Source organism: Cavia porcellus, unplaced genomic scaffold, assembly GCF_034190915.1.
Source record: "Cavia porcellus strain 051 isolate PalLab524CR breed Dunkin Hartley unplaced genomic scaffold, mCavPor4.1 scaffold_7, whole genome shotgun sequence".
NCBI classification, from domain to species: Eukaryota; Metazoa; Chordata; class Mammalia; order Rodentia; family Caviidae; genus Cavia; species Cavia porcellus.
In genome coordinates, this window is record NW_026947490.1 from 75,067,979 (window position 1) to 75,138,621 (window position 70,643).

The 70,643-nt window shown below is 49.5% G+C and overlaps 1 protein-coding gene and 1 long non-coding RNA gene across 4 annotated transcripts; one reads left to right on the plus strand and one right to left on the minus strand.

Annotated features, from left to right (window-relative positions):
• Positions 1-1,068: 1,068 nt before the first annotated feature.
• On the minus strand, positions 1,069-22,475 carry LOC134477032 (uncharacterized). Of its 2 annotated transcripts, none has more exons than XR_010048928.1 (4): positions 22,289-22,475; positions 21,031-21,251; positions 20,100-20,240; positions 1,069-6,868 (listed from the first exon to the last, which is right to left on the minus strand). It is a non-coding gene; the product is annotated as an uncharacterized LOC134477032 (long non-coding RNA). The 2 variants fall into 2 exon arrangements; XR_010048927.1 differs by lacking the exon at positions 1,069-6,868 and adding an exon at positions 19,814-19,875.
• A 135-nt stretch (positions 22,476-22,610) lies between these two features.
• Dact2 (dishevelled binding antagonist of beta catenin 2) lies at positions 22,611-32,943 on the plus strand. 2 transcript variants are annotated; one of them, XM_013148977.2, is made up of 4 exons: positions 22,611-22,959; positions 28,794-28,926; positions 29,750-30,028; positions 30,677-32,943. In XM_013148977.2, exons 1-4 carry the CDS (start codon positions 22,720-22,722, stop codon positions 32,350-32,352), a joined length of 2,328 nt encoding a protein of 775 aa, XP_013004431.2. In that variant the 5' UTR covers positions 22,611-22,719; the 3' UTR covers positions 32,353-32,943. The 2 variants fall into 2 exon arrangements, with proteins under 2 accessions (XP_013004431.2, XP_003466511.4); XM_003466463.4 differs by lacking the exon at positions 22,611-22,959 and adding an exon at positions 23,413-23,655.
• The last annotated feature ends 37,700 nt before the right edge of the window (positions 32,944-70,643 follow it).

Here is a 70,643-nt window from a genome sequence, read left to right on the forward strand (position 1 = left end):
TCAACACCCTAGCAAGCTCTCAGCCACGCCCCTCACTGAACCAGACCTGCAGCACTCCCCAGCCCTTTCTGGGGTTTTGGTTTAGGGGGCTGCAGCACAGGGCCTGCTAAAATAAAAGACTCCATTTGGCATCCTGTGAAAATGCAAAAACAAAAACAAAACAGATCTTTCAAGGGCTGAAGTGGTCACTCGTGAGAAAGTCCAGCGTACTCATGTTTTGGAGAGGATATGCTTTTTGTTCCCTTTTGCTTGTTTTCATAGGTTGGGAAGTCTTTGCTTAACCCAAGGTCATAGAAATTTACTCCTGTTTTCCTCTAATCTAGTATTTTTAGATTTTCTACTTGAGTTATAATCTCTTTTTAGTTAATTACAGTTCATCTCATAAGGTAGGAGCAGTGTTGGCGTTTGCTTCAGCATCATGGGTTGAAGTGATTACCTTTGTTTCCCTGAAATTCCTTTAACACTGTTTGTACATCTAGTGTCGACCCAGGCATGGAAATTTTTAGACTCTGACCTCCTATTGATTGATTTGTCTACTAATACAGTATCAAGATTTCTATATCATTCCAATGAATCCTGAAATTGGACAGTCTCCCAAATTTTCAGTCTTTTTTCAAAGTCCTGGACTGACTTGTCAATATCTACTACAAAATATCGGTGGGATTTTGCTTGTAATTACACCAAAACTATGTCCGCTTATTGCAAATTCACATCAGAACAACTTTAAGCTTTTCAGCCAGGGATAAGGCATCTATCTCTCTGTTCACCTAGGACTGTGTCTACTTTTCAGTGGAGTGCCCTAGTTCTCATGGGTCATGGTTATCCTTAACTACTGAATATCTTTACTATAACTGGAATTGCAGGGGTTTTTGTTTCAATTTCTTGGTACTGGTTACTAGTTTACAGAATTGCACTGTATTTTTGGATATTTATCTCGTATCCACAATGTGCTAAGCTTACTCATTCTAGTAGTTGCTATAAAGATTCCACTGCCTTTTCTTCCCTGTAAATAAAATAGCTTGCCTCTTCCTATCTGGATCGATTTATAAATAAATGACACAGATAAAATGGTATAAATAGATATAAGTCTTTATTGTTTTCTTGCCTGTTGCAGTAGCTAAAACTGCGTCAGAACAAGGAGCAGCAGTGCCGAGTGCTTGGTCGCATCCTAGACCTCGGGCCAGCAGGGGCCTCTCCACATCGCTGTGATGTTAGCGTCAGCCCCCCTGTCTACACCCTGTCTGCACCCATGCCTGGTATTCACCCTGTTTGTCTGCATCCAATTTGCCTGCAGCTTTATGGAACAGATGCCAAGTTCTTCAAATGCTTGTGCCACACCTACTGAGATGACTTTTATTCTTTATTCGGAGAGAATCCCTCATCACAGAAAAGCCTGGCTAATCACTCAAACCAAGTCTCCGAAAGGGATGTGAGTACAAGGGGACACGGACTGGTGGCCCCTGATGAGAGGCGAAGACAGCACAGCTGCTGCCTGTAACCTGCATGTGAGCTCCAAGGAGCACCGGGGCCGGCTCAGTGGAGAGCAACCTGCAGAGCGACTGGCAGGGACTAGGGACAATGACAGATCCACGGGGCCTCCTGGGCTTTCCAGGTCTGGATGTTACAGTCACAAGAGTATGTCCTGGAGATGCAAGCTGAAGTCTGCAGATTACAGAACGAGCCTGCCACTTACTCTGTTCATTCTTCTAAAAATGCAAAACAAAGGTCCTTGTGCTGTACAACTCTTCTGTAAATTTGTGATTATCTGAAACCTAAATGCAGTTTTAGAGAGTTCATCATATCCTATCCCCCCAAAGGCTTAGTTTCTGGGTTCCCTTCCCTTTTCCTGTATTCCTGGTCAGACAGGGAAAATGAGACGTCCCCCAGTGACCTCCCCAGGGTCCCGTTGGTCCAGGTGCTGCTGTCCAGGTGCTCAGCTCTAAGACATGACCTGATTTTAAAAGGCTTATCACTGTTTTCTTAATCCTCAGGGCCTCTGTTCTGGAGAGTTCTCCCAGGTCACAGTAAGAGTTCCTCCTTTCCAGTGATGGGGTGGCTACCAACAAGGTGCCCCCGTCAGGACGTGAGTGCACTCAGAGGGTCTCTCACATACAGACCTCCTGTGGAGATGCCAGGGACAAGAGTGCCCTGTTCACTCACACAAAGTCCCCAGGCACCTGTGGAATGACAGGTACCTGAAAATTCCCTGTATGAATTTATACAACAGGTATTTTAAAACATAGGCACCCAGCCACACACCATCCCCAGCTGCTGAAACCTCAGCACCTTAGCAAGAGGAGGGTCACTGGCAGTTCACAAAGGAAGAAGGTCCTGGTCACCAGCCAGCTTATGTTAAAGACATCGGCTGGTGCAAATTGGAGTTTACTGAACGCACAGGACTGAGCACCCCACCATGCAGCGTCCACACATTTCCTGTACTTGAGACACCATTCACTAGACAACCAACATCATGAGACCATCAGTTCCACTGAGAATGTGGGGTTTGTCAGCTAGACCTTAGAAGCCACTGAATAGTAGTAACAATAACTAGGTTGTTCTGTTAAAAGGGGGGCATCTGTCTGACATTACCAGACTATACTTATTAGCTATAGTAAAAAGCTAATCCACTTGAATGCTGGTGCTTTTCTCCTTCAGAGTAAAAGGCTGGGCTCTGATTAGGGCACTAAATTGCCAGATAATGACCTTGCTCCAACATCACGGCAGGTGTCACATGTGTAGAATGAAGACTGTGGGAACTCAAAGCCCTTGCCCATGCTCTCCTGATGAAAAGCCACTTTTCCATCCTGTATCCCAACCACCTCAGCAGACATCACCTGACTGGAGCCAACGGGGCCATAAGTCTGGATGGGAAGCCTCTGGTTTCGCCTTCCTCCATGCTACAGGATCCCTAGAGTGAAGCTAGCCTCCACTAGGGTGCAGACTTAGCTCCTTTATCACTGCTTGGACAAAATACCCAATGCCACAAGTTAAAGGGCAAATGGTTGCTTCTAACTCACAGTTTGTAGAGGTTTCAGTCGCACTCCTCTGGCTCCAGGGGAGGGTGGGATGGCAGATGCACATCACAGAGGAGAAAGAGCTCAGAGAGCAGCAGGCGGGACATCCTCCTCCTTCCCAGATGGAACAGAGACTGTTGCATCCTGGCTGAAAGCCTTTTGGTTGGTGCCACTCACACCCATTGTGGGTCTGCTACACCAGTCAGGGAAGTAACCCAGTTTCACCCACCCAGGACCCAGTTATTCCAGAAGCTGTGGGTGCGTGAGGCTTTGGAAGGTCATCCAGATAAAAGCCATAGCAGATCAAAAGTGACTCTTCTGAAATGATGCACGCACCGAGACCGTCTGCACTACAAACATAGAATAATCTGTGCCTCCCTGAACGAGCATTATGCCTCTAGTCTGGCAGTGGAGTCAGGTTTGTGCAATTTTCCAAGATACAACTTTGGAAGTGTGTGATATAAAATTTAATAAAGCCCAGCCTTATACACAAAGATTGAAATTGCTGTAATTCAAACCTAAATGCTCTGCAGAGAACCTCAGACTCCCAGAAGCACTAGGATCCTCAGCAGTGCCGAGCCTGTGCTCCAGCAGGAATTGTAGTTCACATAGAGAAATCTCACCATCCTGTGCCAGGAGCAGCCTGGGTCCCCAAGGTGGGATGGCAGGAACCCTTTATGACAGATGGCCTCCTACAAGGTGGGCAGCCTGTGAATGCAGACCAGGCCCTTCTGCCTGGGGCACACACAGACAGGACAGCAGTTTAGAAACAAGCAGCTATGTGCATAATGAACCGCAGTATGGAATGACTGGGAGAGGCTGCTGCAGAACAGCCCAGGAGATGCGTTTGCCACAGAGCTTGATGTGAGGAAGGAGGACCAGTCTCCTCCACAGGCAGCTCCTGCACCAGCTGTGCTAGGCCACTGTAGCTGCTCTGGGTTTTCAACTCCTGGATGCACCATTCATCCCAAAGTGCGTGCTCAGTAACTCGCTGACTGCCAGAGAAGCATGCTAGTTAGCAAGTCCAGTAAGTTTTCTGCACTCCAATACAGGTATAGTTGGTAGTAAGAAGAGGTGGATTAATTCAGGGCCAGTATTCAGCCAACATTATCTTTACCTCATGCTTATTGCCTCCCCATAAATAGCCTATCTCTACCTCAGTATAATGAAAGAAACCAAAGGATCTCGGAAGGAAGGCAGGCAGGCAGTAGACAAGAAGCTGAGGAACTGGCCTCCCTCATACTTAAGGTGCAGCATCACAGCCTGTGTTTTGGGAAGCTGGTATCATGTTTGAGGCTGACCACAATGGGCTGTTCACAGCCTGGTCCTCCTCTTGGTCCTGGCCATTACCCACAGATGCAAATGGATCCTATAGTGAGCACTGGGGAGGGGCAGGGCTGGAAGGCAGCACTGAAGCCTGGCTGGGGGTCCACCTTCCTCCTGCCTGAAGCATCCCTCCTCGGAGAAGATGCCCCAAGGAGGCACAGAGCTTGTGCTCCAGTAAGAATTGTAGTTCACATAAAGAAATCTTACCATCCTGTGACAGGAGCAGCCTGGGTCCCCAAGGTGGGATGGCAGGAACCCTTTATGACAGATGGCCTCCTACAAGGTGGGCAGCCTGTGGATGCAGACCAGACCCTTCTGCCTGGAGCACACACAGACAGGACAGCAGTTTGGAAACAAGCAACTATGTGCATAATGAACCGCAGCATGGAATGACAGGGAGAGGCTGCTGTGGAACGGCCCCAGGAGATGAGTTTACCACAGAGCTCGATGTGGAGGAAGGACATGCCAGGGACCACTAGCTTACCACAGAGCTCAAGGTGGAGGAAGGACATGCCAGGGACCACTAGCTGAGAGCTGTGTCACCCAGGCTAACTGGTCTCAGGTCCCTGGAGAGCAGGCCAGGTCCACCCTCATGCCACAGCGAAGAAGAGGGCAGGCTGGGGCTTACAGATCTTGTTATGTGCACCCTGGGGCACCAGAGCCTAGTCCTGTGGGAAGGAAGAGGAGGAAGGGAGGGGCGAATTCTTCTAAGAGAGGCCAGGGCAAGGGAAAGCTACTTTCCTGAGTGAGTGAGTCCACAAAGCCTCCTCTTACACCTGCCATGGTGTAGGGCCAAGACCGATCTGAAACGAGAGCATCCATGAGAACGTTCACAGTTTGTAATAGTGCGCAGAGGGCGAGGAGTTTCCACTCTAATTTCCATAAGGAAAATGGGATTCTCCTGGTCTATTTTGAGAATTCATTTTCCTCCACAACCACTGACCAAAGCTCTGCAACCTCATGCATACCCACAAGGGGGCGCCGGGTCCCACCGAATGTCAGCAAGCTGCAGCGAGCCTCAGCCGCCAGCAGGGTCCAAATCCACGCAGGGCGTTTCTGGCTGAGCTGGCGGCGCAGTTTCTGTGCACTCTGGCGTGGGGAGTCAGGCTGGACGGGGTGGCTGAGTCCTAGGCGCGTTGTCCTGTTCTCCCTGCAGATCACCTACCAGGGACTTTCTCCTAGGTGCCAGGGCCCAGCAGGATTGGCCCATGGAGGGTGTGTGTCACCCTCATACACCGCAGACCCCCGGGGTCACCCTCACCCCAGGTGAGTCCTTGCTTCTCTCTTTACAACAACTCAGGCTTTCTATCAACACTCAGTACTTTGAGTCAAGTGATAAAGGTACATCTTAAGTCCTATCTTTGATGATTATTTTTTAAGTCCACAAGAAGACTGTCATCTGAGAAAGAATCCTAAATGTGAAGACTATCCTCTTTATAAGGATAGTCTTCAGAGTGCCGTTCCTGGTAGAAATAGTTCAAAAAGTTCAGGAAAGTCTCAACATAGGACCCACTCCAGGAACCTGTGGAAGTCTCTAAATTTCATGTAAATATATTCATATTTTATTTTATGTTTTTTTTTTTTTTTTTTTTTGTCTTTTTAAGACAGGGTCTCACTATGCAGTTCAGGTTGGCCTTGACCTCACTTTGCAGCCCAAGCTGGCCTCCAACGTGTAGCAGTCTTCCTGCCTCAGCCTCCTGAATGCTGAGTGCTAGGATTCCATGCATGCACCACCACTTTGTTTTAGGATGGAAATCAGTAGAATTTACTTTTAAGTGTGTGTTAGGTTATATTATCCTGAGAACAGTGAGTGTGGCTCCACTGAGATTCTCCTGACACCTCATGTGTGTCTCAGGAGAGAGCTCACTGCAGGTGTAACACACAGACCAGGAAACTAGTAGAGCCAGGGCGGCAAGCAGGAGTCACTCCATGCAGGGGGAGAGAGGGGCCGGCAGGGGTAAGTGGAGGAGCCTGGGCTCAGGGTGTAACTGCTTTCTGCACCAGCAGCTCTGCCTGTTCATGGGGTGCAGGACAACTTCAGACCCCGCAGGGCTTTTATAAAGAGACAAAGGAAATAGTCACTCTCAAAACCCTGTATCAGGGACCATCACAAAGGACATCAGGAGCATTTGCTGGATGTTTCCCTTTGGAATATTGCAGGTGTTCCTCACTTAATGACCTTCTGTTTAATGATGGTGCAGACTCACAGCCCTGGCAGGATGTGTGGACTCTTTCTGCCTCTCGGACTCACGACCTTCAGTGCAGGAAGGTGAGGGACAGTGCAGCCTCCTGGTGACCCGGACCGTGCAGAGCGCTGTGTTAGGTCCCATCATACACCGCAGCACCGCACAGGAGAGGTCCGGAAATGAAAGCAGCCATCCAGGAGGAGTTCCCTTTGGCTGATTCTTTGTTCTGGTCCTGTAACAGCCAATTCCTCACACAGTTCCACAGTCAGTGATCAGTCACTGGATGCCACTCCACCGTGAAAACTGTGATTCATTTCTGCTCCAGGCGTTTCTGCCTCAGCCCTGTTCACATGGGGAGGAATGAGACACTGTTTGTGGCCTTAACATTCTTTCAAACCCTGTCTGGAAAATGTCACCTGCTTGTGCCCTCCAGGCTGTGGTAATGTACGTGTTTACACTAGCAGGACAATCCTTAAAGAAGCTTTGTGGCACCCGACACAGAGGTCATTTAGTTTGAAATCTGCATGATTTTTTATTACATTCTGGGTTATTCTGTGACCACCATTGTTCTCTGGGGAAAAAATGCTTCTACTTTAAGAAAGCCTTTTGGTGTTTCCTTCCTTTACATGCTCTAAGCCCCCAGGAGGAGCTCGGAGGAACTGGATTTCCTCAGGTTTTGGCATGTGCTCCTTCTCAGTGTCACCGAGTGGCAGGCTCCTGTGTGGTCAGCCTGTCCTGCTCTGCCTCCGCCCAAAATCAGCTCGTCCTCCACACACGCATAGTAGGAATGTGAATCCACAGTGGCTCCCCTCGTGGGAACAGTGCCAGTGACCGGTCACACTCACAGAGAGAGTCACAGTTGACATCCTGCGTGTGGTTCTACAGATGCAGCCCTGAGCTCCTGGTATTCCTGCTCTGTCCAGAGTGAGAAGGGTCAGCTCAGAAGGGTGGGAGCAAGTCAGAGCGCTTGTACCATGGAAATGCAGCCCAGTGCATGATGTAGGGTCTGCAAAGCCAGGAAGGGCAGCACGGACTCCAAGGTCCCCGTATCCCAACACTTAATATTGTGAGGCCTCCCTAGCTTGAGCTGGAGACAGAGGAGCTAAAGCCTGAAAAGGTGTCCATGAAGCATCAATAGCTACCCTCCTGCAGAGAGCCAGGAGAGGCATGGCAGGGAAGCAATGCTGAGCAATGCAGCCACCAGGGTACATGACCAGCAAGTTCTTCCTGGTGCCCAAAAATACCAACTGAAAAGAATAATTGCAGAAAAGTATACTTAACACAATTTGCAGCTTTGACCGGCCCTCACTGCAGCTCTGTCCCTAACCCCTCCTCCTGCTCTCTGTCTCTAAGAATTCATCTCCTGTGGAACCTCCTGTAAGTGGAATCAGACTGTATTTGTCCTAAGAAGGACAAAAGGTAGGCTTACTGGATATTTTAAAATTTAAGAAACCTTTTAAAATATTTCTGAATCGTTAAGAAAATAGAAAGTCCCCCAACAGGACAAAGATGAGTGGGATAGGGAAGGTCAGTCCTGAGGCAGGGGTGGTCTGATGATCCTTGTAGTATGGACACCCTATCCCCTGAGGAGGGAGTTTGACTTGGTCCTTCCTTCTATAGCACGGACCCCAAGCGGTCAATGGGGATCCCAAGCCACCTCTTTATAGTGCTGTAGCACCAGATAGAACAGGAAAGTCCAAGAGCTTTGCCACTGGAATCTGCCTCTGTGGCTGGAATGCTGGCACTCAGAATGTGGACTGAGGGGGCAGAGTTCCCAGCCACCATTCCGGTATCTCCAGAAAACACACTTTTCCTCAGGTAAATTTCATGGAAACGTGACGTCTTGACCCAAAATGACCACGCACAGGAGACACCATAGCTTACCGAGCAAGCACAGTGCAGGCCAGACCCTTCAAGATGATGGAGGTTAAGTTTAAGTAGGATAAGATTTTAAAAATATTCTTAAGGCAATGAAAAATTGAGAACATGCAGTAAGAAAATAAAACTGTCAAAATCGACAGGTGAGGTTTTAGAAAGAATCACAAAAAACATCCATAAGTGACAGATGTTGTTGAATTTAGAAACCAAGGTCCAGCTTCCCAGCATGCCAGGCAGGCAGAGAGTGAATGGAAGGGCTGGACAGACCTAAAGGACAGACACGAAGACATCTCCAGCCACAGGCAGGAGGAGGACGAGTCTCAGCCTCGTTGAGGGCTCTTATCATCAGGACAACCAAAGAACGAGACTGCCAGGAGTCACCCACAACTGCAGCAGACATGAGGGGTGATGGGGAACGGGCCATCAGGGACAGAGCAAGGGGCAGGACGGGCAGGAGCCACAGCTTATACTATCCAGGAAATGCACTGAAGCAACGATGAAATAACATTCCCCACAGAGCAAAAGGAAAAGGCCGCCGTGTTGGTGAGAAGCTGGTATCTGGCAGGTGACCTACCTGGGCCCGGCCCCGGGAAGTGGCCCAGCTCCCTGGTGAGGTTGAAGGCTGTGCGCCTTTCAGACCAGCACCTCTGATCCTTACGAGGACCTTGGATACATTGCAGAGCTGTGCAGGGGATGCTCACGGCCACGGGGCAGACAGATGTGGCAAGCGGAGGTGAACAACACTATCACTGTGCTGTGCTTCGTGCGTCTGCTGGAAGGGACCACAAGACGGCCATGATGAGTACGTCAGATTCTAGAATCTTCCTCATGGGTACCAAAGGACCAAGGCCAGTCCCCTGAGACCAGTCACTCCCCTCACCTCTGCAGAGGATCGTTGGTCCTGCTGCTCTCTCTCAGGACCTGTAGGCCCTTTCCTGTCTGAGCCTCACAAGCCCACACCTGGGCTCCTCCCATCCACAGGTGAGCCTCTTCCCCAGGCCCGGAAGACCCAGCACAGGCAGGCTGAGCAGAAGCAAGCACACTGCTCACGGGGCTTGCTGGTCGACCTGCTCCAGCTGTCCAAACTCTGCCCCACCCCCAGCTCGCCAGCCCTCCTGCTGGTGCATCCCCCTCATCAGTCACTGCTTCACTTGCCATGTGTTTTCATGCAGGCCCAAAATAGCCCTCACAGGCAGTGTCACAACTGAATGATATCTCGAGGACAGTTCTTACATATGCCTCCTATCCCATCTTGTAAGCAGACTCCAGCTTTATACCTCCAGCTCCCCTAAAGATGATGCTAAAATCTGCCATAAAACCCAACATGTGAGTGGGGCACACATGGCCCCAATTCCAGCCCTGCCATGGGAGTTCTAATGTCCCCATGGCTCCCTACGTCAAGGGCCGCTCGGACTTTCCCAGACACCACCTTCTCCTCTGAGGTTCAGTGTCTTCTCAGGCCGGGACAGGATGGCCTCTGCACCATCCCTGAAGCTGGGTCCTTGGAAGGTTTCTCCTTCTAGGTGATTGTACCATCTGTGGCCTCAAGCTCCATGACCTCAGGTGCCAGATATGTGTGGCTCCCCCACACAGCCTCACAGCCTGCCCAGGTCTCCTGCTCTGCCTGCACCTCGAGTCTACTCATTCAAGGTGACTTGGTAAGGGTGCTAGGCCTGTGCCAGGTACAGGGTAAAGACCAGACAGCTCTTGTGGGCATTCACATCCCTTCTGGGTAACAAACCCCCAGTGACGAAGGATCATCCCTACTATTGACATAGGGCAATGAAACTCCAGAACGAGTTTGTGTTGCCTAAAATCAAAGAATGAATTTTAGGAACAACAGAGGTTAAAAGCAGAATATTGAGAGAAAGAAAGCTTCTGTCAGAGAGAGACAGAAAGGGTCCCAAATGGGCTGCCAAAGACTGTCTTTTCTAGAAACATTTATAGAGTAAAATCATGGGGTGAGACGGGTTCAAGTTGGGGGAAACTGGGAATTCACTAGGCAGACGGACATAAAGTGGGACAGAACTATGGTTAGCCAATAAGATCATAGTTCAGGTAAAACTGATTAAATCAGGGATAAATGGGGAAGTGAGTCATGTAGAAAGCAGGCATTCTTAGGAAGCAGTGATTCTTCCTGTAGGGGGTTGGGATGGTGACTCCTGGTTTCCTCATGGTGATAGGGAACTCCTTAGAATATCAGTCCTCAGGATATGGGTGCATTTGTTTGATCTTTTGTCTTGAGACCTGGCCCACAGCAGAGGGTGCCTGTCTTCCCCACACTTGCAAGGTATCTGGGCTTCTGCACTGGCTCCCTCCAGGACCCAGTCCCATCTCACTGCCTATAAGATTTTGAACTAACTCAGCTGCCTATAGCGCTATCTTACACTCACATTATGACACCCCCTCTTTACAGAGGTCTCCTGAAGTTTACCTGCTACAGTCGCCCATGAGGCCAGCACCTCTGTAGCCCAGGTTATGGTGTAGAAACTGAGGCCTGCTTGCCTAATAGTTTGCAACCAAGAAGTGACTGACGTCATTGACAATAACTATGAAACCAAAAGATGTCCTGTCCTGAAGACCTTCAGGCAGTTTCACCCAGTTTCCCAGGAGCCAGATGTTCCCACAGCTGTCAAGTGCAGTACAAGTTTCGAATTGGACCCAACTCTCTCAGACCCCAAGATGCTTGCCAAGAGAAGCACTATTCTCTGCAGGGAACCCAGTTCAGTACCAAAGCCATCATCAACCAGCATGGGATGTGGTGGAGGCGATAAGATAGGACAAAGATTTAGGGGATCCTGAGGACACGTGGAGACACCCAAAAATTTACACTAGATGTTTCAAGAACTTTGAACATAAATGTTAATTAACGTCTTACCACCTAGGTCCCCTGCCTTAGCTCCCTCCCTATAAAAAGGACACACTTCTCTTTGTTGGGCCAGATGGCCTTCTCACTCTCTGCCTGTCTGTGCCCAGCATAATAAGTTCCACGCCATGTTGCTTGTGCAAAAGTCTAGTGATCTCTGCTAGGCTCCTGGTCCTCAGGATACCAGGCCCAAGGCCCGCAGCTGTGCACCTCAAATCAGCCCCATGTGGCAAGAGGAAATGCCCTCTGAGGAGCAGCTGCAAGCCCTGTGTTTCATTCAGCTCTGAGGAGGCAGCTCCCAGGACAGGCCCCTGGAGTCTCACAACACCTTCAAGACAAGGCCAACAAATCACATTGCAGTTAGCTGACATCTAAGTCCCAGCCCCAGTGGACAGCTGTGGAAGGTCATCAAAGTCCGCAAGGAGCCCACACGCACATAGGAGCACAGGATGGGTAGCTCTCCTTGAATGCAGAACCATTACCTCCACGTTATTTAAACCAGGACTCATCTCCATGTACTGATACGCACAGAGCTGGCTGTGCTAGCTTCCGTCTCCCTTCAACTGGTTCTAAGCAATGCAAGTAAGGACAATTTCCTGTTTCCTCACATTGTGTTCCCTGGAGAATAGTTGAACACAGTGAGACGGCAGAGCCAGCTAGCTCCAGGAATGTCAACTGCATATGAGCCTCAAAATAAAAGGCTATGACTTTCCAAGGCCTCAAAGTTTACATATTAGAAACTGAAGCAACAGCCCTCTAAATTCCTTTATGTGCTATCCCAAAAGAGCTATGCAGACTGGTCTCTCTGCATGTCATTCTTCCTGCAAATTTCACAGGTGCCTGCTCTCCATCCGGGTAGCTCAGCTCACCTTGCCCACATCATTCCCGCCATCCTCACTGTCACCCATCCTTGGGCCACCGTCTTCTTTACAGGATAATAAATTCTGGGAGAGGTCTAGGATCAGGGCCTTTGTCTGCATATCTTCACCTGGATTAGATTTAGGGCTCCTTGGCTGCCCATAACTTTGAATATGTCTTAATGTCTTTATGTTCAATATGGAGGCGGTAGATTGGAATTAATTCATCAGGATTCCAATAATTTGTACTCCAATGGGTGTGCAAATACAAATTTCTGGATGTCTGAGGAGGACTGGAAAAGAGATTACAATAAGTTATTTCCTGGGTAGACACAGATCCCTGCCCAGACCTGGAGTTTAGGGGAAGGAGGAACGTGGGCTTGGTGTGAGAGGCATGGACTGAGGGTCCAGCTGGGGCCCCTGAGGGTCAGCATGCAGACTCTCCCCAGGAGGCATCCTGGGGCGGGTACATTAAGGTTTCCCCCTGGGCAGCCAAGGTAGGGAAGAAGAGAGCATGGGCCTCCACATGACCTAGCTAGCTGTTCATAACAGCAAAGTCAGCTGTTCCCCACAATCCTGCCTTGACTGCTGCTTGTAATTACAGAAATGTTTGATGGTGTGGAAGCTGGAGGTCAGCCATGCCACTGCTTCGCTCCTTCTCCTCCTGTTGCTTTTATCCTGAGCAAATTAACCCTGTCACTCTGCTGGGGCGACACAGTTTTCCCTCAAATGGCGCTAGGTCAGCAGACCTCTGGGATCACTCCTGCCTGAGCCAGAGGTGCAGAAAGGAGAGGACTATAGAGCTGCTATCTCAGGGCAGACGTTACCCCTTAACCCACTGGCACCAGATCGAATCTTCAGTGGGAGTCTCTTTCCTCCTCGCACTCGCTGCTGGCAGGAGGGTGGAAACATATCATGGGGCAGGTGAGTTAGGTCAAAAGGGTAGGTCCAGGGATTCTCCTGCACCTATGTCGTGGAAGGTGTGCAGAAGAACCAGGCAAGAGGATGCTGAAAATTCTCACCACAAAGAAATGAGGAGTGTTTGCAACGATAGATGTGCTAATTGCCCTGGCTTAAGCATTACACAATGTGTACCTATGTGGAAACATCATACTGGTTTTAAAATCTCTGAGACTAAGAGCTAGGATGCAGCCCAGTGATAGAAAGTTTTCCTAGCATGTACCAGGCCATAGGTTCACTCCTTAATATTGCAAAACAAACCAACCAACCACTAAGATTTAAAAGAAAAAAATCTATTTGTTCCGGAAATTGTGTCTGATTCTTTTTTAAGAGCCCGAGAGCCCACCTGGATCCAATCCCACCTGAAAGGCTTTATTCTTCTGTCAGGTGGACAAGGTTGCCCAGCTGCTAACACACAGATGATACAGGCTCCCCAGGGTGTTCCTGAAACATCCCCTGCATGATGAATGGAGCCCATTGTGCCATCAAAGAGGATGTGTCTGCCTCACTCTGGAGCAAATGAAAGAGAGGAGGGGCCTGCTAGCAACCCAAGCTCTGAGTCGCCAAGGGGGGTGTGCCACCCACCTGTCAGGCTCTGGCACCTATCCTGGATGAGTTCCAGCGGAGAGTAGTCTCTGGGGACCCCAGGCTTCCCAACAGACATAACTTCTGTGCTTAGAGAAAGCTGAGCCACAGGTGCTATGCTGTGGACCTCGTCCTCTTGAGTGAAAGAAGAAAATAATAGGGCTGGGAAGAAACTTCCCCAGAGGAGTGAAGCCCAAAGGTAGCTCCTGGATTGGGAGGAAATGGCCCGGAAGCCCTGCCAGGGACCTGCCTTTGAGGACCTTGCTGATGGATGTGAGTGGAGCCCCTGACATACTGGCTGGAGCTCTGGGATCTGACCCAGCTCTGCACCACAGTGCAGTGTGTGGGAAAAGCAGAGCTCCCTATCACTTCCGGAGCACATAGGCGTGACTGTGGGAGAGGATCTGGTACCATCTCAGGACCATTCCTCCCCCGTGCCAACAGCACACTTGTGCTGCCCAAAGCACACCCACCACTCTCCCTTCTTCCTCTCTTCCTGCTGTCTTCACCATTCTTTCAAAAAAAAAAGAAACCAAGCAACGTGTATTGGTGTGAAAACCCCAGCCAGAATGATCCAGGAAGGGAAAAGGATGTGTTCCCATAGAGTGGAAGGATGGATGGGGCTGTGAGAGCCACACAGAGGTGGGATCCATGCAGTGCACTGACCTGTGCACACAGAGATGGGCAGGGGTTGAACAGGTGGGTAGCTTGTTCACCCACAGAAAAACAGTTATTACTTGGAAGCTTGCAAATAATGATGGAGTTACTTTTATTTACTTACTTCAGTTATTGGCAAAGTAAATGACTTCAGGCAATTCATTCTACTGCTGCTGAAGGGGAGAAGGCAAAGGAAATGCTCTCTCATGGAGCATTTTCTGTTAGAGAATTGGCTCTGCAGTCTAGTTTGTGTCTATTATTTGGCAGCCTGGGAAGTACTGACATAAATGCTTCCGGGGCAACTGGAAATGGCTGGGAAACTCATGACAAACTGAAGCTGTGTCCTCTTCTGTTTGCCAGCAGGCCATACTGGATGACATGATGTTCTAGTGTAATTCTGTATTCATTTAAGCTTGGGTGATCCCAATCCCAAGTGGACTGCAGCTGTCTCTGGAGACACTTAAATGACGCTGCAGCGGGCTACATGGCGTTGTCTGAGGTCCTGATGTAGCATCTGCTTCTTGATGCTCCTGAGCATGGCCAGACACAAGGGAATAAACACTGTGTCCTGAGTGCAGTGGGAACTCAGCTGAGGAGCTGGGTCACATTAGGGCAGGGATGGAAGACAGACAGCAGCCATTGGGAAGCAGCAGGCTCACCTCACCATGACCAAACTAGCTGGTGACCTCATGCACTTGAAGGGTGGTTATTATAATCCCAAATATTGTGTGGAGTCATCCAAGTATTATAATCCTTTTTTTAGTCTTCCTCACAATCCAAAAAGTTCTATTTACAATCCCATTGAGATGTGATTGGAATCCCAGCAAGTTAATTCCAATCTACTACCTCCAATGCAAACCACGGCAGAGTAAAGACACCAAGACATATTCTAGGTTAAGGGCAGCCTAGTGGTCCTAAATCCAATCCCCATGAGGATGTGCTACAAAGGCCCTGATCCTAGGCCTCTCCCAGAATTTATTATCTTGTAAAGAAGTAGGGTGGGTCAGGGATGAGTGACAGTGAGGATGGTGGGAATTATGTGAGTAACTTGATCTGGCTGGCCAGGCTGGGAGAAATGCATGGATAAGGATATGCAGAAGGATCAATTTGCATAATTAAGGTAGCAACTGAATAGTTTTAGGAGGCTGTTGCTTCAGTTTCTGATATGTAAATTTTTCTGTCCTGGGGACTCATAGCCTCTTTACCTTGAGGCTCATACTTGGTTGACATTCCCAGAGCTGTTGGCTCTAACATTCTGCTGTGTTTGTATCTTTTACAGAGAGTCCTATGCAAGGAAACAGGACTGTCTGATGGCTTTAGAGAGTACATAGCAGCACCTCAGCTAGCCTTATTTGCAATGCTTAAAGCCAATTGAAGAGAGAAGGAAATACCATAGCCAGCTCTCTACATATCAATATAAAGAAATCTCCATATTATCAAAGTTGCAGCAATTGTTTTGCATTCAAGGGGAGTCACTGGAGTTGTCTCTCACAGGTGACACTGCCCTGTCATTTACTGAGTGGTTTGTGTCTCCAGACTGACAGGTATGTTCAAATACCCATCTGAGGCCAGGTAGCAGGTTGTGGAAAGAAACCAATGAGCTCTCCGCCCACTAACAATCAGTCAGGACTGATCCCAGCTGTGCACACATTGTGTGCAGCCCCAGCCTATCTGTTTTGCCTGCTGGTTTGAGCTCCAGGCCGAGCTGTCCCCAGGATGGGGGTCTAGCAGGCCTCCTGTGCTGTCCAACGTGAGACTGAGCTGAGGCATGGAGTGGACACTGAATCCCACACTGATGGAGTAGCAGGCCTCATTGGGTCAGCAAGAAACACAACCAGGAGAGCCCACAAGGCCCCAGGAGGGGACCCCCCGCTCCTGTCACACCTGCCATCTGCCACATCAGGGAAGCCACTGATTCGTCTCACTTTCTCAATGCAGTCAGAAACCTCTGATGCAAACTGCACTTTGGTGGCGGTGTGTGCCCGTGCTGGGCAGCAGGCTTTGTGCTCGGGTGTGGGCAGCCTGTGTGCTCTGGAGACGTGATCACACTGAGATTGCCACTCCTTCGTGTGTAACTGAAGACAGGTCTCCTCACCTCTGCTGTTTTACTCCCAGTCAGTCTGAGTTCACACAGGCAGAAGCCAGGGGTGTGATGGTCTCAGGACCTTCACGGTGAGTCCTTCCCTCTACTCAAGGAGAACCAGGTCCAGGAGCCCACATCCCCCATGTGGCTATGAGAATGTGATCCTAGCTGGGAGGCCGAGGGAATCTGTGCTGCTTGTCATCACACAATCTAAGGCACAAGGACAGCAATCAGCAAACTGCAACAGCCAGCATGTGCTGGCACATAGCTAATCCTTTAACTTAATCCAAAATGAAACTGCATGACAGTTATCTTTGTACAGTGGTATAAATTAGCCCAGAAGTTTCTCATTTCTCTTTTTTTTCCCAGTCATAACTGAGTGCCTGACTGTTATCGGCATTGCAGCATCTGTAAAATGATCATAATGTTGCAGGCAGCAGAGTTAGTTAGAAATAGTATAGTCAGTGAGACAGGGCTAGGTCCTCAATGGAGCCAGTACAGATACCTGACAGTGTGGGGGAGACTTACGTCTCCTGCTGTGGGCCAGATCTGAAGACAAAAGATCAAACAAGTGCACCCATATCCTGAGGTCTGATATTCTAAATAGCTCCCTATCACCCTGAAGAAGCCAGGAGTCACCATCCCAACTCCCTAGGGAAGAGTCACTGCTCCCAAGAATGCCTGCTTTCTACGTGACTTCCTTCCCCATTTGTCCTCAATGTAATCAATTTTACCTGAACTATTGATCTTATTGGCTAACCCTAGTTCTGTCCCACCTTATGCCCATCTGCCTTGTGAGTTCTCAGTTTCTCCCTGCCTTGAACCCATGGTTTTACTCTATAAAAATCTCCAGAAAAGACAGAGTCCTTGGTAACCCACTCAGGACCTCTTCTGTCTCTTCAGACAGAGGCTTTCTTTCTCTCAATAAATATATTCTACTCTTCACCTCCGTTGGTCCTAAAATTCATTCTTTGATTTTAGAGAACACAAACTCCTACCAGATATAGTAGGTCGGGAGTTTCATTCCCCTGTATCAATAACGAAATAAGATTTGCTGACCCAAACTGGACAAGTTCATGTACACAGAACATCTGATTCATGCACCCTCAGGAAAGGGGACATCCTGCCAGTCGGTATGGTCCTGTTCCAGTACTGCCTTGGTCTCAATGGGCACTTGTTTTCATTTTCACTAATTTTAACAAGTCTCTTCTCAATATGCATTCCTCCCATTTGAAGAAATTGTGCCAGTGTGATTCAGCTTCTGCTTACCTCCTAGGGTCCACTGATCAGAGCCACTGGGAGGAGCCAATGGAAGAGACTCAAGATCCCTGCAGGATTCCGAGGAGAGAAGGAGCAAGGAACTTGCTGCAGGGCTGGGGGCAGACCATGGAGGGCAACCATGGCAAGGGCTGTTCAAGTCCCTGCAGCAAAGCAGGGTGCATGAGGGAGCCTGAGGCAGGGTAAGGAACCTGTGAATCTGGGCACAAGAGTCAGTTTGTGGCACCCCATAGTAATCACAGGGAATGTTCGAGGGACTTGTTGATGCTTTATGGCTTATATTTCATAACACTAACACCGATTGACTTAATAAAATTGTGCCCTTGTTAATGGAGGTTAAAGGCAAAATTTCAGCAAAAGCACTGGTCTCCACAACCTCATGTATCTCAGGCACACCCCACCCCACCCCTGCAAGATCTCATGCTGATCACGTCTGAGTTTTCTAACAGGCACCCTAAGGGACCCCTCGCCTGCCCTTCCCACCAGCTCTTTAGAGTGAAGTCCTAGGCATGGCCCCAGGGCATGCACACTGCAAGATTGTGGTCTTTTTGCCAAGTTGCCCGCCAGGAATTTCCTCCTGATTACACACCTTCCAGGTGTGCAAGAGGGTGGGATTCTTCAGCCTCTCCCCAACAATGGCATTATTACCCTAGCTGATCTCTGCCAATATAATTGGAAAAAGTTTTCTAATAAAGGTGGTATTGTATCTGTGAGGTTATTGCACAAGTCAACTCATAAATGAGAAAATTAAATGAACCCAACAGGGAACCCCACAGCACAGCGAACACAGAATCAGTGCTGTCATTCATCTGGGGTGCTAACGGGGGCCGGAGGACAGGGGTGGGGCTTTATCCTTACAATTACAGAGAGCTGCGATTGGAAATTCAGCTCCTTTTATCTTGTTGTTTTACTGATTTTCTTTACTTGTTCTTTGTGCTCTGAATTATAACCCAGAGCAGCTCCATGGAATATAAATCCAGAGCAACTCCATGGAATACAATACAATAGCTGACTAAGTCATATATATATGAAATGTGATAGCAAATGGTCAAAGTTGGAAGGGTTTACCATCGGACAAAGGGGAGAATCCAAAAGTTACAGTAAGGAGTGAAGAGAAATAAAAAGAGATGTTTTCCAAAAACTAGGAGAGGAATTATCTAGAGTTGAAGAATAAATGTCCCGTCAGGTTTAAAAAGTGCACTAAGAGCTCTGTGGCAGCTTCTCTGTGCCTGCTTGGCCGGGCGGGTGCCTGGAGGCCTGTAAGGGCGACTTTGGGGACGTGAGCTCTGAGCTGAGGACTCTGATAGGCAGGACGGTGCTCTTAGGACAGGTGAGCCTCCCCCAATCATTTGAAGGCCTAAGAAGAACTCGGGGAGCCCCAGGAGAGGGCCTCTCCAACCCTGGGAGGAGAGGGAGAGCTCCAACTGACCAGCCAGGCCAGCAGGGTCCTGCACAGTGGTGCAGAACTACAGAGCAGGGCCCAGGTAAAGGCAGGGGAAGGCCTGCTCTGCTGATGGTGGGGTTAGCCCAGGCCTGACGCAGGTCAGCAGAACGCCCCAGGCCACCCCTTGGTCTCCACCTCGCACATGGTGAGAGAGGAGTGGCCTTCACAAGGAGAAAACCAGTTGAGAGGACACTTGGGCAAATGAACTAACTGTGACTCTTCTGGGAATTTAAACCAGGAGCCCTGAGGGCTGGGGGAATGCCCAGGACAGGACCTCACGGTCACACAGCCCTGGGACTCCCCCAGGGCTCCTGCTCCGCACCAGGGTCTGACCTGGATGTAGCAGGCAGAGGGAGCCCTCAGTTTGGAGAAAAGACAGTGAAGATGTGACAGTGACAGAGGACAGGTACAACGGAATCACCACAGACTCGAAACACACATGAGTAGGTAACCTTAGAGAGCACATTTGCAAATGCAGACAAAGTGAATCCAAAAAACTGCAATAATCATCTGAGCCAGCTGACAAATGGAGAAAGTCCAAACTACGGTAATTATTTAAGAACTTGTATTCATAACTTAAAAATGTTAAAATGAAAATCCAGGGACAGATGTTTTCATTATGAATTTTAGCAAATATTCCAGACTTGTGTACAAGTCTTACACAAATTCTTACACAGAATTCTCAAAGGTAGAATCATTTTATTCCTTTTATGAAGCCATTACAGCAGTGATTATAAAAACCTGAAAAAGTACAAAAGAGAATGATAATCTCACCTATGAATATAGGTGCAAAATTCCAAAACCAAATGTTATCAAAATCAACCTAGTCACATACAAATGGAATAATATGTCCTAACACCCATGACAGGAATAGAATTTAATAAATAAATAAAATTTATCTATCTGCTTATTTAATAAATAAAATTTCCTTGATCTTTTAAAAGTTGACTGTAAAACACACATACCAGCATTAGCAGAGAGGCGTGGACCAACTCCCACCAGCTTTGGAGTGACGCAGGGATGCTGGGTATTTCTACCTTGGACATCACAATTAAGGCTCCAGCTGTCAACACAGAGCAAGAAAGACAAGCAGAAACCGTGCAGAGCTGAAAGAAAAGACGAAAACTGCCATTAGCTATAGAAGTCGAATGTGCATGAAAAGAGCCCAAAACAATCTATGGAAAATTATTCAAACAAACAAGTTCAGGGAAGCTGTTAGAATGATTATCACCAAAGGTAACATGAATTTTTAAAAGATAACAGTGACAACAATATCAGAAAAAAAAAAAACTCAAGGAAATAGAGACAGATCTAGTGAAAGACAGGTAAGCTCTCCACCCAGAAAGTTATAAAATAACATTTAGTGTCATTAAAGAGAAGTATTCTAGCCCGGTGTGGCTCATGCCTATAATCCCAGCACTCAGGAGGCTGAGGCAGGAGGATTGTTTCAATTTCGAGACCAGCCTTGGCTACAAAGTGAGCTCAAGGCCAGCCTGAATCGCATAGTGAGACCTCATCTCAAAAAGACAAAAAAAGAAAGGAAGAGAGAGAGAAAGAAAAAGAGAGAGCGAGAGAGAAAGAGGGAGACAGAAAGAAAGAAAGAAAGAAAGAAAGAATGTATTCTAAACAAAGGGGCATTACGCATCCATGGATTGGAGCATCCGACGTGGTACAGCTGCATTTCCTCCCAGATAGACTGTGGAGTGAACACAACCCCACCAGCTACGGCAGCCCTGGCTGCAGACTGACTTGCTGACTTAAACTCATGCACTATGACAAAGTACCAGGACATGGGGGCCCCTCTGAAGCGCAGCCCAGTGAACTTGCTCTGCAGAGCACCCACTCTCCACACAAAGACACAGCAAACAAGACATTCACAAGCACAGAGCAACTCACCAGCCACACAGAAGAGACATTCCGCCCCAGCCAGAGCATTCTGGCCTACCACAAAGGACACAGGTGCCAGTTGAGAGGCTGGATCCTGACTCCGTCTGTGTTGCCCAGGGGTGCACAGCCCTCCTACCTCAACACGCAAAATCCTACTCCCTGAAGAGAGCCCAGGTGCTCTCCCAGAAGCAAAATGTGGGTTTCCTCTTGGAGCCTCTGTTCACCTCTGACTTGGATGTAACAATCACAAGTAGGAGGAAAAAGAAATAAAAGGCACTCAAATAAGAAAGGCAAAGGTAAAACCATCTGTCTCCGCAGGATGACATGGACTATGGATAGAAAAGCAAATAAACAAAGAGATAAAAGCTATTAGAATTAATAAAGAAGGCTCACTGCAGTCAGGAGGGCCTAGTGAAACCACTGCTGACTTCTACATGTGAGCAGAGAACATTCTGAAATTAGAAACAATTCCACATACAGCTGTACCAAAAAGAAGAAACATGCAGAAATAAATTTAGCAGGCTGCCAGTCTTGCAAGTTGGATACTATGAAACACCATAGAAGAAGAGCTGGGGAAGCTAGCTCACTTCCATGGTCCTGAAGACTTAACCTGCAGGCCAGCTGATATACAGACATACATTCATTCCTCATCAAAATCTCAGCTGGCTTTTTGCGGAAATCAATAAGCTTATCCTAACATTCTTGTTAATGTGAAGGACACAGAACAGCCAGTGCGATCCTATAAAGGAAGAAAATAGCTGAAAGGCTCACACTTCCTGATTTCTAAACTTACTGCAAAGCTACAATGATCAAAACAGTATGGCATCAGACTAATGATAACCATGTTTGCCAGTAGGATAAAACTGAGAGATTTCTTTCCTAGAGGAAGTGCTTCTCAGCAGGAGCCCCAGACAGTTCAGCAGGGAACAGCAATGTCTTTCCAAAACAACTAAAGCAGGGTTAGTGACAATTCATGCACTAATCTCAGGAGGTACAAAAATTAACTCACAATGGGTGAAAGATATGTGTAAGCACTAAAACTCCAGAACTCTCAGAAAAACAGAGAGGCATAAACTGTGATCCTAGATTTGACAGCAAAAGCAAGAGCAACAAAAGAATAAATAGGCAAGCTGGGCTTCATCAGGATTGAAAATGCTTTTTGCTGCAAAGAAATGAATGGACAACCTAGCACGGAAACCAACACTTGTAAACTGTGTGCCTGATAAGCCAAGGGCATGTCTCAAAGGAGAAACGCATGAGGACTTACATCGCTTTTCCAGGGAAGATGCACAAAGACCTTGGCGCCCCTGTGCCCCGAAGGAAACGCAGATCACACCGTGGCAGAGACAGCTGTCGGCAGAAGCTGTGGAGAAATCTAGATCCAACAGGTAGGGGTGTAAGGCGCCCCCACTCTGGAAAGCCCCCTCCAAAGGCTCAGGCATGGTGGCTGCCCACCATCCACCGATTGCACGTTCAGATGGATGCCCAAGTGGAAAGAAAAGAAAGAGGTTTCCACAAAGGAGCTCGCGCAGGAAAGTTCTCACAGCATCCTTCTTCCGAACTGGAGTGGAAGGCACCCAGTGTCACTGCAGAGGGCTGGGGAAACAAAGGGCGCTAGGCCCCAAGTGCAGAGTAGTACTCAGCCATGAGAAAGCAAGAAGTTTCGAAGCTCTACTCCGGCCGGAGCTGGAGGGGCTAATGCACCATGGGTACTCTGAGGGAGGAGGCCACGGGAAGCCACAGGACAGGATTCCACTGGGTGAGATCGGGCTGTGGGCAAACGAGCGGTTCCCCCAGGATGGAATAATCAAGGAAGTGGGGGGGCCACTGCTTTCGCATAAGGGGCTTCCCTTTGGGGCGGTGAAAACAGGAGCGCAGAGAGCGGCAGGCTTGGTGAGCTCACTAAAGGCGTCAGAACAGCGGTGCACTTTGCAGAAGGTGAGCGAGGTGGTTTGCGAATTACAAACTAATAAAGCTGTTATTTCACGAGCTTGCAAGGGCGGGCCTGTGTCTCCAGAGCGCGGGCCTCCGTTAGGAGCTAGGAGCGGGGTAAATGGGTTCCTAATGGCAGCGTAGGGCGCAGTGACTTTGGAATCTGTTAGAGCCTCGGATCCCTGCAGGCCTGCCGGTCCGCGCCCTCCCTCCTGCAGCCCAGCGCGGCCCCCATCGCCGGGAGGTCCGGCCGGGTCCGGGTCCAGGCCCAGCAGCAGCGGGGCGGGAGAGGACACTGGAGAGGGCGAGGGCGAGGGCGAGGGCGCGGGCGAGGGCGGGCGGGGGCGGACGCGCTGACCTGGGGACGCGCAGACGCCGCCTCCCGGCAGCCGAGGTCCCTCCCCACCTAGGCGACCTGCGGGCGGACGGGCGGGGCGGGGACAGGCGGCCGGGACGGCGGAGGCTGCGGACGGGATGTGGGCGCCGGGCGGACCCCCGGGCCCCGCGGGCTGGGACCGCCGCCGCGGGGGCGCCAGGCTGCGCGCGGCGCTGGCCGGGCTGCACGAGCTGCAGGGGCTGCGCGCCACGCAGGAGAGGCGCGTGCGGGGCGCCCTGGCGCTGCAGTCGGCGCCCGGGCCTGCGGGACCCCGGGACGGCGAGGGCCGGCTGGAGGCCACGCTGGCGGCGCTACGGGAGCAGCTGGTGAGCGCGCGGGGTCGGGCTGCGCCAGGGGGCTGCGGGGGCGCGGGGCAGGTGGCTGCGGGGGACCCGCTGTGCCGGAGGAGCCTGGAGCGCAGGCCGTGCCCAGGTGCGCGGGGTGGTGCTGGAAGGTCGGGACCCCAGTTCCCATCCAGATCCCTCCCCCGTCCGGATTGCAGAACAGCCCACACTGCAATGGCACGGGCAGTTAGGGGCAGCTCTGCTTTCTCACCGAGACCCTGCAGTTCACACAGGAACCCTTGACTTGATTTCCCCTGGTGGGAGTCTGCTCACCAGCCTGGCCTCATTTCTGGGACCGGGAGAGCCGGGGACCCTGTTGGGTCAGGAGCGCACCCCTATCGTGCCCCCACTGTGCTCAGCCCTCAGCTGACAGTCGGGTCGCACCACTGTAAGAAAACATTCAGGGACGTGGATATCTGGTGAGTTCTTCCACTCCGACCCGTAAACCACGCTGTGAGAAGCGGTCTTCAAGTCTGAATGGAGGCCGCAGAGGGGCCCCAGACACGGACACGCTGTCTGCACGTCTCTGCCCTCTGGGCTCCGGTTCCCTTCCGTTGCGTTGAAAATACACTCCGGTTGTTATTTTGTGTTACTTTCTGGGAACAGCTCAAGAGTTTTTTGAGTACTGAAATATTTCTAAAAGAAAAAAAGGCTACAGATGTCTATTTGACTGACCTCTCTTTGTGAGTGAAATTTCTTTTCCATTAAGAACTCCCAACCATCCTAGTCATTAACAAGTGTCTGTAACAAGTCTCCTGTGAGGCTGTGCATTCCTATCAGCTTAGCTCGGCAGGTCCTCACCTGGACAAACACTTCAGGCTTAAGGGATGGGAGATCAGGGTTTGGAGACACCTCCTGGACACCTCTTATCTCCGCTGTGGCAGACTTCAGTGAGGTGGCCCTGCAGTGGCTATCTGTGGACCCTGTGCCACCCTGGAGAGGGGCGTGCCAGCCCTCCACGGGTCTGCAGTAGCCGTCTGTGGACCAGGCTGTAATGGAACAGCTGTGTCCGCTGTGCAGAGATCTGCATCCAGCCACACCTGGCTTCTGCCTGACCTCAACCTGGCGCGTGGTGTGTAAGCTTTTGGACTGCTTCGGAGGGGTCAAGTATGCAGTTGATGACTAGCATAGCTGCACATTCAGCCTCTAATTACCTACCAGTTGCCTTTTGGGAGAGATCAAACAGGTTTTTGTTTAAAAAAAAAAAAATTTTTTTTTTTAAGTGTGGGACCAGAAGGAACAGGCAGACTTTGTCTTGAAAAGGATTATGTGATCAAAAGAGAATAATTGAATTCTGTGACATCAGCCAGCACTCAACACTCCCATTTTCACGCAGGGGAAAACTTAGGAGTGATGTGAGATCTGTATGGAGAAATCACCCAGACGCTTTGGTCTAGCACAGTTACCCCACTTGGGTAGCCCTGGCATTCCTGCAGGTGTGAAGCCTGGAAGAGCGTGCTGTAGCTTTATCCTGCCTGAATTCTCAAATGAGGAGGCCCTTTAGCATTTCCTGGGATTTAGCTGTCATGTGGGAAAGAGCCTGCTCATCAAATGGGTGGCACCCTTCAAATTGCAGTGTCAAAAGTCACAAAGGGAGTGTACTGGTACAGTTTTGCTGAAGAAAGAGAAATTAGTGACTTTGATAACTAGCACGAACAAGAGGTGATTTTTTTATACTGATGAGACCTTGTGCCCTCTGAGCCCTGCAGGCAGCTGTGGTCTGGCCAGTTGTGGCCAGAGGTGGCTGCTCCTGGGTGCCAGGCACTTACCCTGCCAAAGGTGGCCTGAGAGCTGTGCCTCCCACCAGCGGGTGCTGCTGTATCTGTGGAAAAGGTGCCCTTGGGTGGGCAGCAAGTGAAGGGCAGGGAATGCAGTGAAATTGTATCCTGGGGAATTTTCTGGTCCTTGGCTTGGCTGGTTGTGACTTGTTCTAAAAGGGGCAGCTAGCAACAATGCCTTTCCACCTGGGCAGGACCCAGCAGTCAGTGCTGCAGGAGCAAGCCACAGGCAGAGTCCCCAGCTGTAAACACGATGCCTAGTATTTTCCTTGGCTGGCTGTGCTGGCTTTGTGAACAGAGAGACAGTAGAGGAAAGCAGGTCAAGAGCTAGTTCAGGTTCACAAGCAAGACTCAGGTCTCCACAGGCCCCTGGCAGGCTTCCTCTGAGGTTAGTGGGGCTTGTCACCCAAGGGTCCACTGGCAGGACACCGGCCCCTTCCCAGTTAATTTAGGCATAATGATGCCTCCTACAGAGCCAAGTCATTCATGCATGAAGTGTTGCCTTTGTACATTCTTAGCTTTCAAGGAAACCAAGGAAGTGTTTCAGATACTATCTCTATATCCTGAACTTCAAGGTACTTTTCATTTTTGTCCTCTGAAGAGGCCATAAAGCTTTTCATGGTTGTCATTCAGAATTGTCAGTGGGATAAGTGAAGCACATGCCAATCAGATTGCTCTGTAGAATAGAAACATTCAAAGAAAGGGGTTACCCAAATGTTTGCCTTTTGTGCCCACCTCCCCAGAACAGAAGTTCTCAGACTTTCCATCCCTAGGAAACTGGCTGGCATGCAGGGGTCCTGTCTCGCCCAGAGTGTCCCAGGGCCTGATCCCAGGATCTGCAAGGGACTAGCTGATTGCACCATGGGGACCTCAGGGAGTGATCCCATATTCCAGGCCCCAACTCCTGACCCAGGTTTGGAAAATTAACCAAGTGCCCTGGGATCCCTTGGCCCCACCCCATGAGAACTTGTGCCCTGAAGTTGACTGAGGCTGGCAGCAGGAGGGGAGCTAAGGTGCCCCAGACTCCCTTGCAGGAACATGTCGGGCTGGACTAAAGGAACTGGGCTCCATGCCTGACCTACAGCTGGCTATGCTCATCCCTGGTCACCGTGACTCTGCACAGAAATTCTGGCTGAGAAAGAGGAATGGAAGCAGGAGTGGTGGGGAGGGTCACAAGGCTGGTGACCACCTGGGAAGGTGGGGCTGCAGGAGGGGCAGGGCTGATGAAGTGGTGGGTGGGACAGAGAGCCTGGAGCCTGGGGGCTCTTTCATTCAGTTAATCAGAAACCAGCGCTGAGGCTGGCTGGCCAAACGTTAATCACAGAGCAGTGAACCCCAACAGGAATATTGGGCACGGCTCAGGGAGGGGTGCAGGAGGAGGAAAGAAGGCAGCTGGGGACCCAAGGGAAAGGAGAAAGGTGTGATTTGAAAGAGAAGTCAAGCAGACAGTTTTAAGCACTAAGGGGAGAGCTAACAAAAGGACTGACCGTCTTCGCTGGTCTTGTGGTTGTGTGGCAGGAGAAGAAAAGTCATTTGCCAAAAAGTACAGAGACCGGCCCTTTGGTGAATTTCAGTATCTTTTTCCTTTCTGTTTCTGTTTTTCGTACGTGGTAGGCCTGCTGTGTGCCTATCTGGGCTTCTTTGGTTGAGTGTGGAAATGTGAAAGTGTGCACAAGGTAGGATGGTTGTGCAAATGTAAAAGTGTGCAAGGTAAGAAGCCAGGACTCTTGGAACCATCAGGGGCTCCAAGAGCATGAAGATTTGTTTGGCTCACGACTGGTTTTGTTTTGTGAATGTTTCCAGTCTCATCCTAGCTTGGGTACTCGGTCACCATTCAGATCTCAGCTGTTCCAGGGTCCCCAGCTTCGGAGGAGCTGCTGAGTTAGGCAAGGTGTTTGGCTGTGTGCTGGCCTGGGCCAGGTCCCAGCTCAGCTCACCCTGGGTGTTTGATAAAAACTGTACACAAGAGACTGTCCTACTAACAGGAAGTTATTATTACTTCTCTCTTGTGATGACTTCTATGCTACTCAAATTTTGCAGTAATTACATTAGAAATGTAATCATTTTCTTAAACAGGATAAATCAATACCATACACTAATTAAGCTCATCAGTTAGGACAACAAATGTATGTAGTGGATCTGGAAAACAGGGTATAAATGAAAGAAAGAAAGAAAGAGAGAGAAAGAAATTAGTATTTATTGAAGGCTCAGTGCCAGTTTTAGATATACATTGTGCTACTTGGGTTCACAAACACTTTTGCTTGTGAACAATTTGGTTTATAAATGGCAGTGTCTGGCAGTCTGGTTTTTGTTCACAAAGTCTGCATTGGGTGATGAACACAACCACAGCCATCTTTCCTGCATGAACACAAATGTGGTCATCTTTCCAGGATCACAGAACGAAATTAAGTTCGTGAATGAAAGTGTGCCCATTCGTGTATAGTTATATATAAGGTACATCGATGCATAGAGAGATATAGGGATGAATGTGTATAATCCTGTTCAGGATGGGTAGATGGTGGACACAAGCCTCTGTGGCTGACATGCGTCATAAACCCTTTAGAGTTGGGGCTCCAAGCCCTAGAGAAGATATGGCGGAGGGCAGACCTGTGATGGATCCTCTCAGTCGAGGAGAAGCCCTGATGGGTTTCAGAAGTATTCACCTGACATGCTCCAACTTGTAGGCTTCTGGTGCTGAGAGAGATGTTCCCAGCAGCTTCACCAAAGCCTGTGGCTGTTCAGGAAATTACTCAAGGGTAGGGGTATGGCCAAGCTCTTGCCTGGCATGAATGTGGTCCTGGTTCCATACCCATTAAGAAAAAAAAAAACCAAAATTACTGTGGATGGATGAAGAGAGCCCAGATGCAGAAGGTGCCTTGAACTTTCCCCCCAGGGGCCACCAGCTGAGGTCCATTTTGTGAAGGACACAGAGACACCATGGAAATCTTCACCTAGGGCTAGAACAAAGCAAAAAGGGCGAAGCCTTACTAGGTACCTGCTGCAGCTCCCAAGTTCTGCGTTTCACCCTGCAATTACAAACTGTCATATTCTGCCTCCTGATAAAGTAGCATCTCCCTGGAAACTGCTGTTTCTGAAGTTTGCATTAGAGGAAAAAAGAAAAACCCTCTGTGTGATGTGTGCATGTGGAGTGGGGAGGTGTCAGGAGGCTTTTTCCTTTCTGTGCCAGTAAGGCCAGGGCAGCACTTCAGCCTTAGTGAGGTGCAAGATGTGCTTCCCCTGGTGTCTGGCTCAGCTGGTACCTCTGTGTCTGCCTTCCCCGGGAGCCTCGCACTTGGATTTCTGTGCTGTCATTGGTTTAGTTTCTCTTTCTCGTCTCCTCAGACCCGATTACGGCGGCAGGATGCCGGCCTCAAGACCCACCTGGACCAGCTGGACCTGCAGATAAGTGAGCTGCAGCTGGGCATGTGCAGGGCATCAGGAGAGTGCCCGGACAGTGACAGCAGGCCCAGCTCAGGTACAGCCGTGGTACAGTACTGCAGAAATGCATCTAGGCACTAGAATGCATATACATACACACGCACACACACACGAACACATGCATGCACTGGAAAAGTATTGCTTTTGGAGGGGGAAGGAAATTCTGGTGCATTTTATCACTTTTAGAGCTGAGACAGCTTGTTCGCTGTTTGCAATTTGTGGAGGATGCGAGCGATGTTCTGCATAGCTGTGTTTAGATCTGTGGGTTTGGGAGATGCTGATAGGGTTGCCCCTTGCTCCTTGCTCTGTCTGAGATGCCACAGTTGTTACTGAAATGTGTGGCCCTGGTCACCTTTGCTTTCTACCTGACCTTCCCCATAGGACCCTTGGACATAGATGCCCCTGTATGCAGTGACAGAGATAGTGCGTGTAGGCCTGTGTTCCCCAAGTCTCCAGGGGAGTCTGCTGCTCCTCCTGCTTTCCAGTCCAGCCTAGGATGTGCTGTGCGGGGGGGGGGGTGTAGGGGTACAAAACTCCCCCTTCCCATAGGACTGGAGGTTAACAAGAAGGACAGGTAGGGCTAGGAAGATGCCTGAGGCCCCTGCAGGGGCCAGGATCAGAGGAGAGGCCTCTCTTTTGTCAGGCTTAGGGGACCCCTGCCCAGGAACTGGCTGCAGTGCAGGGCAGGGGTGTTCTGAACCCCAGCACCTTACAGGCATCTGGAGCATGCCACCGGGTGCTGGGTCTCATGGTCCTCCCCAACCTTCCTGGACCAGGACAGAAAGAAGCCCAGAGAAGCTCTCAGACCTCAGGACAGGGTCCCCAGGACATTCACCCACATGCCTGTGTCTGCTCCTCAGGATTCTACGAGCTGAGTGATGCTGGTTCCTGCTCTCTGTCCACCTCCTGCGCCTCTGTATGCAGTGACCACCTCTCCCCATCCTTGAGCAATCTGTTGCCTGCTTCCCATCCCTCCAAGCCCAGGCCTGGCATGGGTGACTGGCGGCCCCGGTCTGCTGATGAGAGCACCGTGCCAGTGTGGAGACCCCAGCCTGCCGAGGAGAGTAGCAGGTTCCTGGACAGTGGGGCAGGCACGGGCCATCCCCAGGGTATCTTCCGGTCTAGACCTGTGTCCACAGGTGAGAGAGGCAGGAGAGGGTGTAAAGGGTAGCAGGGGGCAGCCATCCGGCCATGCTGGGGACACAGCAGAGACCTCTACGCATCTGCAGACAGAGGAGCACCCAATGCCCACTGCTATGCATGCCAGACAGGGCATGGAGTTCTCCTATTCTCTAAAGTAAAGATGGGTTTTAAAAGCCTTTCTTGTCCCTGCATCAGCCCATGTGTGTAGCAGAGTGGCCTGTGGGGATGTAACTCGGTTCCTCCACAGCCTCTAGCTCCTGAAGAGATCACTTGGCCCTCGTTTCGCTCACAAGAGCAGGTTTAGTGCAAACCTCCCTGTCTCTTGGATGAGTCTCCAGAGTTTGCTTTCGGATCCACCAGGGTTATGTCATGACCTCTCTGACCTCTGCTCAGAGCCCAGGGGACCACAGAGTTGTATCCCTGGGCCACCTCAGGCCAGGTGCAATGCAATACGTGGCCAACTCATCCTCCTGCTCCACTGCAGCACCTGCACTCACCCACCCAGGCCCCAAGGTGGCCCCAGGTGCCGTGGCTGGAGTGGCCAATCTCCTGTCTCCTCGCTCTTGGGAGTCGCACAGAAACACGAGTGAGGAGCTGATCCCCTGTGAATTTTTCCTTGCTGAAAAGCTTGTTTTCCTTTCCAGGTGACCTTGAGAGAGTCCTTCCTGTGGATGAGGGACTCCAGAGTATGGGTGCAGATGCCATGCCCACCTCCCTTCTGTGCCTGGGGACAGACACCCCAGCCCATATGATGGACCCCACCTACCAGCGTGACCTCATGTCCAGGGGGGGCCGGGAAGTGTACCCCTACCCCAGCCCACTGCATGCAGTGGCCCTACAAAGCCCACTGTTCACCCTGGCCAAGGAGACCCCTGGGTCCCACAGCCACTCACCCCCCAGGAAGCCACTGTTGGTCCCCAGGGATCAGAGGACATCCCTGGCAGTGCCAATCTGTGAAGTGAGCCAACCCAGAGCCTACATTGACAGGCTGCTGCGTCTGCGGGGTCTAGGGGCCTCCCCAAGGGGCATCTTGGGGGAGCAGGGACCCCCAGGACCAGGAGATGAAACATCTCCTTTCCCACAGAAGCCCAGTGACCGGAAGCAGGACAGTGGAGGCCAGGCCGAGAAGCTGGCCTGTGCCCCAGGGAAAGGGAGCATGGGAATGCTGGCTGCCAGCCAGGCTGGACAGAGGAATGGCCTCAGTCACCAAGGACTCACACAGCTTATGGGCACCCCACCTCTTAACAGCCCCCCAGAGGAGCGGCCTAAACCCCGGAATTCCTGCACCTGTGAGGAGATAGCTGTGGGCCCTTCTCCCTGCTCGCAAGTCCAGCAACCACATATCAATTGCCGCCTGGTCCCTCCCAGGAGGCTGGGCTGTGAGAGCCCCCTAGGAGCCCCTGGGTACTCTGTCCACCTGCCCTGCACTGCCCATGAATCATCCCTGTCCAGGCTGAGGACAGCACACCCCAAAACCAAGACCGTGAAGATCAGGAGGAGGGCCAGTGACAAGGTGCCCAGGTCTGGGAGGCAGCCACTACCCCTCCCCGAAAGACACCAAGGCATCCATGCCACCCCCCAACAACCCTCAGAGTGGGACCTGTGGCACAAGCCCCAGGGACGTGGGCTCCGGAGAAGGCCCTCACTGGCCAGGGAGGCCCCTGGACGGTCCTGCTCTGAGTCCACCCTCTACCCCATGCCCCTCCTCATCCCCTTGGTGGTGGCCCAGCAGCAGAGTTACCAGGCGTCGTCCCAGGCCCTTTTTCCCGCTGACACAAGGCCCCTCAGCTCTGCTGCCAGGAGAAAGCAGCGCCCCTGGAAGTCCAGCATGGAGATCTCAGGCAAGTCCTGCCCAGCTAGCTGTGTCGAGCCCACTAGACCTGCAGCCAGGAGGGCAAGCGGGCCACAGGCCCAGGACAGAGCTGCGCTGGTCCGTCAGGAGGCCAGGAGTGAGTCTGACCTCTCTGAGCACTCAGCTGAGTGCACCTCACTCTTCCATTCCACCATTGCTGAGACCAGTGAGGAGGAGGCCAGCGACCACACCACCAACTGCTTCGGGGACCAGGAGTCCAGCGCCAGTGATTCGGAAGGCAGCGTCCAGGGCAGAGGCAGTATTCTGGAGCTGGATCAGGGAGTGGCTGGCCGGGGTGGGCAGGCCTGTCCTCCAGCAGTTCCCCAGCCCGCTCCCCGGGCTCCAGCAGGCACCAGGCCCCCTCTGCCTCCTGTGCCCAGATTGTGCCGCATCAAGGCCTCCAAGGCCCTGAAGAAAAAGATCCGCAGATTCCAGCCAGCAGCACTGAAGGTCATGACCATGGTGTGAGGCTGTGGTGCAAGTTGGTGCCCAATCATGGGCACAAGTTCCACACCAGTGCAATGCATAAGTGTGGGCTTGCGCACCCCCTGCAGCATGCTTTTAGCTCCTGAGCCTCCACATCCCAAGTCCTTTTGATGTGTGGTGGGCAGTTGTGTGGGCAACTGTTCGCTCCCCAGCAATGATGCACAGAGAATTCTGATCTTTTGAATTGTAGAAGCCACTCGCCAGCAAGCTTCCACTTGAGCGAGGGATTCCAGGGGCAGGGTTGGAGGTGTCTTGTTTCCTGATATTGTGAAGCCATTTCTCCCCGAAGCATTATCTCAGTGATCCTGCTGGCTGCAGGCAGCTGGATTGAATCTGAACTCCATGTTTAAGTTCTCAGTATCGTCCAAATCATGCCATCGCTTTTGCAAGTAAAAATGTTCTCTTTCATCCACCCCCTGCCTGCTCTGCACCGTCACAGTGACTGCTTGGACTGCCCTCTTCCGTCCCCTCCCGTGGGCACTGGCCTGTAGGTGGGAGCCTCTTTGAGGAGTGGATTCTAAACTTGGGTTCCAGTGTGAATAAGTTGTACATAAAAGTGTTTTGCCAAAATAACTTGGTGGTGGTGATGTTTTTGCTTTTCAAAAAAAATTTAACTCAGCTTTTCAGGGAGAAAACTCATAGGGTTCTCAGCTCAGCTGTGTGGTGGGTGTCGCAACCTGGTCAGCAGCTCACCCTGGCTGATTCAGAAACTGCTCTAAGTGTTCCTGGCAGAGAAGAGGTGTGCAGCACCCAAGTCCTTGCAGTTCTGGAACCCAGGAGTTGCAGAGACAGGAAGAAAACCGGCTGAAAATACTGGTAGGTTTTGTGCCAAGTGCTCACTATTCCTGTAAGAAGGAGCCGGGCAGGATGGAGTTGGGAGATTTAAAAACTGATTAACATTTGCGAACAAAGGCATGAGCCTCTGTGGAAAAGGAGCTGCTCTGAGGCTTCTGAAAGGTAAGAGAATGCAGGGGCTTCACATGTAAACCACCCCAAAAGCAAACATTTCCAAGGGCCAGCCGGAGCAGACTGGAGAGCAAACATTCCACTGTCTGCATAGACTTCTCACCTGCCTTCTTGGGATTGCAGACCCCAGAGACCTCCATCTTCTGTCCTCCCTATGCTTTTAAAAATGCTGCATTAAAATCAGATGCCCCTTGCATCTGACCCTCAGAGCTGCAGAGGGCCCATTCCTGACCAGAGATTTTGCTGTAAAATGTTGTGTAGGATACTGACAGAAATAGGTGGCCCCCAAGGGAATGGGAAATGGTGGCTCTAGCCCCTGAGGCCACTGGACCTGGCTTCCTAGACTTGACCTGACCTAGTTCCTGACCCCATTCAGGTCCCCACAGGGCTGCACAGAGCAGAGCCTACTGTTGTCTGCTCCTTATGGTCTCCTGGAGCATCTCTCCACAAAGAGGCTTTGACAACAACATGTAGGACTGGCTTTCCTTTCAATCTCAGGATGGTGAGGTGTGTCTTGTGTCATAGCCTGGAGACCTCAGGCTCCATGCCCACTACCTGGGATGGTGCCTGTCCTCAGAAAGCTGGCTTCTTTCTCAAACTCCAGGGTGCCACCCGCACCCATGCACTCCAACCCTGAGAACCTCATACAAACTGCCTTGTGGACCAAGGAACTCTGGACACAGCCCATGAGCAGAAAGTCCTCAGAGATCTCATGGTGTAAACCAGTTCCCTCACAGCTGTCTGTCTCCTTGTCTGCTCCCTTCTTTTCCCCTCTTTCTTTTTTGCTTCTCATTGAAGAAAAAGTGACTCGGGCTACAGTGTGGAAGCCCACTCTCTGAACTGTCTCGGTAGGTGCAGGGCTGGCTGAGTCCTGAGTGGGGTCCACTCTGAATACAGCAGTTGGAAAGTGGTCAACAGGAAACGTCCTGGGTGAAAATTTCAGCTGAATCCACCCAAAGCAGGGGTTCTTGTTAGGACTGTAAGTGACAAGAAATTGTAGAGGAAGGGCCCAGAGTGGTCAGGAGCTGGGCGGGAGGTGGGTCAAACAAAGCTCCTTTGCCACCTCTGGGCCTCGGTCTCCCCGTGTAACTGAGGACCCAGCCAAGCATGGCGCTTTCCCAAGGGTTCAGGTTGAATTCTCAAGGATCCCTGTTGGGTCTGCCAGCCCTTTGCCTTGCCCATCTTCCTGGTCTTCACTCAGTGCCTGGGAGCAGCCCAGGGAAAGCCGATGGCACTTCTGGGGGTCCAGGAACCCCTTGGCTGATGCTGACTGTTGCTTAGGAAGCAGACTGAAGAGCAAATTGACAGTGTTAAAAGATCGACCCAGGCTGCCAGGCTCAGCAGGATGACTTGTGGCATCCCAGGGCTCTGGAAACCTGGCTGGCAGCATCAGAGCAATTGTGTGGTCTATGACAGGCAGGACCAGGCCGGGCTCATGGGGGAGGGTACTGTGCCATGCAGAGCCACGAGTCCGCTCAGCTGGGATGGAAGCCAGTTGGAGAGCCTGAGCAGATGGGGGCAGAATGCTTGGAAACGAGGGTTCACTGCCACACTGCACAGGGCCCTTGCTCTAACTGACGAGCTCCTACTCTGGTACACTGTTCTGCCAGGCAGACGTGGGTGGAGCACTCTGAGGAAGAGGAATCAGCAGCAGCCTTGTGGGCAGCTAGCAGCCCATCTCTCTGAGCACCTGGGAGGGGACCTGGGATTCGAGGAGCCAGGCACTGCCATCCCGCTTCGGCTGGAAGTGGGACAGCAGACTCCGCTCTTTAGAAAGCTTTTGGAATTCTGGTTTGATAGAAGAAAAAAAAGTTAGCAAACAACAAAAGAGGTGAACTTGCTCTGAGAATGAGAATAATATGGGAATTTGAGTATATAAAATGTCTAAATTGTAAGAATTAGCTAAGAGTTTAACTTGCTTGCTAGGGAAAATAGCCCAGCATAGTTCAGTGGATAGACTATTTTATTTTTACTAATTCAGAAACAGAGCCAGGCCCTGGAAGCAGCTTCCTCTGAACATCACTTCTGTCCCCAGGGTGAAGAGAAAGAGCCTGTTTAGGATGTGACCCCTGAGAGCCACCAGCCCCTCAGCACTCAGTGCAGAGTCCAAAGGAGACCTGAGCCCCTCCCCACCAGTCAGCAAAGCCCTGTCTCCTGGGCTAGCCCCTTAATGCCCACAAAGAGGAGAAAGATCACGGAGGAAGTGAAGGGCCACGTTCCTCTAATACAGATTGTGTGGGGCTCTGGTGAGACGGAGCCTCATTCCTAAACAGTTCACAGATGTAAGTCTTTGAAGGACAAGTCCACAGGCAGTGGCCTGGACTTCCTCCTCCACATTTGCCTACAACATAGCTCTCGAGCCTTACACCAGAGCTGTAACCCATGCTCCCATGAGCCTGCACTCCACAGTGACTCAGGGATTCATGGTAGCCCAGCCTGTTTCAGAGAGGCCTGGTAAGTGTGGCAGGCCCTGTTGCGTCTGTGGAGCATCAAAGGACAGGCAGGAAAAGGCTCCAATCCTGCTGCCCACTTCCCAGGCCCACTGGCGGGGCTGCTGCTCATCCTGGCCACACACATTGACACCTCCTGCCTCTGACCAAGCAGAACTCAGACCTTGGTGGCAGACACCTTAGCTAGTGCAAACACGCGGGGCTGTGTTGGGATGACTCTGCCACAGCTCTGTACATTGGAGGTCTTGTAATTCACAAATGAGCCCCCCAGAGCCCCCAACCTTGAGTCCAAAAATGGGGCAAAACATGTTTTTTTTTTTTTTAAAAAAGCAGCGCTGATTTATTTTATCCTGGACACAGAGACAGTTGGAGTTTGTAAAAGCTGTGTGTCTCCCTCAAAACTTTCCAGACCTTTGGTAGAAAGCACAGTTCACAAAGTAAGGAGTTATGGGCGTGGATCAGGAAATCTGCTAAGGAATGAGGAAGACCTTTGTTTCCCTTAGCAGAGGACAGAGAAGTCTAGTAGTAATTAACAATCCTTTGTCAACCTATTTTAGCACTCAATTTTAGCTTACATCTGTTATTTGTAGAGGGCAGCAATGATTAACATATCAATTAAGTCAGGTTCCCAGGGATTTACAGTTCTTTACAGAGGGGAGCATTGATTAACATATCAATTAGGCCACCCAGAAATAATGAGGAGTACAGAACAGTATGGCAGCATTACAGGTTCTTTGGTCATATAACTTAGGCATAACACAAACATAACGAAGCTCTTTTTGCTAGTGTACAGCAGGAGGGTTCCAGAATTGGCCAGGAAGCCATAGCACCTTGGAGTGCTTCCAGTCATAGAGCGCAGAGGGCAGGATTCCGCCCCTTGCACCTGACGCTCAGGGCTGCAGAGGGACGGCTCCTCCCTGCTCGGAGACGCCAAGCAGGGTTGCAGTGCCTGCTGCTGCCCACCGAGGATGGACCAGGAAGTGCGAGACAAGGGCCAATCTGTCAGCAGCAGAGCTGCAGCTCCCTCTGACTGACACTGGGTGTGATGAAGGCGATGCTGGGCAAAGCCTGGCAAAGGGCCGCAGCCACGGCAGAAAGAGTATTCAAGAAACTCGCATCTGTAGAGCTCGAGAGATGTGTGATTTCTTAATAACCGGAAGGGATGTGATCTTGAGGGGCTATCCTGTGTGTGCCTCTGCAGGATAGTTTTCACCCGGGGTGTTAATGGTTAGTGCACAAGCTTGGTGCTTCCTTCTCGGTCTGCAAGCATGGGTGAGGTGGGGAAAGGGCCTTGGGCATCTGAAGGGTCCCTCAGATCTCCCCCCGCCAACTGCTTTCCCAGGAGTCTTTCTGACTCCACACAGCAAGGCAAAAGAGGATGTCTGTCCTCTTTCTTGTCCCTCCCTCATTCTCAGAGAGATGTGGGAAGGGTGCCGAGAAAGGACTGAGTCTGAGAATAGCTCCTCTCCCAGGCCTGGAGGAAAGCTGGCTGAGAGGCAGAGATCATTCTCCATCCATCAGGCGGCCCACAGAGAACCTGCTATCCCCCTGTAGCCCTGCTTGAGGCCGTATGTGGGAAGGAGCTATAAGGGCTCCATGTATGCAGCATGAACAACAGCCTCCAGGGATAGGGACCATGCGTCAGAGCCCCAAGGCTTGAGGACTCTGGTGACAGTGTCTAGGCACTAATTCAGGGCTGAGCTTGGAGTGGGAAAGTGGGATACAGTAGAGGGAAGGCAGGTGTCTGTGCTGGGCCAAGGCTGTCCAGGCTGAAGGTGGTCACAGAGAACTTTTTTGGCCCCCTCTGGTCAATTCGATGCTGGAAACAGAGTTGAGGCAAGGGTCTTATGCTGGTCACTTCTGCCTGGCATTAGGAGCCTACTCTACCAGCAGTCCTTATCAGCTTCCTGGGGTCTTGGGCACATCCCTGGCTTTCCATAGTCCTGGCTGGTGCAGGTTGGCTCCCGGGTGCACTGGGTCAAGGGCTGCTTTCCTGGCAGGTGTTGTCCTGTGGTCAGAACTGTTTTTACACCTAGCCTGGCCACTGTCACTTTGCATATTCAGCCTCTCAGAAGCAACAGGACACAATTAGGTCACGTTTAGAAAGACCCACTGTCTAGATGGTAGCATAGTTCCAGACCCAGGCTTGCGGCCCTGGGAGCCAGGTGCCTCCCAAAAACACTTTGGGTTTGCTGGCCAGCTTTGCAAACAGCAAGGTAGACTCATCACACACAGCAGTGACACAGGACACAGAGAGGCTGTGGCCTTCTCAGTTGCCACGGCAGTTTAGACATCTCAATTTACATTGCAAGGCCATCGGTTAAACAAGCATGGGTTGCACAAAGGAAAGAATATTCTGTTATCAGGCTTGTCGGGACATGGACATGTCTGGCTGGTCTTGGCTGGCTTCCTTGGCAGGATTTCTTGGCAGGCTTTTATTCAAAATTTCAATTACCTCTCACCATGACAGACATGAGCTGTATCTTCAGTGGCTACTCAGTTACTATATTCCAACCTGCACTGTGCAGAGAAATCCAGGATAATGATTTTTTTTTTTTTTTGTCTTTTTACTTTTTATCGGTACCAGGGATCGAACTCACGACTGCCTGCTTGCAAGGCAGGCATTTACGCCACTGAGCTAAATCCCCAGCCCCCAGGATAATGATTTAACATTTTAATTTTCCTATGCAGGAAGGACGTGAAGTAGCAAATAAACTTCCTGACAAGAGGAGAGAGAATATAATAAAAGGGGGAGGGGGCTTTGTAGCTCAATATTTTTAATAGTGCTTTTTCCTTATTTTTGGACAAAGGCACTGCATTTTCATTTCACCCTGGGGCCCCAAGTCCTGCAGTGGCCCAAAGTTCTCTGCCCTTTCTTTCTGCTTTGTCCCAGCACTGGCTTCTGTCCAAGGGCACAATCCTCGTCCCCCACTGTGTGGGGAGCTGCAGGGACAGGCCTACCCCTAAGCAGTCCCACCCTGTGTCATGTGCCTGCTTTCTGCAGAGCCCTTCGGTATCCACGTTTTCTCAGAGAACCCTGACTCTGGGCCCACGTCCTTGCTGGGCTTTGATTTGGTTCAGCTGGTTCAGAACCTGGGTAGGAAAGAACATGGTTGTTTATTGGGTCCAAAGAAACACCTTAGCTGCCTAAAAGAATCCACAAACCCTTAAAACTAACAAGAGAATTAGGTAAGATTGCCAGATGTAGGAGAGTATGCACAAGCACATCCCAGGATAAATGAGTAGGTAAGAGCCTTAAAATTGGGGCTGGGGATTTAGCTCAGCGGCATAAGCACCTGCCTCGCAAGCAGGCAGTCGTGAGTTCAATCCCTGGTACCAATAAAAATGAAAAAGACAAAAAAAAAAAAAAAAAAAGAGCCTTAAAATTTAAATTTCATTACACAGAAAAAAATTACAAATTACAAATATATAGAGAGACAGACAGAGAGAAGTGTATATATCGAAGAGAATTTTAAAATGTACTGAAGTACCCAAAATACACATAAATACTATCAGACAAGAAGATTCATTACCCTAGAGATGGCAATAGTTTCCAAACTAACCTATAAATTTAAATTCCATTTTAACCCAAAATACCTCTTTTACTGAACGTGACAATTCTGTGATTCTGACCTAAGCACAAAGTTCAGACGATCAAAGCCACTTTGAGGAGGAGGAAAGGCGAATGTATGTGACCAATGGCGAACAGCCAGACCTGGTAAGAAGCCAGGCATGGTGATGCCAGCTCGTAATCCCAGCTCTCCGAGAGCAGAGGGAGGAGGAGTACATGAAAACCCAACTTGGGCAACTTTGTGCTTGGCAAGATCCTTATCTCAAAATAAAACAAAAAATAGAAAGAAGGGGGGATGCAGCCTAGTGTGAAGGCCGTCGATTCAAACCCCAGCATCCTGAGTCCTCACTGAACGCTAAATCACATTCATGGTTGGCCTATAAACAAATCTAGTTTAGAAACAGTTCTCCCAGAATGGAACTTGTTTATAAGTAGGAGACTCACTGTGCGGCATTACAGAAAGAAAACAGCAACAGACCCCCATACACACACACCCCACACTCATAAAAGAGACCTGTCAGGAGCAGTAGAACTGATTTGTGTGGCTGTTTTAGTCTGTTCTGTCTTGCCACCACAGAGTATCACGGGCGGGCTAAGATGCATAAGGAAAGTGACCTCACACTGCTGGCTGTGCTGGTGCTCAGCAGGTCCCAGCTACAGGAGCTCGCTGTGTTACAACACAGGAAGGGCTGGGAGCACACTGCAGGAGAGTAAGCAAGAGGTCGGGTATCGCAATGTCTTCCCCAGGGACGAAGCCGGTTTCATGAGAGCCACCCCAGACAAGAGACAGCGTGGATCTAGCCCTCCAGGGTGTTCCCATGGGCTGGTACCCTCCTGCTCTGCCCAACCCCTGAAAGTCCCATCATCTTGGCACTGCTGTGCTGGGGACCAAGCTGCCACATATGGGTCTCTAAGCCAGATCAAATTCTAACACGATGGTGGTACCAGAAGATGAAGGTGAAAGGTAAAATGCACGTATGTCTTTCGGGAAAGTGATCCCATGTGTGGAGTCACTTGGAGAGGCCACATGGGCAGGACAGGCCAGTGCAGAAACACTGGCATGACCCACAGGGTTCTGAAGACATGAGAGACAAATTCACAAAAAGCAAATGTAGACATCTCCCTCAAAACATAGATGTTAATCCCCAGTGGATACCTGTGTTAAGCACATATTTTTAATAAGAACAAAGAATACATTGCTAATGTCAGATAAACTGGGGTTCTGTGCATAAGAATTTTAGAAACCCCTAAGTGAGAAGATTCATCAGTTTGACAATATTAACAGCAGGTGTCAGGCTGCTGGGTCAGGTGGCTCGGCGGGGTGGATTTCCTGATGTGTGTGTGTGTGTGTGTGTGTGTGTGTGTGTGTGTGTCTTCTTTCTGAATTAAATGTGCACTAGTCTTTAGGAAAGATATGGCTTCATAAAGCTGTGTTCCCAACCCGCCCCTCAGATGCCACCAGCAGCTCCATAAGCACCTGGGTCCGACTGAGCTCCTCCTACTACAGGTCTGTGCTCAGAGGCTGTTTGCCCTCCTGTGGGATGGAGGCAGGGTGTTGGGAGCCGCCGACACCGGTCGCCTTACTTGGCGGACGTAGGGCCTGTGGGTGGGAGCGGAGCCTGAGCTAGATTGCCCCTCCCATCGAGTGAGCCAAGTTGGCGCCTGCTTCCTGCCCCCTGATTGCGCTGGCGACTTAAACAACCCGCTCTGTAAGATAGTCTGCCTAGCAACAGCTGATGTTAGCCAGTCAGCCCGCATCGCGCGCTTTGAACTGATTGGCTACTGTTGCCCTATAAAAGTAAATGCCTCTCCCGCCACGAGGAAGAAGCACAGAGAGGGATAGAGAAAGTCCACCGGCGAGAAAGGGCTGGTGACAGAGCGGAGGCCTCGCGGGGCCCACGCGGAGATAAATAAAGGCAAGATTGCACACCGTCAAAATCTGTCGCGTGTTCTTCCTGCAGGCCGGGAGCGACACCGACAGCAGGGTGCATGCACCACCAAAGAAAAACAAAACCAGAGTTCCTGGGCAGCAGAGGAAGGGTACACCAAGCTCCGGGTGTGGCCAGGTAGCAGGCCAAGGCTTCTCCCCTCCAACAATCCTCTGCCTGCTAAGCTAGAGCCTCCCTCGGGTGAGTCATGTGAGCACTTGAAATGTCCAGAAAGATTGTTACCACTCAGTGGGTTTCCTCTGCTCTGAAGAAGGCCTTTCTAGCCCTTCCTGGTCCCATGTTCTGTCTGGTAAATATACAAGCGTTGGAGATTATGGAAGAGGAAACCTATGTAGGCTAGGAAAAGTACTTCTATCCTTATTTGCATGTCTATATGTGATTGAAAAAGTAATGTGGAAATGTAATGTTTTTGAGATAAAAATTGATTTTTAAAAGTTTTTCTGCTTCATAAGAACAGTCAAATCAATAAAATGTCTATCACTAAGTTAATCATGCATTCATGCAATGAACAGTATTTTGTTACAATGTTTTGTTTAGATGCTGAAGTCATTTTATTGTGGTTCAGTTTAAACCCATGCAAAAGCAGCAAGGACGTGAGCTCCTGCATGCTGAGAACAGCATCTATCCTCAGTTCTTGGCCACACCCGCTCTCCCTCCACCCCACTCCAACTGATGTGAAGTCCAAGCAGTCAGTGATTGACATCGTGTAGGATCATTTCATTCCTGCAGTCAAGTTATTAATCAACCTTTTAGGGTCCTATCTCATATTGATAAAGGCGAGATTGGCCTGCAAGGTTCTTTCTTGTATTACACATCTGACTTTCATAATAAGGCTAAATCATTTCCTAGAATGAGCCTTAAGTCTTTCTTTCTTATGAGGATTCCATAAACAGTGTCGGAAAGATAGCAGCGGTGGGATTCTAATTTAACCTAGGCCACAGCAGCTGTGAAAGTTTGCTGTGGCTGCCTCGGCTCCTTTACAATGGTGCCACCCAGCCTGTCACTTCCTGAAAAGTTTGCATGCTGAAGCTGCAGGAGCTTCATAGATGCGTGGACTCACACTAAGGAAAGTGGCAATCCTGACACTTGCTTGGATGGCTGTGGGCACCCTGGTTGTGAGTTAATGTCCCACTGGTAGCACACACCCCACACGCAGTGTGTGAGCCCACATTATCTCTGGTCGTCACCTGTGACCCCTGCACTATGCATCTGTTCTGGAGATCAGTGTCTCTGACCCTTGAGAGAAGAGATCTGCAGAGCCAGTGGGCCAGTGCGCCCTGAGAGTCCCTTAATCCTGGTGTGACCCAGGCACTGCTCCCACCCGACGCCCAGGTTAGACCCAATCTGCAGACTGACTGGACTCTTCACAACCCAGGGCTGCAACTGTGTGCTGCTGGGCTTGCCTCTGCTAGGGCACAGCCCACCGTGGTCACTTTTGCTCTGATCTGTGTTAGGTTGGCCCTGGTGATAGCTGTTCCAATGTTCTCAGCCCACTTCTTTCTTTATGCAGCTGGCATCATGGTCACAGGGGGAAATGTGATTCCTGTGCCAGCACCTTAACTGGATCTGATTTGGGTGAGCCACCTCTTTCCTCCACCAAATCACACAAACCCAAGATTCCTTGCACTGTGCGAGATGGTGCAGGGTGAATTGGGAGGGAGAGGGGCTGTACTTCGGTCTTTATTCAGGTGTCTGAGTCCAGCCTCCTGACGCCTCCCTGCACATGAGGACTTCAAAGCACTGACGTCTGGGGAGGTGTCACCTTTCTTTCCTCCTGTGCTGCTTTGCCACAGCAAGACTAAGGATCAACTTACTATTGCACAAAGGAAAAGTACCTTCCTGGATCAGGACAGGCAGCGCCATTGACAAGACTTTCCGACCTGCAAAGAAACTCAGGAAAACGTGGTGGAAGGACAGTGTAGAAAGCCTGACACTTCCAGTGTGAAGGAGCAGGTGCTGGAGGTATCTCTGCAGACCGGCTGTCTTCTCTAGATGAAGAGAGCCATTGACCGTATCGTTCTGAGTCCCTGGTTTGCACTGTGCATTTGGCAGAGGGCAAAGACCAAGAGATAAAAGCCACCCTGATGCAGAGTGAGTGCAGGTCCCCTCTCTGTCCCTGGAGAGTGCAGTACCCCAGCCCCATCACTGCCCTGCCCTAGTCCAGCCCACAAATATCCACATCTGAGCACAGGATGGACCTACAGCTGCTGTATCTGGGTGTCTCTCTCCTCCTGGTTTTTTTTTCTTTTTTTTCTTTTTTCTTTTGGATTGGTGATTGAATCCAGGGCCTTTGTGCTGAGCTCCTTCCCAAGTCTTAAAATTTTTCATTTGAGGACAGAGTTCTTTTCACTAAATTGCCCAGGCTGGACTCAAATATTCTATCCTCCTTTCATACCCTCCCAGGGTGTTGTGATTACACGGGTGCCACACTGGGCTATGTTTCAGTATCTCAGTCACAGGCAGCCATGTTCAGCCCCAGGTGCACAGCATGTGTTCACAATAGTCAGAGAAGTGGGAACCTGCAAGACCAACTTAGTGTCCATTCGCTTGCTGTGCACCAGGCTGGCTTGCACCTAAACCAGGCCCTTCCATCCTTGACCTCAGACTACAACACACAGCAAAATAGTTGTGATCAGCCTAAAGTCACCAGCAAGGCCACTTTTATGAAAGTCAGGCTGTGAAGACTGTCTCATCCTTATCAGTGTGGTGCTATCAATTTCCAAGGCACAGAACCAAAGCTGTGTGGGCAAAGGTGTCTATCGCAGTGTTGAACAGCCAACGATCCCTAGGAGAGGGAAAGTTGCCCACACTGTGATCATCCATGGCCCATGACATTACATAGACCTAGAAGTGATGTTTTTGGATATCTCAATAAGAAAATGATTTCATAAAAAAGCAAATTTTTAAAGTATAAAATGACAGCATAAAAAAGGAGAATAGAAAAGTGTGGTCATGTGAGATTTCAGTGAAAATACATAAACAAAAATGGCAATAATTTATTCCTTCCATTCCTACAGGACAATGATTTCAGTGCTTGTGCAAGATCCCTGAAAAATTTTCTTCTTAGGTTTTTGAGCTGAAAGCTGCAGAGAACATTCACACAATCACAGCACACGTGACGCTAGCATAGCTCTGGACCTCGAATCTGCATGGCTCCTCCCACGCCTGTCAGGTTCAGGGTCCGAGATTCCAGTGCTGGACTGAGGTGATACAGCTCAAGGGCAGACCTGGGTTCCCTGGACTACCATTTCGCAGACAGGACCACAGGGGCGCAGGAGGCACCCAGTGCTTACTTAATCAGGCACAGTGTCACAGTAGTCAGGCCAGCTGGCAGAGGACTGTTCATTTATGCTGTTCCACTGTAAGTTGAAATCTATTGTCACTGTGTATTTGCTAGGACTAAGTACCATGCATAGGAGGCTCAACCAACTGAAGCTGTGGTTTCACAGTCCTGGATGCTGGAGTCTGAGAGCAAGGGATGGACAGGGCTCTTCCCTTGGGCTGAGAGAGGCTGTCTCAGACTTCTGTCCTGCTCACCAGAGGCCAGGCCCCAGTCCTTGCACCACTTCTCCCCTGGTGTGTTTCTGTGTCTGGATTTTCCCCTTCTAGAGTGTTGCTGGGTTAGGGCCATGCAGGGCCCTCTTTAACGCACCTCAAGCACCTGTTCTTAGAGTTTCATGATGTCAGTTTTCAAAGGCAAAAGTAGGTCACCCAGAGGCTTTTCCCCAGTGAATCACTGGGAAAGGGCCCAAAAGAGTATTCAAGGCCCAGTTAGGAAAAGAGGAGCTAGGGTGTGGGGAGAGTCCTCAGAGAGGACCAGGCCTGGACGAGCCCACCTGATGCCTCTGTAGAAGGTGTGACGCAGAGTGAGCAAGGCTGGCGGCCAGCGCGCCCTCGGGGCAGATGACAGCAGCTGGGACCTCGGCCCTGACGCCAGGGTGAGTGATGTGTGGACGTGCGTGCGTGGGAACACAGGGATAGGAGGACGCTGGCAGGAGGCAGAGAGGCAGGGTGGGTGTGGACTGTCACCAGCAGGGAGCTGAGTCTCACACAGGCACAAGAGTCCTCCTGCATGCAGACCGTGGGTGGAGATGTCTCCAGCCCCAGTGTCTGCAACCCACTTCTGATTGCTGGTCCTGTCCTTTGGCTATAAATGTCCCTACTGTGTGGTGGAGTGAAAAATTCAGAACCATTTTTGGTCTGGGCCTCCGCAAGACTACAACTGCAAATAAAGCCACTTAAGTTCTGTAGAACTGAGTTTGTTGTAATTTTTCCTTCTAACCTTGCTTCACTTCAGCCCCTAAAAAACACTGCTGTACATCCTCCCTGTATAAGGCTCTAGGGCAGTGGAGTCACAGCGTTTGTCTCTCCAACTATTGGGATTCATCATGCCCTCAAATTTCTTCTAAGATTAGCACGCATCACAAATCTCTCCCTCTTTTTTATTTTAAAGAGAGAAAAAATAAACAACAGAAACAAAGAAAAAAACAAATCCCAAAACAATAGCAATACAAGATTTCAAAACAAAATGATAGGAATTTAACGATTGTTATATTGCATATCATTCTCTTCAAGAGTAGCTCAGATGACCAGACATAAGCATGTAAAACTGATCAAATCACGTGAGCACTAACTGTTCCTGTCCTTGAACTAATAGAATTAGTAGTACAATTGGGCCACACCACAGGACACTGCCAAGGGACCCATCTTCTGTGAGGGAAGCAACACTCTTCTTGAAAGGCTGGACTCCAAGCATAGCAAGGGTACAGGAGGGCAATGACCACTTCAGCCAGGTGCTTACAGTGCAGGTGGTGGCAAGCAGCCTGCTAAGACAGGACATGTTCTGACCAGAGAGCAATGCGATTTCTAACGGGGTGCAAGACAACAAACTAGAGGACGCCAAGAAGCTGGCCTGCAACCTGGAGAGACAGGACTACTGTGTTGTGAAATGGGGAGATGTGGTGTGCTTGCAGGAGGGATCAGGAATCCGTCCATGCACTGTTTTGGGGGTGTCTGCTCAACATCAAATGCAAGTCCTGCCATGTGGGGCAATCCCATATTGGTCACCGATGGCCAAGGTGGCAGGATAGGGGAAGGAACTCCAGACAGGCAGAAGTTCGTGACCCAAAGGCCACTAGTGACCGTGCCCTCAGGATCTGTGATGTCAGGTGTCAGGGGGAGCAGTGAGTCCCTCCCGAGAAAGTGGTCATCAGGCACTGTGCATCCTCTAGGCCTGCTGCAGCTGTGTCTCCACTGAAGGATTTCCAAATCTAGCCAAGTAGGAGAACATTTGGGATTTACATGCTTGTGCGATGGTTTCCCAGAACCAGGCTTTGTCCCCAACTACTGGGAGCAGAAAGCCAGAGAAGGTGGATTTAGAAGTTGGATGGGGGCAGCACTCACAGTGGCCAGTGGGGCTGGACACTGTCTCTGGAACTGTGTGATGGGAGCATCACTTTACCTGGCTGATGCTTGTTTCCCTGTTTATGCAAGCAGGAAAATGGCAGAGTTTACATGGCTGTAAGAGGAGATTCAGGAATGGTGCAAAATGACCAGCTGCTGCTGCTAGTCTTGGTCTCCAACTGAAGCCTTATGAATTTTCAGCTCCCAGCATATAAGCATTCTGCCTAATATTTCTCATTTGTACAGCAAAATAACGTAATACTTAGATAGGCTTGGCGACACACACCTGTGGTCCCTGTACTCTGGAAGGCTGAGGCAGGAGAACCGTAAGCTCAAGCCCAACTTGGGCAATGTACTGAGCTCCTATCTCAAAAAAAACTTTATAAAAAAATATTGGAGATGTGGCATAATGAGACGGCCTTGAATTCAATTTTAATACCAAAACTATCTAAATAAATAAGGTAATGCTTGCAACTTGAATTACCCTCCCAAAGAAACACGTTTCCCAATTCTGAATTAAGGACCAGGCTGCCAGGGTTTGTAAGCTTGCAGGTTGGCCATCTGTATCCAGTCACAATGGGATGCTTGTTTCCCAAGCACCTTTCTGTGTGCTTCATGCTGGGAGGGCTGTTGATTGTCTGCTAGCTGTCAAAAGCCCCTGCCAGCAGCCAGGACCTGCAGGCCAGGTGTTTTTCTGCTCTAACAATCACAGCAGGGAGGCTTTGAAACCACAGGAGATACCCCTAAGGGCCTATCTAAAAGGCCTGGTTTTGTGCAGGTTGATTATTTTTAGGGAAGGCTGGGGAAAAAAATGTTTCTAGATAAAGAGCTTAGAAATCAGTATAAGCATGGCCGCTTTATAATTAATTCCAAATGATTTCTAGGAAAGTTTGCATCTCTTAAAGAGGCACACTGGGCTTTGGACTTTCAATCACAGCCCATTGAGGACCTGAGCACATCCTTCAATCTTCTGGATACCCGAAGGGTGCTAATGAGGCCTGGTTTCTCATTTGACCGTGGGAGCTGCCTTGGGGGGGACTGTGGACAGAACAGAGTAGGCTGTGTCATCGGGAATCAAGAACTTTGCAATAGAAGGGCCCCACCTCCAGTGATTCCCCAAGAACCGCAAGACTGTGACTCTAGGTGGGGGAGCAGGGTCCCCAGTAACCCTCCTGACCCACACTGCCTCTAGGCTACTCTCCCTAGCAGGCAATTTGGAGTTCCAGAGCCCCAAACTCCCCAGCCCAGGCTCAGGAAGCAGGGATAGGAGGACCTCCTCCCCCTACAAGACTCAAAGACTTCAGATTTACCATCCAGATGGTGTCAAATTAGATGAGAAGCAAAGGACACTCAACACAAATATAGATGACAGCAATTAAATAACCAGAGAAACATGCCCCTGAAAATCGAGCGGCCAGTCTGGGTGTGACACAGCACATCTGTGTCATGAACTTTTATTTCTCTGTGTGGCTCAGGACGTTGTCACCAATGAGGGCTAGACATCGTTTCTAAAGCAAGTTTGACAAATCTTTTGAAAGATTCTATGAGACACTTGTGAATCAATCTTTGGCAGTGGTTCTGATGTTTAAAACCAGAGCACAGTTACAATGGCTAACTGACATCCAGAGGGCCCCAGCGTTGAATTATCCTGCTTGCACGACCTCCAAGAAGACAGTTTTCCTCTGTGGGGCATAAAAAGGCTTTGAGATAAACCTGGACCCAGTAAGGCCAGAGCTCGTCCTGACCCTCCCGTCTTTTCCCCCTTATGCCCCATCATCCCTGCAACTGCTAGAGAACTTCTGAAAGAAACTAAACTTTTCATTCCCTGGAGCACCTCTTGGGCCAGCTTATGGGACAGGAAATGAAGAATTCTGGACTGTAGAAACCCCAACCTGAAGGGAGACTGCAGGAGACCCTCACTGGGAGAGGGTCCGGCCTATAGCAGACACAGTCTCGAGAATACATGAAGAGAGTGGGGTGCAGGAGACATTAAAGCCACAGAGGGGCTTCAGGGTTACCATCAGGACCAGGAAGTGCAGCAATAGACCTGCTGCACATAGTCCCTCGGAGTCACCTGGGGAAAGGTGCTCCCCTGTGAGCCCCAGCATCATCCCCATGAGACTCCTGGAAGGTCCCCGTGTAAGCATCAGGTAGGGAACGAGGCCATGGCAGGTACCACAGGCAGCCTCTGAGTTCCAGGAACCCAGTGGTTCTGCCTCTTGGGCAGGTGAAGCTGCCTCTCTATGATCCACTTTCTTCTCCTAAGTCGAGATCTTGGTCACTCCTCCTCCTCAGCGCCTTGTGAGGATGACATGCAGGCAGCTGGGAGTGTCAGCGCCTGGCTCAGAGGACGCTCTGGAGATCAGTTGCCAGCCGAGACAGGCACACCCTCTCTGAGCCCTAAGTGAGTAATCGGGTCAGCAGATCCAAGGACCTCTCCCACAGCAGTGAGTCCCTCGGCAGTTTCAGAAACCAGAACTTCAGAGCTTCAGTCTTTCCTCTCAGTTCCAGGGACACCGTTCTCTCCACGACCCTGGATCCAGGGGCTGGAAAGCTGACTAGATTCCAGGTCCTGAGGGCTTTTATGTTTCACCCATTTCTTGCACCCTTGCTGGCCACAGGTTTCAATGGTCATGCAGAGTTATCACAGAGAGTCCATGGGGCCGAGGACATCCTCATGCCAGAGACCACAACTCACCTTTCTGCCTCCACTGGACCTGGGCAATTCAGACTCCTGCAGAAACAGTTCTCAAGTTAAGCAGTCAAATAGGCAGGATGTTAGCCACTAGGTATGCGAGCCATTAAACCCGACCAAGAGAGAGAATATTTCTCCCCTGACAACCTGCCCTGGCTCTGCTGGGTACTGTGAGTTTGTGCCAGTGAGATGCCAATGCCTGGTGGCTCCTGTCTCACAAAGAAGGCAGGACAGTGAGCTCTGCACGCAGGCTCAGGGAGGGTACAGATGCTCCTAGGCCAGTCATCACCCATGAGCCTTCACCATAAGGTCTCCTTGTCCTCTGCTCCTGATGACCCTTGAAAGTCAGCACAGGGAAGTGGTGTAGATGAGGGTTGACCTGCCCTGTACTCAGAGTGCCACCCAGGCATCCCTGGCAGGAATTCACCAGTCTCTGGGCTTGGCCAGTGTCACAGAGACCTGTGCCTGGGTTTTAGTAGACAGGGAAGCTCAGGGTAGGGGACAGCTGCTGTCCATCCAGAAGTTCAGACTGAGACTGAGAGAACAGCCTGGGTGGAGCTGAGATTGTCACAGGGTGGAGGAGAGAAGGCCAGGGAAACGAGGACAATTTCTTCCCCGTTTAGATACCCAGGGAATCAAGACAGTGGCACTGGAAACACACCATCAAGCAATCTCAGGGACACCTGCTTTTCCCCAAGTTGTGATCTCCACGGAGTCTCAGAACCAAGGCCCAGGGACACCAGCCAGGGCAGGGGACTGACCCAAGCATGCTCCTACACTCCCCTTTCCCTGAGGCATCAGAGAAAAAGTTCTTATTTGAAACTTCTGGTGGGAGAAGTAAAAACCACCTCAGACTGTCCCCAGGCTGCAGTGCTAAGTAAGTCTGGGTGCAGGCCAGCTTGGGGTGTTTCTGGCCCAAGCCCGGGGTCTGCCCCGGAGCAGCTCCGAGTGGCCGCAAGGCAGGTCTGGCCTTGCCATGCAGCCCCAGAAATTCCTGAGAAGCTGCTCCAGGAAGAGTCAGTGCACATGGGAGGGAAGGTGTTGGTTGAATAGTGTGGGAGGAAAATGAGAAGCAGAGAAAACGCCCAGAAAATTGCGCCATCGCCCTGGAGTTAAGCCCCTCCGGGTCCCTAGGAAAACAAGGGCTCCCTTCAGAAATGCCTGCGCATCCTCCTCGGCCAATGCACAGACTTGCCACTTGGGCAGAAGCGCCAGGTGCAGACTTCTAAAAGGTTCTAAGTGCATGGTGGCCTTCATGGAGATCTAACATGGGGATTCTCATCACCAGTCTATTTTGCCACAGAACTCCCCCAGATAACACTATTTTAAGGTAAACTTTTCTTGAATGTGTGTGTAAGCCCCCACATCATTTTTCTGTTTTGAAAAATGCAAATGCTATCAACATGAGATTGGAATGCTAAAAAGGAAGCAGGAGTCACCGTGCTCCAGGTGCTCCCCACTGATCATTTTGCAAGTGCTCAGGCAGCTAAGGTTAACTGTTTTCCTAGGACCGAGGGGGCTGCTTTCTCACTCTGTGCAGGCCGTCTGTTGGCTTCCGCAGAGCAAGATGGAGTTTCTGTGTCTTTTAAACTGAGCCGGGGATGGAACATTCTCCCAAAGGGCAAAGTAGCAGTTGCAGGAGATACCTGCAAAGGCCCTAAGAGGGAACAGAAAAGCTCCTTCATCTTTCAGAGTACCACCTTTGCAAATTGGGTCACGTGCATCCCCGCTTCATTCCCATGCATCCATGCCAGCAATCTGTCTTGGTAACAGGGTCCAGGGAAGGGAGCGTCCAGAGCGGAGCTGAGGTGCATGATTTGTACTCCTTCCTGGAGTGTGAGAACATTTTCTTTATGCAGGACAAGCAAGAAAACCACCACACATTTGAAAAACCAGATAGTTTCATGTTGTGGGATCCAGCATTTTCTTCCATAGGACATTGGTGAAGTGACAGCCCTGCCCTGTCTTCCAGAGCTGCCGTGGGTGCTTCCCTGAGGGTCCATCCACATCACCACCATCATCCATGGATGGAGCAAGGTGGTTCAGCTAATCACATCCCTCTTCCTGTGGTTAGCACATGCCCAGAAGGTGTGGGCTGTGGGGCGCTGGGCCCTTCAGGGGCTGGGATAAAATGCCTTTGGGCCATCTGGGCCTTCACCTCTGTGGGTAGATCTTGTTTAGCTCTGTTTACACTGGACTGTGCTCTTTCCTTATCTTGTGGGTAGGTTGCCCCCCTTTTTGGTGCCCTGTGTGTGGAGTCCAAGCCCTTTGATAAGAAGCCTATCCTCTGGGGTCTCCTCAGCCATGCCCTGCCTGTGCAGTGTCCAGCACCTGCAAGCTGCAGGGGCCAGGAGGATTGTAGTATGCACACGGGTGACTTAACTGCTGTTAGCACCTGATCCTCCCTGGTCTCACGTGACTGCTCTGGAAGTGACAGCAGTGTCCAGGTGTACCCGATCACAATGAGACAGTGAAGGACAGGAGAGCAGGGAGGCCAGTTTTTGTCACTCTGTGAGGAAGTGTGCAGGGCCACCTCATTTGCAAAGCTAAAGAGAATGCCACTTTCTGCTTAGGAAAGCCCAGCTTGAAGGGACAGGAAACTCTTCTCTGAATTACCTGGGTCTCCGGTACACCCCCGGCACCTGGCAGTCTTGCTGTTCAGTCTCTCATGGCAGTGTGGGTCCAGGGCACAGGAACCCTAAAGGTAGACTGATGAGGGGTTTGAGTTTTTCAGTAGAGCCAGAGTGAGAAAGCCCATGCTGGCAGGGCTGCATTTTGTTTTCAGAGAGGTAGACTGAAAGAGAGACATTCCCCATGACCAGGGGAAAACTCTGCCTGGGGACCACTGCCAGTGCCACCACACGGGCACTGACCATGAACAAATCCAAAGAGACTCAGACAACATGTCCAAGGACATGTCTCCTCTTCTCCTGCAGCAGCAGTGTTGGGACTGTGTGTGTGAGTGTGTGTGTGTGTGTGTGTGTGTGTGTGTGTGCACGCATGCGTGTGAGATTTGCTGGGCAGAGTGTCAGATTCCCAAGGCACTGTGTCAGCTTTCTGGCCTTTTGGGGTGGCAGGTCCCATGATGTCCCTGTTTGATGCTAGCCCTGGCCAAGATAGGTTCAGTGTGAGCTTTGTGACCTCCAGCAAATGCTCGTACTCAGCAGGGTCACATCCTTTCAGAAATGGAAAGCTGTAATGTGAAACTCCTTTGCTTCAAAGAACTTTCTTAGGCAAGCCCCTAAATTTTACCAGAAATGCAAATATTCTTGCAGAAAACAGACCCGCTTTTTGAAGCAGAGTTTTCTTAGTCCCTGTGTAATTTTCCAAGGTGAGAGGGATGTGAATAATGAGGACACTACTTGAGTGGACCCCTGACCCGCTGACGTGTGAGGGTGTGAGGAGCTTGTACCAAACCCCAGATGACCAAAGCTCCCTGCCCACCACACTTTCATCCACGCTGCTGAGTCTGAGAGCCATGAAAGCACCGTGTGCTGTTGTCTTCGGGCTGTGACAGGTGTGGCTGCTGTCATGCTCAGGACACACTGGCTTTGCAAGCCGCACATTTCCTGCCTACTAACCCTTCCCTCTGGCATCACTAAGCGCCCCTCTCTGACTTCACCTGGGTTAATCAGTAGTCAATAACCGGAACAGCCATTTCCTGAGTGGACTGAAGTTGAACAGATCTGAAACAACTGCTTCGTAATCAACACTCAAGGAAGCCAGGAAACAGACTCCAGATGCTGGAGTCTAAGAAGGGCTGTCTGAGTCCTGTGGTCAACCGTGGAAGACAAGTTCTCATGCAGTGACACTTGCCTTTGACTGCTCTCTGGCTGTCCATTTTGCAAGACTGCTTTATGCTAACTATGTGAAAATGTTTCTCAACCAACACTGTCCATCTCTTGTTATTGCTTCAGGAAAACCAACAGGAGTTTAAGCTTCTCAGGATAGAAAGAGGACTTTCTGCTTTTCTTCTCCACACCTTCCCCACCTGTGTGCCCTCAGACATGGGGTAGCTCCTCTCTGCATCCCTGCTCTGCCTTGGGACTGAGCGAACTGAGAAACACCAGCCCCAGGGATGCAATGCTCCTTCTGCAGTACTGTTAGTTGTGCCACTAGAACTCCCAGCATCCTCTGCTGGCACTCATGCTCCAGGAAGAGGCAGATGGCATGGGGCAGGGGGAACAGCCTCAAAGTTCTTTTTTCTTTTCTTTTGTCTTTTTGAGACAAGGTCTTACTGTGTAGTTTGGGGTGGGCTTGAGCTCACATTGTTGCCCAGGCTGGTCTCAAACTCACAATGATCTCCTGACTCAGCCTCTCTGTTAATGGTCCTTTCTGATGCAGAGGTAAGGCCCATGGAGGTGAGATGTACCTGCGGAAGGTGAGAAGCTATGGCAATGCTCCACCAGACCCAAGGGAGGCCACCACAGTCCCCAACATGTGCAGGAGGGTGTGTCTATTCCTGGATCATGGCTTGAGGTGAGGAGGGAGGGAGGATTTCCAGGGGTAAAGGGTATGACTACATCCACACACAACCAACCAGCATTGCAGCCTCCAGCTTCAGACTAGGAGTCTGAGCAGCAATCTGCTCTTTCCATTTACCCATCTTCACGATGTGGAGAGGGGCGGAGGCCCAAACAACGAACAGACTCCTAGTTGGGCAACACCACTGGCTGTGGGGCCTGGATACATGGTGCAGAACCCACAAGACACCAGTCACTTCAGATGCTTCTCTTATGTCTAGGGATTCTTGGTTTACCTTCATGGACCAGCACAATAACAGGGATACAAATGCCCTCCTTCAGAGCTGGACTGAGGCTCCTCTGGTGTGCTCAGTGTTGTCTGGTGCAATAGAAGTGAATATTCTGCTCCTCAGGTGTCCAAAGGACCAAGCACGCAACTTTCAAGGAAGGAGGCTTTGAAAAGCAGTAAAGGACAGGCTGAGACTTCAGAGCTCAGGAGGCTTGGGGATTTTAATAGAGGGATGTTGGAGGAAGAATGCTAGTTCTGGTGTCTGCTCCACAGTATCCCACTGCCATGCCAGAGCCCAAGGGAGGACAAGGCCTACGCTGCTTAGGACTGAACCTTGGCTCAGACAGAGCTATCTTCAAACTGCTGATGTGTGATGAGAAAGAGAGAGAGAGAGACCCTCCTGGAGTCTGGAAGGTCAACTGAGCTGGTCCAGGCCCAGAGACATGTGGGATCAATTAAGCAGAAGGAGAACTGGAGAGGACTTTAAATTGCCTCACTGAGGAGATGTGTTGCTGGTTAACTTGGGGTTCAAAGTTCCAGGTCGCATCCAAGGATAAGTTCCAGCAAGCTGGTACCTCTGGTAAATTGGAAGTGAGGGCTGTCAGAGCTGAAGTCCTTCCTGGTCAGCTGGTCCCGAACTGAAGGCTGCTCCCTCTCACTCCCACAATGTGTGTCCCATGGAAGTCAACATGTCACAGCCTGAAACACACAGAAAACTGGGGTCAGCTGCTCTCTGAATGGTGTCAGGCTGCCAGGAGCTGTCAGTGTGCTTTGATGCTATTGCCTTTGTCCATGGCTTATTTCATCAACACCCACCTGCGGGCCTCACTCCGCACCTCTGCACCATCATTCTAAGTGGCAGAGGCATTTTTGCCTCTTCCTTTGCTGTGGATGCATGTTTCAAGTGACTTGAAACCAAAAACTTTATATAAAATACTGAAGAGCAGGAGAGAGGATGAGTGAAGCCTGGGCGTTTGCAGGTGACGGGTCCTCAAAAATCGGAGCTATTTGGAAACTCATAGTAGTAGTAGTCAGAAGTGTCTGTGTGATTAAAAACTGTCAGAATACTATTATCTAAAAATAATCCTATTTTCCCCCTTTAGCAATGACAGGAAGCCCTATACCTTCTCTTAAGAAAGTTCAGTTTCTCCGTTATATCCATTATCAGATAAAGGTGAGTCAAGTACTTTTATTCACAAGAATCAAGCACACACACCAAATAAAACTTGAATAATAAAAATTAGAGTACAAATTTTCACTCAGTTGTGATCATGTCTGCACTGCAAAGAAGGGAGAAGGAGATACACAAGCAGTTGCTCAGGGATGAACACGTAAAGGAAAATATGATTAGGGTTCATGTTTGAAAAGCTTAGGGGGCATGTAAGTTACCTCCTTGTCTCTAAGCAGTCCACCTGCCCAGGCTTTGGCCTCAGGTTCTGGGGGATTCTGCCCAGAGAATAAACTTCACTTCTAATAGTAAGGGTCACTTGGCTGCTCCAGAGCCAGGCAGTCCTCAGCTGAGCACAAGGCAGGCAAACATGAGGGTTTGCAGCAGTCTCTGTAATGTGAGTTTTCACATTACAGAGACGTCTCTCAGGGTGGGAGCCTTAGATAAATGCACCTACTTTGTGGGTACTGCGCAGCCCTCACTTGAGCCTTCAGGTCGACTTGCATGCCCCTGTTCCATGATCACCTCTGCAGGGTGTGGCACATGCCAATGGACTCATGTGTCTCACTGTCTGCTTTGACGGTGCCCAGCTCCTCAGGGAGACATTCCACACTGGACTTGCAGTCCACAGCTTCACTTGCTTGGCCACTGAGGCTAGTGCAAGCTTTGTGTGGACTTTTCCTCCAGGGCCACCGGAGCCTTAGTTCTGTGCTTTCCCAGCAGTGCTTGAGGAATGCGATTCAGAGCAAGGGCAATGGGCACACCTCATGGTGCGATTAACAGCAAACACATTTGTGGGGATTTTTTCTTTTACTGTGAACCTCGAGGGACATGTGTACACACCTCAGATCCAGAGCAGATCCTTAAATCTAATTCTCACCTGAGCATGGCACTCAGGCTCAGGAAAAACTAACAGCGTTTTCCGCTCTGTGATATGAAGGCTCCCGATAGAAAATCAACTTGCGCTTATAAAATATAGGCCCTTAAGGCTTGTTATGTGCTAGCAAGTCTCAGGGAAGTGAGACTGAGCTGCCTAGTATGAAGATGTCAGACTTCAGGGTCATGGCTCAGTCACCTCTCCTAAGCAGGGTCAGTCTGCAGAGCGTCAACCTGGAGGCCGGACTCTCACAGTCCAGCCGGCACAGGGCTGCTCTAAGTCTCCCTTAGAGTCTGAAGTGTCTGTGACCTCTTGGAGCTCCTGAAGGGTAAACAGAAGCCCTGCCACTCTTAACTGTCCCTGAGAGAGAAAGCACTGTGGCTCAGGCACGAGGCCACTGAAGGTCAAGAGGTGCTGGGAGCCTTTTCATGGGGCACCACAAATGTTTGTTCTAAACAAATATTGAAGAAGTCAAGATCTTGAAAGCACCTGTATGCCTGCATTGGGAAACTGATTGGTCTTTGTTGTCTGCAGCTTGTTCATTAGAGCGTTGGCTTTTGCAGGCAGGAGCAGAAGCTGACCCTCTCTGCTCTCTGCAGAAGGGACTGGCCCAGTGCAGCTCAGTAGAGCACTCCTGAGAGTGGGTGGCCTGGAGAACACCGGAAAGGGGAATTTTTAAAATGAGGCCTAATCATCCTTTACCGTGGGCTGTCTTTAAGCCCAAGAAAGACCTATCATTTTTGGGAATTTAAAAAAAATTTTTGCCCTACCTTTTGTTGCAGGCAGCTGAGTTAATTAGAAATACTATAGGCAATGAGACAGGGCTAGATCCTCAAAGGAGCCAGAGCAGAAGCCCAGATACCTGCAACAGACACCTCCTGCTGTGGGCCAGGCCTCAAGACAAAAGATCAAACAAATGCATCCACATCCTAAGGACTAATATTCTAAACAGTTCCCTATCACCCTGAGGAAACCATGAGTCACCATCCCATCAGCCTAGGGAAGAGTCATTGCTCCCTAAAAATGCCCGCTTTCTACATTGATAGGATTTTCCGCATAGTAAAAGAGAGAATATAAAGTAAAAATGGCCTTTATTCTAAGAACTCAGAGAGAAACTCCATGACAGCTGGGGGTCTGGCTTTGTCTGCTAGAAACGTGGTGTAGGGGGCATACATATAGTTTCCGACTGGGATGGTGCTTAAAGGTGGCATTGCTGATGCTCGAGTAGCTGATTGGGATTCTTTTTGTGCCCCAGGTAAGCTGCATAGGGGAGGGGAAAGTGACCTCAAGGTAAATGTCCCCTGGTCCTCCCTCCCACTGCCGTATATCCTATCTAAGGCAAAATCTTTTCATTCATGTCTTTGTATTGTTAGGAAAAGGGTGAAGTCTCTCTCTTCCTACTTCCTGCTGAAAGGGGGCACTGTACTGGGGCTTAGGAGGGTTGATAGGATGACAGTTGATGCCCATGCAAAAGCTGGTGCCAGGTGTTTCAGCCAGGACAACTTTATCATTGGTAAATACCCACACGTTAGACTGGAAAAACAAAGAGACAAGGTGCTATAAGGAGGAAGGCCACTATCATATTTAGGGACCCAGGTGAAGTTGAAGGAAAAGTGCCTTTGATTTAAATATGTCATGTTATCAGGACCATGTTGAGGTAGAATCATTGCCACGGTTAGGTAGAATTCTGAAAAATAAGTGTGGGGTTTGGAGTGAAGTTATGAGAGGTCCCCAATTTAATCAATTTTACCTGAACTATTAATCTTATTGGTTGAACATAGTTCTGTCCCACCTTATGCCCATCTGCCTTGTGAGTTCTCGGTTTTCTTGTAATCCACAAATGAGCCCCCAAACTCGAGTTCAAAAATGAGGCAAAAATATATTTTAAAAAGCAGCACTGATTTATTTTATCCTGGGCCCAGCGACACAGTGCATTTGAAGTTGCAAAAGCTGTGTGCCACCCCTCCATACTTGCAGCCTTTGTGTACTTATCACAACTTACAAAGTAAGGGGTTATGGGCGTGGATCAGGAAATCTGCTAATGAGGAAGACCTTAGTTTTCCTTAGCAGAGAACAGAGAAGTCTAGCAGTAATTAACAATCTTTTGTCAGCTTATTTTAGCACCACTTCTGTTATTTGTAGAGGGCAACAATGGTTAACATATCAATTAGGTAAGGTTCCCAGGGATTCACAATTCTTTATAGAGGAGAGCATTGATTAACATATCAATTAGGTCACCCAGAGGGGGGGGGAATGCATACAGAACAGTACAGCCACGTTACAGGTATTTTGGTCATATAAACATAAGGAAGCTCTTTTTGCTAGGGTACAGCAGTTTTCCCCACCTTGGACCTATCTCATCCCATGATTTTGCTCTATAAAAGTCCCTGGAAAAGACAGAGTCCTGGGAAACCCACTCAGGACCCCTTTTGTCTCTCCCAGACAGAAGCTTTCTTTCTCTTAATAAATATATTCTACTGTTAACCTCCATTGTTCCTAAAATTTGTTCTCCAACTTTAGAGAACACGAATCCATACTGGACATAGTAAGTTGGAGATCACTTTTTATTCAAGTGCATTATGTTTTTCTCTGGACCAATTCTGTACTTTGAGAGCTGGAAGCTGTTTCTGAAGGTTTCTGAGCTCCTGTGTTCCAGGCCTTACCCCACTTTCCACCAGTGCTCCAGTTGGTGCTCCAGTTGGTGACTGAGCTCATCCAGCCCACCACACTGGATGCCCATAGCTCACTGGCCCACAGCCACCTGACTCCATAGCTACCCTGTCTGCAGGCCTGGGAGACACATAGACCCACAGCACTGGCCCCCTAGATACACAACTGGTGTCTGGGAGTGGTCTGGGCTTGCTGAAGGTCTCTGCTGTCCTGCAGCTTGCATGACACTAAAAACCATCACCTGGTGTCTTAATCATTAATCAAGTGGCCCTGCATGAGGCAAAGCCACACAAATTGCATGTTCTGCATAACAAAAGATCATGTTTGACTGAGAGTGGGCTTCTATCATGACTGGTGCTCTGCACTGAGGAGCTATCAGGAGATGCGAGGGTTTCTGAGTGTCAGAGGCCACTTGTAAAGCTTGCACATCTTTGTGTGTGATTTTGATGAACTCAAACCCAGGCACATGGAGTGAATTCTTTCCTTAAAGCCTATATCTCCCACTTACCACCACCCCAAACACCATTCTGGGAACCTGCAGAATACTCAGCTACCCACAGCCACAGCTCTGCAGCCCCGTGGAGCAGATGTGCTAAGTTCAGACTGAAAAGGAGAGAGAGCTTTTCATAGGCAACATTAAGTCACTGCTGTGGGCCTGCCAAGAGGACAAGGGAAAGCAAGTCCTAGCAAACAGGAGCATGCTGGGCACCACGTGGAGTAAGTGCGGCTGGCTCTGGCTCATAAACAGTTGCCAGTTGGCTATCAATGTGATCTTTGATGGTATTCCAAGATATTAACAGTCATGGACAGTGTAAAAAATACAAAGGGTCCCGATGTGTTTGGTGATAGTGTTTGCACATTTTCACAGCACGTTGTGATTTCACGGCAGCCTCTGGAAGACAATTGAACCTAAGGTGATTCATGGCACTAATCTCTCTGTTCTATGCTGGCAAACAACTATTTAAATGTTTACTTTATTTCTATTTGCTACTTCATTGATTTATTTCCCAAGTACTTTTTCCAAACTTTACGTTTGAATACAAAAGATACTGAAGGAACTTTATATTCCTTTATGTAACTATGAAAATGTTAGATGCATGCCAGCATTGGAGAGAGATGGAATAATTATCAGGCCAGTTCTTTGCAAGGTCAGGGCGGGTCATGCTGTGCCCTGTATGTCTCTCAGTGTTGCCCAGCAATTTGCCTTCATCATCACCATTAACCCAGCAATGTTTCTTGGCATCTTGGAAGCTATCCTGCCTTCTCTTTGAAACAGAGGACGCCATTGTGCCTTCCCTTTGAAATATGACACCAGCCCTCTGGCAGCTCCAAAATGCTGATGTGCATCACTGCATAAGCCCAGCCCTGGTGTTAATGTCTGGAGCCCAGTCCTTAGCTCCAGGCTCCTCCCTTTCACCTGCCCACAAAGACCAGGACCTCCTCACCTTCTTCTGAGAGTCACAGAGAAGCGAACTAATCAACTGATCTCAGAGCTCATATTAATTGCACAGTGCTATGTGAGCAGCACGGCAAATCCTCTAGTAAGCAAATAAGAGCCAGAGACACAGCTTTGTGAACCAGGGAGGAGCCAAGAAGAGCCCAGATTTCCTGTTCGTGTGGACTTCTCCTTTAAGCACTATTGTATCACTGTGTTCTGGTTTCATTTTATTTTCCCCTTCTTAATAAACAAAAGAATATAAAGTTGGAATTATTTTAGACATGGAAGTAGAGTTTTCTTTTAAAATCTGCAACACAGATTAATGATTTTTTTTCCCAGGGGTCTTTCGATTCCAGTAGGATATTTGTCTTCTAGGCAATATTTCTTTCCTGTCAATGAATGACAAATTCAGTGTATATTAACAGGACCCCTTGCATGGTATGTGTTAGTCTAGCTACCTTCCTTCAAAATACTTTTACAAGATCAATCATGTGCCATGCATGGACCAGGGCTCCTGCTAAAACAGCAGTATATTTACCATCTGCCTCTTCCCCAGTGTGGAGCAGCGCTAACCTGAACACCTCTGTGGGTACATAAGACTTGCCTGGGTGTTTCTTGCATTTGTAAGTGGAATGGTCAGGTATGAAAAATGATGATTCTTCTACATTACAGTTGTCCTCATCCTGCAAGTAGTTTTTTTTTTTTAAATCAAAAATCAGTGTGGGGTGTTAAAAAGGAATGTGAAATTTGAGGACATTCAGTCATGGAATACACTCTCTATCACACTCAGAATCTTCATGTTCTGTTCTACAAAGAAGGGACCATCTTTTCCTGATCTGAGTTTTGGAGCAAGACGAAAGTCGAGACTGTCTTTGAAGCATGGCTTGGAAAAGATACTGTTAGTCCTGTTACGTGCAGGCAGAAACCTTCCTTTCACCAGGCCACAGATGGTCACCAAAACATTGCCCTGCTTCTGGTCCACTATGTGTTTAAGCAAACATGTCACAAGACAAATAAAGTAACGTGTTCCCTTGAATCTGTCTATCCAAGGATGAACACGTCACACCATAGCTTTCTGAATTCCAAATCCATCCACCTCCAGGCCCCAGTGCTGGCTGCAGGAAATACCAAACTGCCATTCGAGGCTGTGAGTGTGCCCAGCTGCTTGGTAAATTGGTAAATTCTTCGGTAAATCATTTTTCCCACCTTGGAAATTTACCACATGCTTTAAGTTGAAGATTCAATCTATGGGAGAAATAATGAAAATGCAGTTCACTTCCAACTGTGTGTATCTTTTAAACTGTGATGTATTCCTCACATCAGGGCTTATTTCCTATGGCTGAAAAATCTTGCAAGCTGATTTGAACATTCCATTTCATTCTCCCATATTACAAGTCTGCCTTAGTTTCTTTCAAGCTGTTATGCCAGTCTTGGATAGACTTCTTAATTTCTTGATAGTCCCTTTGAACCTGCTTCACGTACTCTATGCTTTCTCTGTTTTCTCCATCAAACAATTCTCCCCTCTTTTTCTGTTCTTCCATTCCACCATCTGTTTTTTCCTGGGTGGTGCTTAGCATTTCTCTAACTATTCTGCATACTTCTAGCTTCAGGTCGTTGATAACTTCATTCCTGAATTGGTCTTTGAGGCTCTCTATATGGCACTTAATGTCTATTGGTGCGGTGTCCGCTATTGCCTGTTTCTCAGAATTGGGGGCTGAGGAGCCTTTCTTGTTGCTTCCCTTCCCCATATTCTCTGTTCCTTATAAAATGCAAGCTTACATAGGAGGCCCAGCTTCCCTGCCTGTCAGCCACAGCCTGATCAAATTGCGCTGGCTAGGTGTTCCTGCCCACTGCTGCGCACCAGGGAGTTACAGACTCCGGGTCACCGTCAGGCTCTGGGATCTGGGTTAGACCAGCCTACCAAGTCCGCCCGCAGCGTCACGCAGGCCAGGCACTTTTCACCAATCCCGTCTGAGAGGGGAATGTGTGGCTGGAGTCGCCACCGCGCCCTGCTCTTACAGGACTGCCCGAGCCCAGAAAGTCCTCCGCTGGAGTCAAACTGTGGTAGAGTGTCAGTTTCTCTCGCTCACCTCGCCACCAGTCAGTGTACGCCTCCTTGTCCGTCCTGTTTTCGACTCCGTTTGCAGACTCCCGTTCCCAGAGCTTCTGCGCATCTCTCCTTGCCGAGCCGCTGTGGAGGCAGCCAGCCGCCGAGCGGCGGGAAACCCAAATTGCGGTTTCCAATGGCACGGGGTCCAGCCTCCACACCGAGTCTTTTCTGTTCCTATTTTAGCGCCAGGACTGCATTCCAAGTTGGTTTCTCTCAGCCCAGTTCGTTCCTGAGTCAGCAGAGCATATCTCTACCGGCTCGTGTCTCCTTAGTCCGCATCATTCCTGATTTCTGAGCCGAGCCTTTCAGAGAGCCTCCGGTAGTTGCTGTTATCTGTCCGCCATGTTCTCCCGGAAGTCCGATTTGAACATTCCAAAGAAAGCTGATCTTCCAGGAACCCATGGCACATGCCAGTCTGACTACAGGGGGCTTGCAGTTTGGATGTTGTATATGGAAGGATTGCATTTTCTTCCACTCTAAGCCCTTAGCTCCAAAGTTTCTGCATGGCCCCACCCAGAGCATCCCATCCAATCTTGCACATCACAGGGTGCTTTGGCTCCCAGATTGGACAGGGTTGTCCTCATGATGGGAGCCACCTGGCTCTACCACCCAGAACAAGGTATGGTACAAGCAGAACGTCCTAACTTTTTGGTCCAACCATGTGAGAAATGTCTGTAAATGAGTCCCAAAGAGACCAACAGAACAGCAGGAACAATAGGCAAGAACCTATGTGATCAAAGGGGCAGGAGAAGGGTGTGGGGAGATGCCTGCATACCAGAGAGCTGGGATTTTATTGCTGGTGGACACCGTGTGCACACAGACCCTCTCTGTCTCAGCCATACCCAGCCCAGCCCAGCCTGGATTACATCCCTCCACAGGTGCAGTGCTGGCCCTGGCACTGCTCTGAGCCATGGAGACACACGGGCATATGCAGGGTCTCTGAGGGAGCTGCTTGGAGGCCTGAGGCTGGACAGATACAGAGGGAGCAGCAGTTACCGAGAAGAGTCCAAAGCACAGTCTCTTCCTTCAGGAACCAGCCTTGTCTGCAGAATCAGAGCACCAGCGGTGGTCCCTCCTGGATAGCATAGATGCTGTCAGATCCACAGAGACCATTCCCCTACCTCCCTTCCCGCAAGTCTCCAAACTGGGATTCACTTGGTCTTTCCCTCTGGCCCTCAGAGCTAAGACTGGAAGCTGTACCCAAAGATAAGTCCACAGAGACGGAAAGGGTCAGAATGGAAGGTCTATTGACACTCACTGCCAGGCTCTAGAAGGAGTTAGTGGTGTCTCTGTGCACTACAGGGGAGAAAGAAAACAGCCCTTAGTGTTTGGTGTGGCAACCCTTGGGCTGAGGTGGGACATTTGGGCTGTCCAAGTTCCAGATGCCTGCTTGTGACCACAGAAAGGGATGCACTCTTGGAGATCAAGTGGTTAAACTTTTGTGTTAACTGCCACCAGGCTCAGCTTTGAGAGGTTAAATATCTACCCCAGTGGCTCTCAGCCAGATAAAAGCCACCTTAGGGGGGGACCAGGGGAGGGGGACTGAGAGGGGTATGTGGGAAATCTTTAACTTTTAGTCTTTTTCTAGTGTAATTGGCTTTTCTTGCTTGCTTTTATTGTTCAGTTTGGGTGGAGGGTGAGGCCCGCCAGAGAGAAAGGACAGAGAGGTGACTCTGATGAGACCTCTGGACACATAAGCAAAGGGGAAGCAGATGCTCCTCATACAGAGTCCCACCAAGCCTGAATATTGGTTCAAGCAAGGACTTCTCTTCACCACTTTCCTCTCCCATCTGAACCCTCCCTGACTTGCCTTTTTTATTGGTCTTTTTATTCTGGACACTTGTTTGTGGTCCGTTAAGCTTTCTTTGTTTTTCTTCATGCTTTCAGTGAATTGTGCTTTCTGGGACTGATAGGTTATTCCTCTGCCCAGGGAGACAGTGACCCTCCCTGGTGACTCGGCTCTGCTTGGACAGTTCAGTTCTCCATCCAGAGGATGGAGCCGAGCGGGTGAGAGAATTCACTTTGCAGGTGTCCTCAGGACAAAGTTACCTGCATTTCCACTTCTAGGTCCTTCATTTATAGGGTACCCCCCAGGACTCCTCTCTGGATGAGCACTAGGCTCTGGATGCCATGGGTCCTTGACTCTGGGCCTACCTTAGCTTCCATGGGGATCTCAGCATACACACAGGACCATGGACTAGTGCAGTGAGATTGTGACTACTAGGGAAAGGCTGTGGAGGAGAAGAAAGTCCACAGCAAATTCAGATTCTGACTTACAGGCTGCAAACAGGAACAGTCTGTGGGATTTTTTAATGGAGGCTGTAAAACTTTACCTCAAGGTCATGGTTCTTGCTGAGAACTATTGGACCTAATTATTCAACAAACATGGAATCAGAGAATCTGAAGCTGCCTGAGAGATGACAGGGGTCTCCACAGAGGCCCTCAGGGCCTGCCCCAGGGGCCACATCCATAGCTTCATGGGGCTGCTCCACAGCTAATGTGCAAACCATTGCCTGGGGCTCACGTTAAAGCCAAAGACTCAAGCTGGGCGACAGAAACCTGATGACTTCCTATAATACCCTGGCCACATCATCATATGAAATGCTCACATGGACACCAGCTTGTTGGGGCCTCACCAGGTCTCCTCCAACTGATGTCCTCCCCAATTGGTCAAGGCATCTGTGGACCACAGGACAATCACTCAGGTCCATGTCTGCTTGCAGAGCCAACCTCTACCCCAAGGCCTGGAAATCTTGCCCAGAGGCCCCAGGAGCCCAGTGTCCAAGCCAGCCTCCCTATTGAAGAAGACCAGGCCCTTCTGCTCCTCTGGAGCACACCTCCAAGGTCCAACCAGTCCCCAGGATGCTTGGAAGCCAGAGCTGAGTATCAACATAGTCCCAGTGCCAAAACGATGCTTGACGCATGCCTCCAGCTGCTTCCCAGGGACCACAGGGCAACCAGCCCACAGGAGCTGTGCCTGAGCACTGGCCTCCCTAACTCTCCCCCAGGTACAACTGGGGACCGAACAGGCTCTCCCTCTCTGACTACCCCATAGACCCCTACCCAAGTGCTTCTCCCCTACGCCCCCCCCACCCCCACCAAATTGTACCCATAGATTCCAAAGCCCCATTCCCAGACCTCTGGCCCCTGGGGGGCAGTGGCAGCAGAGGCCTTTGCTGTGGCAGGCCCAAAGAATCTTGCCTGCTCACAGCCACTGCTCAGGATAAAGGACCAGACGTGAGTGTGAGTCAAGGAGTGGCCTGTGTGTCTAGGGAGGCTGACACGGAGCCAAAATCATGACCTCTCCACTTTCCCTCTGGGCTCTTTCCATTCCAATTAGGCCCAGTGCCCTTAAACTTCCAAGGTATATTCTTCATTTTCCAAGTGTCTCCATCGCAGGTCGGGATGAAGAGTGTTTTCCTCCCTCCACACCTCCACATCCACAGACAGCACTCTATGGTTTCCAGTAGGCAGATGGGACCGCGTCACCCCTGCTGGAAACTCCCCGCTGTTCGCATTGTCCTTGGTGACACTCAGGCCCATGGACATACCTAGGTACCCCATTATTTGGGTACCCCAAATAACTGCCCAGGTCCATCCTCACTGTTTGCTCTATTTCCTCACTGTGACTTCCCTCTCTTCCCTCTGGTTGTGATAGATGCTGTGTTTCTTCTGATGGTGCATTTCCTCCGCCCCCACGGCCTTCTTTGTCTGTCTGGCTCTCCTTGTAACCTCTCAGCTAAAATCTTAGCTTTTCCTCAAACTTCCCAAACCAGCCAGTCTCTGTGGGTCTACACCAGCCATTTCCCCAGTATGGTTCCCTTACTTGTGTCTCCACAAAAATAGCAAGCTGTGTGGGTCACAGACAATGCTCATCTCCAGCATTCCACACCAGACCTGAACAAACCCATGCACACTTGTGGACAAATCTTGTTGATACATCAGGAATGCAAAAAGGGTAGTTCTGCACTCACATTTGAGTTTGAGTGAAATTGAGATCCTTATTCAGTCCAGCTACCTCTCAAGTCAGAGTTAATCTTTCGGTCAAAATTCCTCATTAATTTTTTAATTAATTTTGAGTCAGCTTGAAAACAACTCATAGTTTAAATGAGGCATTCCAAGTACCTCACTCATTAAGCTGTTCCAGGAGTTGTTTTGTATACATCTAATTCGTACTGCCAATAATCTTTAATAGGATTTCAATTATGTTTCTCTTATTTATAGATCTAAAATTAAGGTTACTAGAAAACCTCCCAACATGTGGACTGGTTAGGAAGATCGCAGTACTTGTGAGGACATGCAGCCTCACCAGGGTACCTCCTCTTCCTGCTCAGTGGTTCTCCTCACATGGATAAGTCATGATTTCGGCTCCACTGCCAAAAGGAAACTGAGCCATTCTGCTTTCTTAAGAAAAAGAGATGTCTGTCAGGACTAGTTTTAACTGATGGTGATAGAGCACTGATGTCTTAAATGAAACAAAAGCTTGTCTCTCTCATGCCAGGAGTCTGGAAGTCAGTACTCCTGCAGTTAGACAGTGACCCCCGAGAACCTGGCACCCTGCTTCATCATTCTGAATAAATGTTCCATCTGTTCATGCATCTTCCCACACCAATTCTAATGCATTTCTCAACAAATATTGGTTGATTTCCTGCTGTGTGCCAGGCATCACGTTAGGAGCTACATCGCATATCCATGGTCCAAATAAGGGGACAGAGTAAGTTTTCCTTCCCCTCCTGGAAGGAACTTCCTGGAAATCACTCATACACCTTTGGTATTGTCATCAGCCAGGCTTCTTCATATTCTCATGCTTTACTGCAATAGGGACTGGGAAATGTGTCCTCCTCGTTGCCCTTGGTGACAATTTAACCAGGTCCTGCAGCCAAGTATTCAACCAACACTTAGATGCTGTATTCAGCGGGGAAGAAGAGTGGACCTAGACAGGAAACCAGAAGTCCTGTGGGTTTGGGCTCTGAAAACTGCTTCCCATTTAAGAGAGCTGAAGCAACCAATGTGTTTTAGAGAAGTAAGCATGCATCCATTCAGACAGTCTACAAGTGTGTGTTAAATGGCATATGATCATTACAGTGATGGAGCACTCTGATTTTGATTAGGAATTTACTGAATCTTCTGTGTTCATGTTGGTAATGATCTCCTTCTCACTTCTGGCTGCAGTATTTCTGTTAGTTTTCCCTATAGGACCATCCACTAGTAATGAATTCCCTCAATTTCTGCTTGTCAGGGAGAGTCTTCTTCTTTTGTTTTGAATGAGAGCTTTTCTGGGTTTATTATTCTTTCCTAAGAGCTTTTTATTTTACCATTCTGACTGTATCATCTTATTCTCTCCTGGCCTGTAAGATCTCTGTTAAGAAGTTTGATATTAGTCTAATAAAGCTATGAAATTTTATATTTTTTTGTTACTTTTATAATTTTCTCTCTAACTTTTGACAGCAGGGCTATAATGTGCCTTGAAGAGGATTTCTTTGGATTGAACCGAACTGGGGTACGTTGCATTCCATTGACCTGTGCATCTATTTCACTCTCAAGACCCAGAAAAATTATAACTCTTCTTTCATTAAATAAGACTTTTGTGCCTTTTTCATCTCTTATGCTGTTTGGAATGTTTTTCATGTCAATTTGTTTTCCAAGTACTGTCTTATATGCCCCAAGAATCTCTTCACTCCCCCTTTTTTTTCTCTTATTGCATTAATACCAAAGATCCATCTTCAAGTTCAGAAATTCTTCTGCTTGATTTAGTCTCTCGTGGAAGTTCTCAGTTGTATTGTTTATACTATTCATCGGACTTTTCAGCTCTAAGATTTCTGTTGGTTTGTGATGGTATTATTATTATTATTATTATTATTATTGTCTTTTTGAGACAGGGTTTTGCTATGCTATTCAGGCTGGCCTTAAACTCACTTTGTAGCCCAGGCTGGCCACAAACTCACATGACCCTGCTATTTTAGTCTCCCAAGTGCTGGGCTTACAAGCACGTGTTGCCATGCCCAGCTTGCTTGTGGTGTTATTTTTAATATGTTATTGTTGAATTTCCCATTCAAATAATGATGTGTTTTCCTTGTTCCGCTATATTGCTTATCCATGGATTTCTTTGGGATCAGTATTTTGAAAGCCTTTTCAGTAATTCACAAGTTTCTCTTTCTGGGGTGGGAGGGTTAGTTAGAATTACTGTGGGTCTCTGATGGTGTTGTACACTTTACTCCTTCATGCTTCTGTGTTCCTGCATTGATACCAATTTACCTTGTGAGACAAATACTTCTCTTTATTGTGCTGGGGACTATTCTCCAGGGCTTTATTTTTTAAAGACAGTGATATTTGCTAACTCACCAAGTTGCCTCAATTGCACTTAAACTTGCCGTACTCTGGCCCAACCTCCCAAAGTGCTGGGTTACAGATGTGTGCCACTGATCCCAGTCCTCATCTAGTTTTAGCTGTTATCTGTAGGGAAAATTTTCACTTGTATTGAGGGCAAAGATACTGGATGAACATGGTACATGAATGTTGGTTCTGCACAGGGGCAGCTGTGTCATTGCATACAGTTTCTTCAAGTACACTCGACATCTATAAGACCTAAAGGTGTCTCAGTGGCCTGGATTCTATGTCCTGGGCTCAGGGTGGGGTTGACACAGGTTCCCAGAACAGGGGCTTGCCAGTCTCCTCCAGGTTGCGCTTGTCTGGGACAGGTACTACGTGGGCACAGGTATTACTCTGAAGGCTGCTGCTCTGGATTCCAGCTTCCAACAGCAAGGCCAGGACCCAGCAGCCCCTACCACCATATAGTGCTATAGTGGCAGAGACTAGAGATACGGGCCATCATGGCCACTGGACCTCACTGCATGGCCTCTGCAGAAAGGCAGGCCCCAGGTCAGTTTGTGAGAGATCCCACCTTCCTGACAGACTTCCTTGTGGCTGCTTCACTGGCTATGCTAGGGCAGAAGGAGCAGTGAGACCCAGGATTGCAGGGGTCAGTCAAGCTGCCAGAGCCCACTTTGAACTCTGCACACTGCCTGGCCCCACCTGTGTCTCAGCAATCCAATCCTGGTGAGTTACTGGTATCGTCTGTAGCCTGAGCACCTTGAAGTGACCTGGGCATCTGCTGCCACATGTGTGTGTACTGGCCATGGGCCCAGCTGCACTCAGGTTCTCCTGTGCATTCCCAATGAAGGCACAGCCTGAAATCCCTAATCCTGTGTCACACAAGCTCTGAAAACCCAGGCCTAGTGTACCCTCCTAGCTGCCTGGAGTAGGGTCCATACTGGACATAATGGAACACTTGGGAGCAGATTAAGAAGTGTGAAAAGAAGCACCATGTCATTCCTTCGTGGTGAAGGACACAGGCGAGTTCATTTATTTCTATTAAACTGAAAATGGAAGGGTCTATCAAATTTTTAAGAGCAGTTCCTAGCTTACTCTTTTCTATTCTCTGGTGTCCATATGTGAACAATTATTGACATAACTAATATTCCATAAACTTAAGATCCTTGCTGAACTTTAAACATTAATCAATGCAATTTAAAACTCAGTTTGCAAATTTAGTAGCTTGCAAATCTCACCATCTGGACAGCTGTTTACAGACTATTCTTGTTAAACAGGCAAACACAAAACTAGTGTTGCAGATACAAGGGCAATCCAGTGAAACCGAAATCTATTATTAACTTTAAAATAAATGGTAAAATTTCCATCTCTAAGAATTTTACAAAAGTGTTGTTTAGATGATTCAATCCCTTGAAACCATAAATAGTTCCTCAATAGTAAGAATTTACCACCATGGTATACCAGGTTATAGGATATTATAGTAGGTTTTAAGTCAGGTTTCTTTGCGTTAACCACAGGACATAAGACTTTGATTTGTTCTGGTCAATATCCTTAGCATTTCAAAGATTTTGCTTTGTTGGCTTGTAGTCAGGTTAACATGCCTGTAAAATTGATTGCCCTTTCAGAGATGATTAAATATGCCTGACCCCCAGGTCAAAAGAAAAGAAAAACTAAAGCAGAAAATAAAATTTAACCCTTCCCTATACAGATAACCCATTATATAAACTCACATATTTCTCTATCCAGATGGTTGAAACCAGAATAGTTTTGAGACAAAGGATAACAGGAATGCAGAAAATGGTTGTTGTTCACCTGATGCTCTGTAAAACCATCAATTTCTAGAGCCTTCTCGCTTCCCTTTCTCAGCCATCACACTGAGACAGTGTTAGGCAGC

Excerpts from the sequence above, each read along its gene's own strand:
- Dact2 (XM_013148977.2), top strand. The coding sequence starts at position 22,720 with ATGCACCATGGGTACTCTGAGGGAGGAGGCCACGGGAAGCCACAGGAC. Across the intron at positions 22,960-28,793 it reads AGCGGTGCACTTTGCAGAAG|ACCCGATTACGGCGGCAGGA; the intron begins GTGAGCGAGGTG and ends TCGTCTCCTCAG. Across the intron at positions 30,029-30,676 it reads GTCTAGACCTGTGTCCACAG|GTGACCTTGAGAGAGTCCTT; the intron begins GTGAGAGAGGCA and ends TTTCCTTTCCAG.